The 60,948-nt window shown below is 57.2% G+C and overlaps 1 protein-coding gene and 1 long non-coding RNA gene across 4 annotated transcripts; both read right to left on the bottom strand.

Annotated features, from left to right (window-relative positions):
* Positions 1 to 19,557: 19,557 nt before the first annotated feature.
* Positions 19,558 to 31,631, bottom strand: LOC105720893 (uncharacterized). 3 transcript variants are annotated; one of them, XR_010338935.1, is made up of 4 exons: positions 30,686 to 31,631; positions 28,659 to 28,771; positions 28,260 to 28,454; positions 19,558 to 20,299 (listed from the first exon to the last, which is right to left on the bottom strand). It is a non-coding gene; the product is annotated as an uncharacterized LOC105720893 (long non-coding RNA). The 3 variants fall into 3 exon arrangements; XR_001108229.3 differs by lacking the exon at positions 30,686 to 31,631 and having other exon boundaries at positions 28,260 to 28,457; positions 28,659 to 29,512; XR_001108228.3 differs by lacking the exon at positions 30,686 to 31,631 and having other exon boundaries at positions 28,659 to 29,512.
* A 2,914-nt stretch (positions 31,632 to 34,545) lies between these two features.
* EPHB3 (EPH receptor B3) lies at positions 34,546 to 45,380 on the bottom strand. Its single transcript, XM_012457632.2, has 15 exons — positions 44,979 to 45,380; positions 43,206 to 43,878; positions 40,190 to 40,345; positions 39,080 to 39,430; positions 38,790 to 38,914; positions 38,441 to 38,600; positions 38,253 to 38,361; positions 37,797 to 37,849; positions 36,628 to 36,750; positions 36,293 to 36,540; positions 35,631 to 35,846; positions 35,370 to 35,519; positions 35,083 to 35,276; positions 34,840 to 34,995; positions 34,546 to 34,729 (listed from the first exon to the last, which is right to left on the bottom strand). Exons 1-15 carry the CDS (start codon positions 45,033 to 45,035, stop codon positions 34,621 to 34,623), a joined length of 2,880 nt encoding a protein of 959 aa, XP_012313055.1. The 5' UTR covers positions 45,036 to 45,380; the 3' UTR covers positions 34,546 to 34,620.
* Positions 45,381 to 60,948: the final 15,568 nt, after the last annotated feature.

Genomic DNA, 60,948 nt, shown 5'->3' with positions numbered 1-60,948 from the left:
TCAGGAATAAGGCTGCTGAAGGGGCTGGATATGGGGCTGAGGGCAGGAGGGAGAAAGAGGACTCAAGACGGCTCCTGGCTTCTGGCTTAGGTAACAGGCAGTCACTAAGACAGGGACCCCAAGAGGAAGTAGTTTGGGGGAAGAAAAAGTGAGCTCAGATGTGGCAACACTGAGTTTCTTTGGGTTTTTTTCGGGAGAGGGGAGTCTTGCTCTGTCACCCAGGCTGGAATGCAGTGGCATGATCTCAGCTCACTGCAACCTCCACCTGCTGGGTTCAAGCAATTCTCCTGCCTCAGCCTCCCGAGTAGCTGGGATTCCAGGCACCCGCTACCACACCCAGCTAATTTTTGTAGTTTTAATGGAGACGGGGTTTCACCGTGTTGGCCAGGCTGGTCTTGCCCTCCTGACCTCAGGTGATCCTCCTGCCTCCTGGGATTACAGGTGTGAGCCCCCCCACCCGGCCACATCGTTGAGTTTCTGAGGGAGATGTTCTTCAGGCCATTGACTATGTGGGTGCAGGTTTCAGGAGAGATGGGCCAGCGGGAGTTTGGCCCTGAAATCTATGGGACTAGAAGAGTCATCCAAAGGAAACACTGAACATGACAAGGTGGACGGACTCACGGAGGCAGCCGGGGACGGAGCCAAGAGGGCACTGACACCTGAGGGCTGGTCAGGAGAAAGATTCCAGTTCCAGGAAGTAGGAAGGAAAGGCAAAATATGGGAGGACTGCTGGGCTGGAGGAAGAAGGAGGTAAATAAGCAGGAGTGGTCAGCTGTGTTCAACGCACAAACGTCAAGCAGGTCGAGGCTCAGCAGGATGTCTGGGTGGATCTGAGCCCCGCACACACGACCAAAGGGCCTGCATTCGACTCACGCCTTGACCAGGGCACTCTCTATACATTCAAAACACTGGCTTGAAAGGAACGTGGAAGACACAGAAGAGGAATCTACAAAGGCCCTTCTGCGATTTTGTTGGGTCAGTAGGTGACCTTCATCGAGCTTCCAGGTTTAAATAAGTGATGGTTCAGTTGCATGGAGGAGGACCGCGCAGCTGCTTGGAATCATGGGCTAGATGTGTGTGTTCTTCTGCAGGATACCCATGCCACCCACCTGTTTTGAAAAAGGAAGTGATCCATCTGGGAGGATACGCACGGAACTGTCGACAAGGTTAACTCTGAGTGACAGGATGATGCATCATGTTTGAAGCGATTTTTTTTTTTTTTTTTTTTTTTTTTTGAGACGGAGTTTCGCTCTTGTTACCCAGGCTGGAGTGCAATGGCGCGATCTCGGCTCACCGCAACCTCTGCCTCCTGGGTTCAGGCAATTCTCCTGCCTCAGCCTCCTGAGTAGCTGGGATTACAGGCACGCGCCACCATGCCCGGCTAATTTTTTGTATTTTTAGTAGAGACGGGGTTTCACCATTTTGACCAGGATGGTCTCGATCTCTTGACCTCATGATCCACCCGCCTCAGCCTCCCAAAGTGCTGGGATTACAGGCTTGAGCCACCGCGCCTGGCCGACTGAAGCGATTTTAACATTTTTACTATTCTGTGCTTTCTAATTTTTCTAGATGTAAGAAATTGAATCTAGAATGTAGAGCTTGCTTAGCTGGATGCTGGAGGAAGAGGAGAGCCCCACCTCGGGGGAGCCCAGGGAAGACTCAGAGCCTTCCTATTGTCATAGCCATGGGGGAAAGGAAGGGACCAGGTCCGGAGCCTCCAGTCAGCACTGGCCAGGCTGGATGGAGAAAGCCTTCACTGAACGGGCAAGTTTGGAGATGGCAGCAGGTGGCTCTGGGAGCACTGGGCACCCCTGGGGAGGCACCGAGAGGGCCCTTCACAGAGCTATCTTGACATGATACGTCTAGACCAGTGGAGGGTTGGAAAGACAACAGGCTTTCGTGGGCTATGGAGACTCTGTTTGCCTGACCTGGCCAGTCCCAGACGGCCCTCCCTGCCTTTGCACGTCCTGTTCTGCCTGGGATGCTCCTCTATGTCCCCTTCCTGGCAAACACCTTCCGAAATGTAGACACTCTGTGGGAATGTGGCTTTGGAAGCAGCCTCCTGCGGTAGACCAGCAGAGCACATTGCTCCCACACCACCGTCGTCAGGCACCCCCGTCTACGCCATTGACCTCATTTCTGTGTGCCTTACCGGCTGGTGCACTGCATCAGGCCGTTATTGCCCTAACATTCAGGAAGGCTCATCTGCCCCGCGAGCCCATAGCGAGCAGGGCCCCGGACAAACACAGAGGTTCTGGAGGGAATGAGGGAGTCTGAAAACGAACAAATGGGTCTGTGAATGGAGGGAGCCCCTGTGGTAACCAAACACTCCTGGGAAGTGACCCCACCCACACTCTGGGCATCAGAGGCCAGATGCAGACACTGGTCCCCTCCCCATTCTGGCTGCCCGGTTTGTGGGGCCTGGGGAGCAGGTGCTGACCCGGTTTGCTACTCACAAACTAAAGACACTGGGGAGAGAGAGGGAGCGCCAAGAAAAGCCACCACCACCTGAAAGAAAGCAAGAAAGGCAGGAACTCAAACCAGATCCAGATTCTGGCCCTTCCTGAACGCGTTCTGCGCCGGGCTTTGAGATCCGAGATGAAATGCACAGAGACGAAGTTTAAGAACCACGGGCACTCTCTAAGGAGAACTGGACATTTCCCCACGTAAGCCAACACAAAGTAGGAGAAGGGAATGAAACTATCCTGATGCACAAAGCAGCTAAAAGGATCCCAGCAATTACGTGTTAGTTATGCAGAAAGCTTCCCGGAGAACTGAAGTGATAACGGACAGGCCAGAGAAAGTGGAAATCAGGCCAGGTTCCGAAGGAGGGGTACACACAGAGAAATAAAAAAGGGCTGTGGAGATAAAATCAGAAGAGTTGTTCAGAAAAGAAATGGGATATAACTTGCACAAGGCGGCAAAAGAATGAGAAAAACGTTTGCTAACTACAGAGGGCCAGAGAAAGGGGATGAGGAGTTGTTGGCACGTTTCTTTGCTGGAGAGAGAACGCTTATAAGCAATGACATGGAAAAAGCAGAGCCTTTTAATTTTTTCTTAGCCTAAAAAGGTCAGCTGTGATCTCAAAACTGAAAGCGGCACTGCGTGGAATCACAGGCGGGCAGGAAGCCAAGGGGATAAGGCAAGAATTCGTGTATTCCCATCCACAGCCCTGATGACTTACATGCTTAGGTACTTAAGAAATTGGCCCAAGCTGGAGTCCAATCACTAGCTCTCACTCTGAGGGGATTTATGGAGAACTGGTGAGGGGCCTGGAGACAAGAGACCCAGGCAGCCAGTCCCCGCCTCTTCCCAAACCTGGGGGAAAGGAGATGCCTCTGCAAGTGCTGGGTCCATCCACCAAGCTGCTATAATAGAAAACTACTGGGACACGTCGTCAAAAAATCAATCTGCAAACACTAGGTCATAAGGAATTAGGTAATAACCAGCACTGCTTTCCAAAGAACACATTCTGTCAGAGTAATCCAATTTCCTTCTAGGACAGAATGATGGGGCTGGTAAGTCAAGAACGGCAAGAGACACATAATCTTCCTTAACTTCCAGAGCAAGGCATTTCATTTCATCTTCCAGGAGAAGTCTCAAAAGAGACATTGGAGAAACGGGGGTCTGTAGTTGGCCTTTCTGGGGTTAGGCAAATGAAAAGAGGTTGAAGGGTTAGCCCAAATGGCAGTTCTTTATGTTACAGGTAGCGTGGATGGATTGGAATGGACAGAGGCTGGGCTGGGTGGGGTACTGTGCTGGCGGTGGCTGGACGTGTCAGGGGAGCTAAGACGGATGGTGGTGGTAGAAATGGTGGTGATCACAGTCATGAAGGTGGTGGAGGTGATCACGGCGCAGGTGGTGATCACGGCGGAGATGGCAGTTTTTGGGTGACGATGCCGGCAGTGGTGCTGGCGGGGGTAGCTGGTGATGGTGGTAAAGATGGAGGTCGCGGTTGTGATGACGGTGGAGCTGGAGGTGACGGCCGAGGTGGAGATGATGGTGATGGGATGCCGACGGTGGTGGGTATGCAGGGGTGAATGGTGGAGACGGGGAGGGCGGTGGAGATGAACGCAGGGATGGTAGACATGGGGACAGTGACAGTGGAAGAAATGGAAATGCGACAATGACGGCGGTCGGTGGTGGTCGTGGTAGCGGCAGACTGGCAACGGTGAATCGGGGCTCTGCGGCCCTCCTGCCTGCCATCTGTGCTGGCCGCTCACACCAGCCTGTTCTTTCCACGTCTTAGCTGAGAGAAGCGGGCACAAGACTTTGAGCCCAGCCTCATGCTGGTGGTCACTCTCCAGTTAGTCCTGGGGTCGTGAGCCCCCTCTCTGCCCCCACAGGATGACTAGATACGGGCCCTGAGAGGCCTGTGTGAGGGGAGAATTTTCTCTAGACCCAAAGGGTGGGCCCAACCTGAGTCCCCCATAGCCAAGAAGAGAAGGCCCCCGGGGCTCGGTGGAGGCAGGCTGCCTGCCTAGCCTGGAAGCTCCCGCCCTGCTAGCTGAAGGCTATCCGAGCCCTGCCCCAACGCCCAAGAACTAGGGGGCTGGGGAGGGTGAGCTAAAGACCTTTTGCCAACTTGGCTTCCATCAGGATGTGGCCATTTCCTTGAGTGAAAATCAAATGAAAACGCCCCTAGGTCTGCGGGCCTCAGTAGCCTTCGGGGCTGGAGAGACGGTGGGTTGCAGTCTGTGCTAGGCTTCATGGTGTGTGTGGTGGAAAAGGGGTTGCCAACATAGGCTAGACTCCCCGAAACATTCCTGAGGCTGGGAACTCAGCTCCAGATGGAAAAACATCTTGCCGATCTCCTTGTTCTCGGCAGGCCCCCCAGCTGGCTGTGTGATCTTGAGGCCCGTGAGCCAATTCAGCCTCCTGACATTCCCCTGTATCCTGAAGAATTGGCCGAGATGACCCCTCAGGTCCTTCGGCTGCAGGTCCAGTTCCCTACACGCACATCACACCCTGATTCTTCCTACCAGCCCATCGCAGCCAACCTGCTTCACCCACCCTCTCTGCCTGGAGGGCTAGACTCCTTGCCTGCTGTGGCCCTGGCTCAAGGCCCAGCTCAAAGCCAGTTCTGCTGCAGAGCCCCGCTGCACCCAGCAGGCAGAAGTGACCTCTTCCTCTGCTGGACCCCCATAGCCTTCATCTCCCCTCTGCCTTGAATTGTCAGGCAGGAGGCTGCCACGCTCAGCACCTTCACCAGCTTGGCCTTGTTCATCTCCTGTCCCTCGCAGCAGCCAGCCCTGCCCTGGCAGAGAGGATGCTGCAAAGTGGCAAAGAGTGAGTGAATTTTCACGTGGAGAAACTGAGGCACCAGTGGTCAAGTGGCCAAGGCTAGAACCCAGATCTCCGGATCCCCAGCACCTTGGCAGCCATGGCACTGAAAAGGCTCACACCCATCTAGTTCTTGCGAAGTGTCTCCCAAGCCCGTGTGACGAGCAAACCTCTTGAAAGGAAAAGCGATTCTCGCAGATCCCATCTGTGAATTCCCAAAGTTCACAGACCCATCCTGGAGCAGCGCCAACGTAAGGAGCTGAAGCTCTAGTCTATGAAAACGTTTAATTGCAAAGAGTTCTGTCTCTATAACTGCTAAAATATTTTAACATCACTGAAATTTACATCCAAAATTTAAAACTCTTCAGAGCACTCAGGAGCTCTGAAAGTAGATACCCTCGTTTGAGAAACACTGTCCTGGCTGAGAAACTAATTCACAGGAAGGTGTGAAAGACCGATACATCCTTTTCACCATGTTGCTAGGTCCAAGGGCAATTCGCACTTTCACATATACCCTTAGAAAGAGCAGGCTTCCAGTCTAGACAACATGGCAGGCAAGACCCTTCTACAAAAAATTTACAAATTGGCCAGGTATGGTAGCACATACCTGTAGCCCCAGCTACTCTAGAGTCTGAGGTGGGAGGATTGCTTAAGCCCAGGAGTTCAAGGCTGCAGTGAGCTATGATAGCACCAACTGCATTCCAGCCTGGGTGACGGGGAGACCCTGTCTCAAAAAATAAAAAATGATAAAAGGAAAAAGACAATGCTTAATTTAACAGGCAGCCCATATAAGGTGAAACAGCAGCCCTTCTTGGGTCAGCCAGTAAGTAGGGTGACTTGCAGCTCTTCAAAAGCAGCTCTGTCCAGGATACCAACCCACGCTTTACTTAAGCTGGAGGTGGCTATGGAGCGGGATGGGGGTGGAGAGCAGTTCTAGGTTCCAGTAACAAAAGGGATGGCTTCCCCAGGCTCCTCCCTCAAACAGCCACTCTGCCTCCCAATCAGCCCTGCTGATAGAGGGGAGATGGTCTCCCCACAGCACTGCACAGAGCCCACTGTTCCCCTTTGCCCCCGCCCCCGCCCCCCCCACACACACTGCGCAGATGCTTCCTCCAAGCTGCACGCACAGACACTCATCTCTACAGGAAAGAGCCATTTTTGGCGGGTTGACTATTCTGTGGTTGCGTGATTTCTCCTCTCACGTTGCAAAAGACGCTGTGGTGATATTGAAGGGGCAGGGGCTTTTGATTCATACGGATCTGAGTGCAAAGTCTGGCTCAACTTCTTTGTTTTTTTTTTTTTTTTTTGAGATGGAGTTTCACTGTTATTGCCCAGGCTGGAGTGCAATGATGCGATCTTGACTCACTACAACCTCTGTCTCCCAGGTTCAAGCAATTCTCCTGCCTCAGTCTCCCGAGGAGCTGGGATTACAGGTGTGTGCCACCACGCCCGGCTCATTTTGTAATTTTGGTAGAGATGGGGGTTCACTATGTTGGCCAGACTGGTCTCGAACTCCTGACCTCAAGCGATTCACCTGCCTCAGCCTCCCAAAGTGCTGGGATTACAGGCATGAGCCACCGCACCCGGCCTCAACTTCTTTTTATGTGGGTGATCTTATGTGGGTACTCAGCCTCTGTGAACCTCACTTTTCTCATCTATAAATTTAGGGTACCACCTTCTAGTTCAAGGCATGTTGTAAGCATTAGAGACAAAGAATTAAATGTTCCTGGTCCACTCTTAATTAATGGTCATTATCATTCTATTGGCTAAGGAAGGCTGTGAAAAGCCACATGCATGGTGGTTGGAAGTGTGGACTCTGAAGCCTCACGGCCTGGGTCTGAATCCCAGCTTGGCCACTTTCTAGCTGTGTGACCTTGGGAAAGCAACTTCAGCCTATGCCTCTGAGTCCTCATCTATGAAATGGGGTTACATAATTACAGTTATCTCACAGAACTGTTAAAAGGACAAAATCACTCAGCACCTGGAAACACGCAAAGCAGTGTCTAACACAGTAAGCACTCAAAAGTATCAGCCATGTTATTATCATCAACAGGCTGCGGTGAATGTGGCTATAGGGTGTGGGGTGCGGCCGCCACTGCACAGTCCCGCCCTTGCTAAGCTTAGTTCAGCATCCCATTCCCTCCCATCTGCCACCTCCTCACAGTACTGACCTTCCTGTTTTCATTTAGCACCCAGGGCCAGCCTCCCCCACTGTGGTGACCCTTGTCTTCCCTGGCTCTTTCAGAAAGCTGAACCCATTCCTCTGCCCTCCGTGAAAACTGCCATCTTGGCTGGGCACGGTGGCTCGCACCTATAATCCCAGCACTTTGGGAGGCAGAGGCAGGCGGATCACAAGGTCAAGAGATCAAGACTATCCTGGCCAACATGGTGAAACCCTGTCTCTACTAAAAATATAAAAATTAGCTGGGCATGGTGGCAAGCTCCTGTAGTCCTAGCTACTCAGAGGCTGAGTCAGGAGAATCATTTGAACCCAGGAGGCGGAGGTTGTAGTGAGCCAAGATCACACCACTGCACGCCAACCTGGCGACAGAGGACAGAGCAAGACTCAGTCCATCTTCTGTCCCTGCAGCCCATGTGTGGAATGGGCATCACTCAGTATCTGGCTGCCTGCCATGAGACCATGGGTAACCAGCCTTACCCCGAGCTACTGGGGTCATGTGATCCTCCCGGAGCACAAGCATGTGCACAGAGAAAGGAATTCTGGTGCCTCCCTTATCTAGGGAGTAAGTTCTTCCTCAGAGCTGCCCTAAATCTCTGCTATTCAGTCTCAGTGATTTCTCAGCTAATAGGTCTCTGGTAGGGCTGTAGAGACTCAGGGTAATACAAATGAAAACAAAAGTGGAAAACTTTTTCACTCAGTAAATTGCCCCCCACCCGAGAGGGGAAGAGAGAGAGAGAGTGAGAGAGAGAGAGAGGATACCCAGTGGCAAGGATGCGAGTGGGTGGGCACACTCACAGTTTAATGGAGGCAGTATAAACTGATACAGCGTCTCTGGAGAGAAGTCTAGTACTATCTACAAGAATTTAAAACAAGCATACCCTTGACCCATTGATGTCATCGTTAAGAATCTACCCCCTAAAGGACTCATTACAAAGATATTCTCGAAAGGACGTTCAGTGAGCATTACCTGTAATTGCAAGACTTTGAAGACAACATAAATGCTCGGTGGTAGAGGAATAAATAAGAAATGGAAGCCGGTCGTGGTGGTGTGTGCCTGTAATCCCAGCTACTCCCGAGGCTGAGGCAGGAGAATCGCTTGAACCTGAGAGGCAGAGGTTTTGGTGAGCGGAGATCGAATCATGGCACTCCAGCCTGTGCAACAAGAGCGAAACTCCGTCTCAAAAAAAAAAAAAAAAAAAAAAGAGAAAAGAAAAAGAAAAAAGAAATATTATGAGAAAAATAGCATGTTGCAGAATAAAAGACACGGTTTGATCTCATTTGGCGGGGGCACAGCCTGCCCTTTTCCCCTCTCCTCTCAGCTGGATTGGAGGCCTCTGGCTAGGTTCAAGCTGGCTCAGGACAGCCTGCACTCAGTTAAAAAAGCCCAGCCCCTTCCTTCCAGTCAAAAGGGTTGGTGCTCCCAGGATGGCCACCCCCAGGAAGGGAAGGCCTCTTCCAATGGACCACACTGGAAGCAGCCTCATTTTGGGAACAGACAGACCTGGGTTCAAACCATTCCTTCATCTCATTATCACCAGCTGAATGATCTTGGGCCAGGTTCTTTACTGCTCTGTGCCTCAGTCTCTCTGTCTGTAAAATGGAACTAACACAGACCACACTGGGTGGTGGGAACTCAAAGTTACCACGAATCAATCTCATTGAGATGGACAGTGAGTCAACCTCAGTAAACACTTTCCCTTTCCCACGCCCTCAGAGGTTTCTAGTACTTTGCTTTCAAATTCCTGTAACCACCCTCAGTGGCGGCCCTGCTCAGCAGCCCTTTCTGTCCAACCTACCCGACTCCTGCTTCGGTTTCCATTGTGGATTCTTCCAGATCCACTCTTTTTTTTTTTTTTTTTTTTTTTTTTAGACAAGAGTCTCTCTGTCGCCCAGGCTGGAGTGCAGTGGTGTGATCTCGGCTCACTGCAACCTCCACCTCCTAGGTTCAAGCGATTCTCCCACCTCAGCCTCCCAAGTAGCTGGCACTATAAGGGAGCACTGCCATATCTGGCTAATTTTTGTATTTTTAGTAGGAATGGGGTTTCTCCGTGTTGACCGGGCTGGTCTTGAACTCCTGACCTCAGGTGATCCGCCCACCTCCGCCTCCCATAGTGCTATTTTTTTTTTTTTTTTTTTTTTGAAACAGCGTTTCGCTTTTGTTACCCAGGCTGGAGTGCAATGGCGCGATCTCGGCTCACTGCAATCTCCGCCTCCTGGGTTCAGGCAATTCTCCTGCCTCAGCCTCCTGAGTAGCTGGGATTACAGGCACGCGCCACCATGCCCAGCTAATTTTTTGTATTTTTAGTAGAGACGGGGTTTCACCATGTTGACCAGGATGGTCTAGATCTCTTGACCTCGTGATCCACCCGCCTCGGCCTCCCAAAGTGCTGGGATTACAGGCGTGAGCCACCGCGCCCGGCCCCCCAAAGTGCTATTACAGGCGTGAGCCACTGCGCCCAGCCCAGATGTGCTCTTGCTTCTTTTAGTCTGTGAACAACACTGACGCCTCCTCCAATTCTGAGCTGAGTTGAGTAAGGCCAATGGAGAGTGTTCCCTCCCTTCAAAATATCCTGGCTTTCCCCCTGCCTTCCTCCTCTTCCACCACTTCCTCCTCCCGCTTCCAGCCTGTCTCCTACTTCTTCGGACCTGCCCCCCGCCTGGTTCCCACCCACTAGGCCATCTTCAGGACTTGACTCCATCAGTCATCGCCCTTTTCTGTCCTTGGCATCCTCAACCCATCCCTCCCCTCCACCCCAACCCTGTGATTAAGCTCAATTCGGTCCCACCATAGAATCCCCAGTCCTCTCCAGCACTCCCCACCCATCTCCCATCTTCCTTCACAGCGGAGCACCTCCTGACGCTCCCTCCAACGATCCGAGGGCCTCTGTTCGCCTCCCTCTGCTGCCCAGCCCGCCCCCAGGACTCTGTCCCGCGACCCACACCTGCCGCAAGCCGGTCCGTTCGCTCTCTGTCCTTCGAGAGCCACCTGAGTGAGGGCTGGCCTTCCTTCCATGTTTTTGCTGACAGAGTGGCTGAGCTTGGGAAGAAACTTGATCCCTGTTCTCACTTTTTCAGAAGAGGAAACTGAAGCTCCTCAGCGAACCTAAGTAACTTCCCCAAGGCCACACAGCGGGTGAGCGTGAGACCAGGGGTTGACTTTTATCATGGAATCTGGTGCTTCCGGAAGGTTCCCGCTCTCCGGAACTTCTTCCCTTCCACTCTACACTCTTTCTTGGCCCCCAGAAAAGCGCGGCCAGGTGCATATTAGCATAAAAACGTCCAATCCCTAATTAGTAGCTATTTCCTCTTGGGTGGGTCAGAGCCCTCTGCCTGGGTCCCCGCCTGTAGCCCCAGCGTCCCCACCCTCTCCACCCTCGGGCCCGGGAGTCTCTGAGCACCTTCCCCGAGAGGGGGCGGGAGGCACCGGCCCCCCCGCGGCCAGACCCGGGCCCACCCTAGCCCGGCCCAGCCGAGGACGCCCCCTCAGGCCCCGGTCCCCGCTGCCCCCGCGCACGCAGCGCGCGCTTCCCGAGCGTGGGAGGGTTTGATTGACCTTGGCAAGGGGCGGCGGCGCTCTCGAAGGCCTCGGCCCCTCGCGGTCGCCCCGGCGCCGGGGCTCCAGTTTCTTCTGCAGCCATCATCTCTGTTTCTCGCCCAGCCACGGCTCGGGGAGGGGTGCTGGGAGCGGACGGGTCCGACCCGCGGCAGCAGCGCTGGGCGGCGGGAGACGAGATCTGATGAGACCGTCCTGCTGCACACGAAGCCTCGGGGCTCTCCTTCCCGGGCCGGCAGCAAGCCCGGAGCACCGAGAGCCGGGGATGGGAGGCGACGCGGGGCGGGGGCGCAGCAGCAGCAGCGAGGCCTCCGCACCCTCCTCCGCTCCCCGCGCCCCCCTTCCGCCCGCACCGAGGGTCTGGCCGGCTCGGAGTGGGAGGCTGGAGCCCACCTACCTCCGCCTCCCAGAAAGAGCGGCCGCTGTATCCTCCGCGGCCCAGGTTCGACTACCCAACATTTCCGAGATGGGTGGCTTACCCGCTGGAAGAAACCCCCAGCCCCCAAAGCGCTAGAGGCGAGACCTTGGGCTCCCAGTCCGCTTTGCGGTCCTTGGACAGTTGCTTCCCGTTTCCCTAAGTGTGAAACAGGACCACGGGACCCTTTTCGTTTGGTTGTAGTGAGAATTCACGAAACATCCGCGCAGTAAGCCCAGGGTCACACCCAGCACCAACCCAAGGTTTCAGGAGCTCTAGGACCCCCAAGCCCCTCAACCCATTGTTTGCAAATGTTGCCTATGTTTGCGTTTTTCTGCGAAAAGCCTTCACCCTTAGATAAGAGGGGTCAGCGATGGGTACCAGAGCTTCAGGTGAATTTGGAGGAGGTCGAATTCACAGCTCTACCCTGGAAAAATCAGAGTCCGAGATTTTCTCCAGGAAAACAAAAAGTAACTGCCTTCATGAAAGTCCACAGTGTTTCAATATTGTTTAATAACCATTATTATGCCCATTTTATAGATGATGGAACTGAGGCTCAGCTGACTCCTGGAGGTGGCAGAACTGTTTCAACAGTGGCGTTAGCAGCTGAATCCAGCTCCTTGCATTCCAAACTCTGTGCTCTTTGCCGCTCTGCTGCTGCCCTCCGACTTGACTATTCTGTGCTATTTATAGTTTCTGAGCTTATCACTTTTTTTCTTAGTATTGGTGATTTTTTTTTTTTAAGGGACTCCAGCCTGTTTTAACTGCACTCAGGGAGGATAAAGAGGAAAGGGTTTGTCTGCATTTGTGCGGGGTTTCTAAATACCAGCCAGGATGCTGCGCGGTGGGGATGGGTGGAGTGGTGGGGAAGGAGTCTCTAGGGAGGGTGAGATTCGACCAGCTGGAGTGGAAAGGTGTCTAGGAGAGCCCCCGGGGATCCCCTCTGGCTCTAGTCATGGAGAGCCTGAAACACAGCTCTCCCACACTTCCCACGTGCAGGATCCGGAGTCAGTCCTCCTGTGCCCAGCCACAGGCCGGCCCAGCTCAGCGGGAAAGGATGCTTGGTCCGGAGGTGGCCCGGCAATAGGTCTGCTCCCCTTGGGGGGGATCTGCCTGGCAGCCAGGGGAGGACACACCTCTGGGAGGACAGACAAGCATTCAGAGACAAAGGTGGGGAGGAAGCACTAGAATGAGAGGGAGAGACAGGAACACAGACAGGGAACAAGGGAGCTATTCAGACAGTCAGAAAGAGAGGGGAGGCCGCTAGGGAGAGAGAAAAGACAGAAAGAGGGGTGAAAAGAGAGGCAGGCAGGCAAGGGGATGATGGGCAAGAGAGGGAGGAGAGCTGGAGGAGACAGAGGCGGGAGCGAGAAAGCTGGGCAGAAACGAGAGAAGAAACGGGAGAAAGGGGAGAGGGAGAGGTAAAACACAGGAGAGGAGAAAGGAGGAAGAATAGAAAAGGGAGGAAAGGGAGAGGAGAGAAGCCCCGGAGCTGGAAGGCCGAGGCAGCGCCAAGGGCTGGAGAGAGGGAGAGATGAGGGGCGACCGGGAGGACCGAGGGGCCGTGGGTGGGACCGTGTGCTAAGCCTCTTCTTTCTCCTTTTTGGGGTGGGCGGCGGATCTCCGCCGAGATAACCCAGTCAAAGCCCCCTGCCCCCAGTCCCAGCGAGGGGCCGCAGCTGTATAAATACCGAGGGTGGGGGAGCCGGGCTGCCGCCCAGGGGTCAGCGACACCGGAGAAGGCTTTGCTGTCATTAGCTAATTGAGCCCCAGATGTTAAGAAAAGGTTACGTCCTCCTCCGGAGAGTTTTTCTTTTTAAACACTTTACACAGATTCCCCGGCCAAAATGGCCGGGAGGAGCCCACCGCCCTCAGCCTCCCCTCCCGCCCCGCCCGCGGGTCCCAGCCCCGGGGCTCCCCGAAGCCGCCGGCCGCGGCTGCAGCCCGTGTAATCCAAGTGGCCTTCCCGGAGGCGCGGCCGCCAGGAGCGGCGGGGACCACCGGCGACGGAGCCAGCCCCCAGCCCGGGCCGCAGACTGGGAGGTCAGCCCGGAGGGAGGGCGTCGGGGAGCGGGGGGCCCCGGGGAGCGGGGCTCTCAGGTTCTTAATCCCCCCGAAGGTTGCAGATCAAAGGCTCCTGTACCGGGCTGAGGCCAGGCGGGTGGGGCGGGGGCTGGCTCGGGCCGCAGCCTTCCCCTTGCTCTGCGGGCTGGGGCTCCCGGGCCAAGGACCCCAGACCGCCAGCCCACGGGAGGTGGCTCCGGCTGCGGCGAGGACCGTGGGCCTCTCTGGCTCGGTCCGCCTGCAGGCAGGTGGCCAAGGTGGCCCCACGGGCCTGCGTGGAACTTCCCCCGGCCCGGGCGAGGGAAGGGTGTACGTGCCTGCCTCCCCCCACCCCAGAACAGAACGCTGCAGTGCCAGACGCTTGACAGATATTCTTTCATTTAATCCTCACTGCGATCTAATGGGTTTTTTAAAAATTGTTTTTATTATTAGCTCATAAACGAGGAAGCAGGTAGGTTAAAGCAGCTTTGCCCAAGGACATACACCGTAGAGAGACAGCGCTAGAGTTCCCCGGGGCTCAAGGCCCCGCCCTTCCCACCTGGCTACCCCTGCAGCTCCTCCGCTCTTCCCCCTTCTTTCCCACCCCCTTCCTCCTTCCTCCCAGGCCCCTCCAGCCCCACAGGAGCGGAGCCACCCACCTGTGGCCCTGGCGAGTGAGGCGGGGGCGGGGGGAGCAGCGCGGTGCCAAGGGCGCGGCCCGTGTGGCAACAGCTACGGGCTAAATGTGAGGGATGGGGCGGGCAAGCATATGCCTGGGTTGAATCTCCGCTCAAAGAATGTTCGCGTTCCTCCTCCCCAGAGGTGGGGCTCCCTGCTCAGAATAGAACGGAGCAAGTCAGAGCTGGAAGGGGCCTTCAAGACTGTGGGAGCCAACCCTGTTTTTGAGATGAGGAAGCTGAGACCAGGAGAGGTGAGGAGTCCTGCCCAAAGTCACACAGCCAGTTGGTGAGAGCAGCAACGAGAGGCCGGGGTATGAGAGCGCCAGGCACTGGGAGACTGCCTCACTGCAAGGTGGGCATCACCCTCTCCGTTCTAGAGATGAAGAAACCGAGGCCAGGAGAGGCTGAGTGGACCCAGGGTCTCCCAGCTAGAGCTGGTTTTGAACCCAGATCTTTGTGACTCCAAAACAACTTCCCTTTCCACCACCTCAAGAACGCTGGGCTAAGGAGTGGAGCTTGGTTGAGAGAGGGGCATGCGCAGAACAGCTCCAGAGACAGGAGCGGAAGGGGATGCAAGCCGAGAACCTCCCGTCCTGCAACTGCAGTCATCAGGCCCCTTCATGGCCTCCCTGAAATGGCCAAATACTGAGCTCCTTCAGGAATCCCCTCTTGAGAGGATCAGTGGGAGAGGAGAAGGGGCTGGCTGGTGGCTCTTCTGTGTTGCAGAAGTCTGGAGATGCGAGAGAGGTGTAATCCACAGGCTTCCTCTGATTCCTGACCTGCAGGAGGCCACAGTTTAGCTCCAGACAGGTGAAGAAGACTTACAGCTTCCTTACAGCTTAGCTGCTTCATCCCAGAACCACACCTGGCTTTCCAGGGGCCACCAAGAATGCAGTGTCCCTGTTCTCTGTCCCTATTTGGTATGCCCTCCCAGTCCAGCTCCATCCACAGACTCTGGAAGCTTCAACCTCATACTCCTCCTGCTTCCCAGCCTTCTCCCGTAGTCCTGTCTACCTCTTCTCAGCTTCCTGCTGATACCATTTCACTCATTCATCCATAAATGCATTCCACAGAGTTTATCAGGGATCTGTGCTGTGTGTCAGCGGTGTGCCGTGCACTGGGCATATAGCCGAAAGCTGACTGTCCTTTTGGAGCTTGCAGCCTGGGGGAGCGCAGAATTAACCAAGATAATATGTGTGTAAGTGAATAATAACAAACTGGTACTGGACACCGTGGCTCACACCTGTAATCCCAGCACTTTGGGAGGCCAAGGCGGGAAGATCACCTGAGGTCGGGAGTTCGAGACCAGCCTGGCCAACATGGAGAAACTCCGTCTCTACTAAAAATGCAAAATTAGCTGGGCATGGTGGTGAATGCCTGTAGTCCCAGCTGCTCGAGAGGCTGAGGCAGGAGAATTGCTTGAACCTGGGAGGCGGAGGTCATGACGAGCCAAGATTGTGCCATTGCACTCCAGCCTGGGCAACAAGAGTGAAACTCCATCCAAAAAAACTGGTAAGTACTGTGAAGGAAAGTACCCGGTGGGTTGAGAAGTTATATCAGTAAGGACACTGTGTGTACGGGATGATTATTGAGACTACAGAGGCTAAGCATTACTGTTACTAATAATTACCCAAACAGTGGGGCCAAGGCACCCCACGCGCAATCGTGCCCAAACAACATCTGTGATTCCATGGTGGGTCTCCAGCCTTCCCCCAACTGCCCAGTCTGTCCTGGAGGGCCCAGCTGTTATGGGCGAAAGTGGGGTGATCTCATGGTGGCCTCCATGCCAACAGTCCCCTCCAATAGCCAGGGCAGGGTTTGGGCTGGCCTGGTCCAGAAGTGACAAGGTGGCTGAGGGAGGGGATCTTTGCCCAGGTAGCAGAACAGGGCTCAGGCTTGTGACTAGGAGGACTGGGTGCGGGGCGGGGGGCGGGGGGTGCAGCTAGAATGGGCAAAGGTGTTGTGCGCCCACTTCATGTGTATTTGGCATTGTCACTCAAGGAGAAATTACTCCCTGCTCTGCTTCCAACCAGATCCTCCCATCCACCCTCGCATGGACACACAGGCCTAAATACTGAGGTTCTGGCCAGTATGGTGAGCAGACCTTAGCGTGGACATCAGACGGCCTTGGGCTTAAGTCCCAATTCAGCCAGTTCTCGACCGTGTATCCCTGAGCCTCTCTGTTCCACTGTGTTCTGTGAGATGACATTAGCTTGCCATTGCCATATGTGGCATAAGCATTTGATGAATCCTGGGTGAAAAGCACCAAATACCTGGCCCATGGCTGGCCATTAATAAATGACAGCTGTCACTCTGATTATATAACAGGGTAATTCATATAGCATGGTAATAAAAGAAACCTCGCTCGTGCCCTCTGGGCTCCCACCCAGTTCCCCTGGTCTCTCTGGGAGGCCACTTCCACAGCTGACCTCCTGTGAGAGGGAGTTTTACAGATCTGTGAAAATTGTCTGGGCGGCCCCAGAACCTCTTGCGATAAAGGCAGGAGAGTCAGGGCGACCTCCGTGTGTGCTGCTGGGGGTGTGGACAGTGCCTCCTGATTTGGAACCCAAGGCTTTCTGAGCACAAGGCTGGCATCCGTGCCACCAGACTGAGTAGGGCCCGATCCAACCCTGCAGTTTTCATAGGCTGGAGGGCTGGGCTAGAGAGGACTGGGCTAGCTGGGTCTTCTCAGCCAGCCGGGCAAAGTCACAGCCGCCACCACTGCTGCCGGCTCAGCCTCTGCAGGACACAGAGCACACCTGGAACCCATTAGGCTTGGCCAGGAGCTTGTTCCCTCTCAGCATAAATAGAGTGAGTGCAGTTGGTTTTGACTACTTTAAATTATGCAGATTTTAGGGCCTGAGAATTGGAAGCCCCCAGAGCTCTGATGGACAAACAGACCAACAGACAGAAGGCCAAGGCAGCAGGAAGAGTCCAGCCCGGCTAGTTCCTTGTCACCTGCTTAGCTGGGCCTGTGGTCATGATCACCGCAGCCACTCTTCATGGAGTTCGTGCTACGCGCATGATGCACGCTCATGGGCTTTTCTTTTTTTTTTTTGTTTTTTGAGATGGTGTTTCGCTCTGTTGCCCAGGCTGGAGTGCAATGGCGCCATCTCGGCTCACCGCAACCTCTGTCTCCTGGGTTCAAGCGATTCTCCTGCCTCAGCCTCCTGAGTAGCTGGGATTACAGGAATGTGTCACCACACCTGACTAACTTTGTATTTTTAGTACAGATGGGGGTTTCTCCATGTTGGTCAGGCTGGTCTCGAACTCCCAACCTCAGGTGATCCGCCCACCTCGGCCTCCCAAAGTGCTGGGATTACAGGCATGAGCCACTGCGCCCGGCCTTCCCAGCAACCATGCAAGGTAGAAATTAGAGTCACTGACTTCCAGATGAGGAGGGGCAATGACTTGCCCAAGGTCATTTGGCCTATAAGTGGCAGGTCCAGATTCCATACGAGACCTGCCTGATACCAAGGCCAGTGGAGGTCTTTCCGGGGACCACCAAGGCGGTGTGGGGGAAAGAGCTCTGGGTCACTGTCAGGAACACAAGCCACACGGAGCTGCTGTCGCTCAGACCCTGACCCCAGCCCAGAGGACAGGAATCTGTACGTCTGTGCTGGACTCCTTCTCAACCAAGTCACCAGTGCCTGACCTCAGCCGCCCCAGGCAGTCGTGCCCCCCAAGTCAGGATCAGGTTGACCTTGGCAGGAGGGAGAGCCTGTGGGCCCTGGGCTGCTGCCAAGACCTCTTGAAATGAAAGGGAACCTTGTCCCGTCCCACACAGGGCTCATTCTCTGAGCACTCTCAAGCCAGCCCAGCCCAGTGGACCAAGGCTGATCCCCCTGAGCCAGCTATTCATAGACTCACAGAAGAGCATCCGTCGCCAGGGGCAGGGCCCTTAGAAGTCCCCAAGCCCAGCCCCCAAAGTTTATACTTGTGGAAACTGAGGCCCAAGGAGGGGAGGGACTCCCTAAGGCCACATGACTAGTTAGTGGCAGTGCAGAGGCTCAAACTCCATCCCTGGCTTCCTAGGCCTGAGCCTTTTCCCCAGGATCCCGGGCCTCACCCCAAACGGGCAGCCCTGCCCCACCCCCTCCCTCATGGTGGCATCCGCAGCTGTGCTCCCTGACCCCTTCTTCACTCCCACAGAGGGACCAGCAATAAATGCTTGTAGTCTCCACTTTAAACTCTTCAATCATCCCAGCTACCCCACCAAGAGGGGGCTGCCTCGGAAGGCCATCCCCGGCAGTGGCCAAGCAGAGTCTGGGTGCCATCTGTCATGGGGGTTGGAGAGGGGCTGTCTGCCCCTGGGAGTAGAGTGGGGATGCCGCTGTCAGAGAAATGGTCTCTCTGGACCTTGCCAGCTGGCCTGACGGGGCTCCTCACAGCCCTGGGGCAATAGGTGAGATCCAGAGGCCCAAAGTGCACCACCGCATAATGTACGGGCTCTGTCCTTGAGGGACTGCTATGCAGTGCGCGAGAGAAGTTTGGAAAGGTTCTGTTTGGGAACTGTGCGCTGCCCACTCTCCTCCGGGGGTTCTCACGCCTCACAGTTGAAAGCCCACACCTTCAAACTATGGCAGTCTGGCCAGCGCGAGAGCCACCCAGCAAGGTCTCAGCCCTCAAAGGTCTCTGACTCCATTGTCTCTTGCATCCTGGGCCATGGATCCTTGGGGCTGCATCAGTGCATGGAAATCCAGGAGGCGGACAAGATTTCCTGGGAAATGAGACCCTAGCTAGAGGTTTCAAGGGGGATAGACCAGCCCCGCCTAATTCTCCCCAGGCTGTGCCCCAGGCTTGGTCCCATGCACTGACTTTGTTCAAACTCAAGATTAGGAACCTGGCTGGGCACAGCGGCTCATGCCTGTAATCCCAGCACTTTGGGAGTCCAAGGCAGGTGGATCACCTGAGGTCAGGAGTTCAAATCCAGCCTGGCCAATATGGTAAAACTCCTCTCTACTGAAAATACAAAAATTAGCCAGGCGTGGTGGCGGGTGCCTGTAGTCCCAGCTACGCAGGAGCCTGAGGCAGGAGAATTGCTTGAACCTGGGAGGCAGAGGTTGCAGTGAGCCGAGATCGTGCCACTGCATCCAGCCTGGGCCACAGCTCGAGACTCTGTCTCAAAACACAAAAGAGAAGAGACCTGGAGTGGCCCAACTCAACGCCTCCTCACTCCCTAATCACCCACATACCACCCTAGGGATTTCCCATGAAGAAAGAGCCTGAGGCCTAGAGAAGAAGGTGAGCCTTCAGGGGGATGGGAGGGGCAGGAGAGTCAGGGGGATGGGAGGGGCAGGAGAGTCAGGGGGATGGGAGGGGCAGGAGAGTCAGGGGGATGGGAGGGGCAGGAGAGTCAGGGGGATGGGAGGGGCAGGAGAGTCAGGGGGATGGGAGGGGCAGGAGAGACGGGGAAGCTCAGCGCAGGGAGGGGTTGGTCAAAGTCACACAATGTAGTTGTAAGAAAACATTATTACCCAGGAAATGAACTGCTGCCCTTCAGCATCCCCTCAGAGGAACAGAACACACCAGCAGAGTCAGCCCATTCTGCTGGCTGAAATTTCTCCGTGTACTTGAATGGGGTTCTGGCTGAAACCAGGCGCGTCCTGGGCTTAGCAGGGACAGGAGGGCAGAACAAAGGAGTGCCGGGTGGTTCAGTCACCAGCCACGGGAACCTGGATGGGGAAGGAGTGAGGGGCAGGAATGGGACATTGGGAGGGGAGGCTAGAGGGGGAGGGCGCAGGAAGGGGCCCACGATGGCCCTTTGTGGGAGCAAGGCCAGCAGCTGGTGAGACGCGGGGGTTGGAACAGCAGTGGCAGTGAATGTTCAAATGCTAGTTGTCCGCAGCGCTGTGCTGGCTGCATCCTTCTTCCATGGCACAGACCTTGGCGATGGCCACCCAGAGCACATCCCGGGGCTCACATGTCCCCTGGAGCAGTGGCCAAGTGGGGAACACTTGGTGCAGGAAGACACCAGCCATGGCAGGAAGGATGAGTGCGCGCAGGAGGGGCAGCATCTCCAGACTCTTGGAAATACTGAGGGAGCAGCTTGCAAGAGTTTCCTCTGCCACTGGTTTGGGAGCTGCATCCGCTGAATTAGCATCGGTAAAGGACAGAGGGGATCTCTGGATGCTGCAAACACCCTGGAGGCAGACACAAAACAAACAACGGCCTTCCACTGAGAATCTGCACTTTCCTCACTGGCATAGTAGCCCTGCCAGGGAGCCGATACTATGCCCATTTCATAGATGCTGAAACTGAGGATCTGAGAAGTTCTACGACCTGCGCATGGCCACAGTGACTAAATGGTGGAGCCTAGACGCTTCACTGCTGTCCCACCAGCTCCTGAACAATATTCTTTCCTCTGCCAAGCATTGAGAGGGGCTGTGGTGTCCGTCAGAGGAGGCCAAAGTGAGATGGGACCTCCGTAAACATCCACTTGGAGCCGGCGGGATGGAGACCCAGGCTGGAGAGGTGAAATAACTTGTCTGAAGTCGCATGGTTCCCCAGGAGTTGAACCAGGCCTCCATCCATGGCAATAAAAGTGTTCTGAATTGTAGACAAGTGGGCCCCTTCCCCATCGACGTGTCACAGCCTCAGAGGCTGGGCTCCCGGGGTTTTGAGCTTGTTTTCTCAGACCCCTCCCCCACCGCACACACACCTGTTGTTTTGGGGGGCTGGAGGCAGAACCCTCTGGGCAGCCTTTCCTCTCCTGAAGCCCATCCGATGGTCTCCGCCCCTCCCCACACTGGCCCCCAAGGGACCCTGAGTCTCTGGTTTTTGTCAGGCCTGAGACGCTGGTGGGATTGATTTATGAGAGGAGCCCCTACCCCCCTCACCCTTAGCCCTTGGTCCTCCTCCCCCTTCTCCTCCTCTTCCTCTTCCCACTCCTCCTCCTCCGCCTGACTGCCTGCTCAGTTTTCCACAGAGTCAGGATTTCCCTGGGGCTGGGGGCTCCCAGCCAAGAACAACAGAAGACCGGTTCCCCCACCTCTCCTGCCCCTCCCACCCCCTCCAACTCCCTCCCCCGCCCCAGCAGGCCCCCCTTCGTCGAGAGGAGGGGTTGATAGTGGAGGTCCAAGGCCAGCCTGATCCTCAAGGAAAGGCCAGAAGGGAGTCCCCTCCCAGCAGGCACCAGGGCTGGCCCCCCTTCGTAGCCTGAGAAGCGCCCTTCTTTCCGGGCTCCCCTGGGAAGCCCACGCTGGGGTGTGGAGAATCCTGAGAGCTCGCTGAGGTGGGGCAGGGGCTGCTGAGAGCAGTGAACCAGACGGAGACCCACGGTGGGGCAGGTCAGAGAAGATCCTGGGAATCCACATGGTGGGGAGCAGAGAGGATTCTGGAAGCCTCCAGTGGGGCTGGGAGGGGGAAGGTAGAGGCCTCTGAGACCCCACACTGGAGGTGGGTGGGAAGTAAGCTCCCCTCTGGATGCTCTGTGGGCACAGAGAAGAATGAGAAGGGGGGTCCCAACCAGTCTCTGGGTCCCTCTCCATGGGGTGAGACTTGAGTCGAAGGAAAGGCTATGGGGACAGAAGGTGGGACGCCTGTCATGGAAACAGGGGCAGAAGCCAGCACCGTGAGGGCAGTGTTTAAGGAATGGTATGCCAGACAGACCCCAGGACAGGGGTCAAGAGAGGGAAGGTCGGGCAGGAAGGGGGAGGTCACCGCCTGTGTCTGAGTTCTGCTTCTGTCTGGCCCTGAGGCTTGAATTTGGCCCTTCAGTCTAGAAGAGAAAGTGTGGGGGCTGGGTGGCCAAGGAACCCTGTTTCCTCCCTGAGAAAAGGCCCAGACACTCAGACCACTATAGGCAGGCAGACAGAGCTTCTCCCTGGAAAGCGCTCCCTGGGGCTCTGCCTGCCTGCAGCGGCCAGCTGGCTGGGAAGCTGGTCCTGGCTGAGGAGCCTACTGTCCTGCGCCTGGCCACTCCCTCTTAGTCAGGCCATCCCCAGCTGCCTCCACTGCCCTCCCTCAGCCCAGACCTCCATCCCTCTCAGCAGCGTGAACCTGGGTGACCCTCCAAGGTCGCCTTTCTCACTTAGCAGCTCCTTTGATGGGTCTCTGAAGGCCCGGCCCCGCAGTGGACCCCTCCTGCCCACCGTCCCCAGTGCGTGACCCAGGCCTGTCCTCAGTTCTGACTAGGGAGGAGAAGGATTCCCCTAGCAACCCTGCGAGAGGCCCCCAGACACCAGGCTAGTTAGGACAAGGAGTGAGAATGCATTTGTTAAGGCATACCCGGAAGCCTCAGAGATTCACCCCTGCCTCCCCAGCCCCCAGCTCCGGGGCAGTTCATCCCTGGAGCTGCTGGCATGGGACTTAGAAGGGAAACAGAAAAGTGACAATGAGTACTTGCTAAGCTGGGGAGCCACAGGCCCCCTCTGCTCCAGAAAAGAATCAGAGCAGGGACATGGCTGTGGCAGGGTCGCAGCTGGGCGCCAGACCCGGAAGGTGTCAGTGATGGGCTAGGTCCCTTCGCTCCAGGACAGGCCGGGGGTGGCTGGGCGCCTGGCAGCTCCCTCCTAGGTCACCCAGGCAGCCCACAGGGTGGCAGGAAGAACAGGGATCACTGCCCCCTTTTTCCCATCACAGCCCAAGCCACACATCAGAGTCTTGTCCAACCCTCCCTGGCTGAGCCAGGGCCCAACCTCCTACACTCCCCGGTACTCCGGCCCCAGGCCAAATCTGGCCAATTTGTTCTGAGACAGGGCTCTGGTTTCATAGCCCCATTTGAATGATTTCCAACCAGAATTCCTGCCTCCTCCTTTGCAAAGCCCTGCCCTCCCCTCCCCCCAGCCCCCTTCTGCCTGAGCTGCTGCCTCAGCCTAGGCTGGTGTGGAAGGAGAAGGGATGACCCCTGCCCACAGGCTTGAAATAACACCACTATCCCCCCATCCCTTCCTGGGCACTTCAGCCTCAGTGCAACTGACAGCCCCAGAAGAGAGGCCCCTGCCGGCTGGCCGCTGGCGCTGTCTGCCTTGGGCCTGAGAACATAGAGCTCCAGCTCTGCTGGCCGCCCCCCCCCCGGCTCCCCCCTCCCCCGATTCTAGCACCTCAGTCACCCCCCTGTGCCAGGAGCAGTGATCTACAACTGAGCCCAGCGTCCAGCCTCGACCACAGGAGAGTTTAGCTGCCACAGCAGAGCCGATCACTGTGCCACGAGCCGTCCCTGCCTGCCCCTTCACACATCCTCTATTCCTGCAGGAGCAGAAAAGGCTGTTTCACATCCCGTAGCAATGGCGTCAAGAGGACGCAGCCCCTGTGCACAGGCAGAGCTGTGAAAAAAATTCCAGGCAGCCCCCAGGGTGCGGTTCTGTGCTTCCTGACACTCCTTACCAATGGGCAGACCATGCGGCGCCCCCGTTCCCCCACTTCTTCCCAGAGCCTGGGTTCTGACCCACAGTTAGAGCCCCATGGGGTAGGAGGTGTCTTCCTCCAGGCCCTTCGCCCAGAAGGTAGACAGAACACATTTTTTCCTTTTGTTTATGAAGAGGAGTATGAGACCCAGAGACCTTTAGCGAATTGTCTAAGGTCACACATCAGGACTTGACCCACAGGCCCACGTGCCCGCCGCTCTACACGGCAGGCTCTGGGCCGGCACGGAGGGCTTTCCTCCCGGGCCTCCTCCCTGCTGGGGGCTGCTGAGCCGCCATCTGCAAACCTCTCCCCTGGGAGCTGATCCTGGAGACGGGTCCAACAATCTGCTCTGCATTCAGGTGTGTCATTTCCTGAGCCCTCAGGTGGGGGCTGGGGCTGGGTATGGCCCTGCTGGCACTGCTTCAGCATCTTCATTTTGCACAGAGAGCTGGGGTTCCTGGCACAGAGCTGCAGGCAGAGCCAGGAGTCCTGCCGCTGAGTCAAACCAACAGTGCCCCAGTCCTCGTGCCCGAGAGCCCCTCGCCGGCTCTTTCAGACCCCCGTGGGGTCCCTGCCCTCAAGGCCCTCTCTCTAAGGTGCCACTCTAGTCAGGAGTCAGACACCCGGGGTCCTATCTGGGTTTTAACCCTTACCAGACATGTGACCTCTGGTAAGTTACTTCCCTGAGCCTCAGTTTTCGTGTCTGCAAAATGCAGGTGGCTAAGCATGGTGGCTCATGTCTGTAATCCCAACCCTTTGGGAGGCCGATCGGGCTTGATCGCTTGAGCTCAGGAGTTCGAGACCAGCCTGGGCAACGTGGTAAAACCCTGCCTCTACTAAAAATACAGAAAAAAAAAAAAAAAAAAGAAAGGAAAATGGAGTAATAAAGTCATCCCTGCAGGATTGCTATGAGGAAGAAATTACATAAAAAGCCAGACGCAGTGGCTCATGCCTGTAATCCCAGCACTTTGGGAGGCCAAGGCAGGTGAATCACGAGGTCAAGAGATGGAGACCATCCTGGCCAACACGGTGAAAGCCTGTCTCTACTAAAAATACAAAAATTATCTGGGTGTGGTGGTGTGCACCTGTAGTCCCAGCTCCTTGGGAGGCTGAGTCAGGAGAATCGCTTGAACCTAGGAGGTGGAGATTGCAGTGAGCTGAGATTTTGCCACTGTACTCCAGCCTGATGACAGAGCAAGACTGCCTCAAAAAAAAAAAAAAAAGAAAAAGAAAAGAAAAAGAAATTACATAAAAAGTCTAGCGCAGTCTTTCTCCACTATCCTATGTTCAAGGTCAGCACAGGCCAGTTTAGGAGGAGAAAATGCCTCCATCAGAGTCAAAAGTCCAGGTGTTGAACATCGCTGATAATCTGCAAGACCTAAGCAAGCTTCCCAGCCTCTGTTCTTCCATCTGAAAACCTGTCAACGTGATGGAGAGAAAATGGAGGAAAGGCGGTGAAAGAAAGCAGTGGAAAGGAAAAAGGTACAAACCCCAGGTCCTGGCTCCGTTTAATCCACATGCTCCACAGCGAGGCCCAGCTGTGGGAGAAGTCCTGTTCCTGGGGATGGGCTGGGGGAGGAGACCTCTCCCCACTTCCTCCCAGGGCCATTCTGGGGTCTCCATGACTCATCCTCCACAACAAGCAGCTCTTTTTTTGTTTCATACAGAGCCGGGTGCCCTGCCTGCTGGCACCTGGCCCAGAGAGGGAGGGTCGGGTAGAGGGAGGGGCTCCAGTGCTAGCTCCTGCCCGCATCTAATGGTACTTTCTTCTGCTCTGGCCTTGGAAATCTCCAGGGACCTGAGCCTGCAGGAGCCAGAAACAGGAGGGAGCTTCTCAAGGAGAACCCTAAGAGGCTGTGCTAATACCAAGAGGCCAGAGGACCCTAGATCGCGATGCCATCATCCCCCCACACCAAACTCACACTTCTTCCTGAACAGACACAACGAGAAGCTTCCTTAGTTCATCTTCCCCCCACCAAAAATGAAATCTACATATTTTCTTACTTCTCGAAGGCAATTGTGCTTTCTTTGCATGATCTTGTTTCATTCCCTCAGTGACTATGCGAGGTGGATGTTGCTGGTTCATTTTACAAATAAGGAAAGTCAGAAAGGTTATGTGAAATTGCCCGAGGTCACGCAGCTCCTGGGTAGTAGAACTGAACTGAAGACCTGCAACTGGGCCTATGAGACTAAGAGTTGGGGACTGCCACCACTTACCAGATGCCTTTGGCGGTAGGTCTGTCTTTTAACTCAGCAAGGCCTCGTTGCTTCCTGCCTGCCTGAATACTACTTCCTAAACCACTTTTCTACCTGGGAATAGATACGGCTGTCCTGCAGCCCCACAAAACACTCCTCCTTCCCCTAACACTTTCTGTGACGCTATAAGTTTCCCATTCCAATCACAACCCTCCAAACCTGGGGCTGGGTCCTGGGGTTTCCAGATCAGGACTATTAAAGAGACTATAACGGGACAGAGGGAGATGCCGTCCACACAGCCATCCATCCATCCATTTACTCATCCACTCATTCATCGAACCATTCATTCGTCTAGCCATCCTGCTAGCTAGTCATGCAGTTATCCATTCATTCATCTTTTCATCCACACACCCATCGTCTACCCATTCATCCATCCTGCCATTCATTCATCTTTCCATCCACCCATTTATCTCCTCACCCATCCATTCATCCCTTCGTCTAATTATCTGTCTTCTCACTTACACTTGTGTATTGATTTATTTTTCATTTCTCCATCCATCCTTCTTTCTACTCATCCATTCTTCCATCTGTTCACGTATTTCTCTGCCCATCCGTCTGTCTGTCCATCCATGCATTCTCTCATCCACACACCTGCTTGTCTGTTCTTTTATGCATCCTACCATTCATTCACACCCCCATCCATTCACATGTCCGTTTCTTTTCACATCCATCCAGCCAACTATTCATCATTCATACATAGTCTGTCTATCTACTCCTCTATCCATCCTTCCATTTATCTTCTGATCCACCCATTTCTTCACCCATCCGTTTACCTACTTGTCCATATGCACAGCAACATATATGTATTTCACTCATCCATCCATCCAAGTACTATATCCTCACGTCCACTCATTCATTCATTCATCTATTAATTCATTTATGCCAAATGGAATAACCTAATAAGGTTCTTAACACAGTGCCTGACACAGCAAGCGTTCAGCAACGGTAATTGTAGTTGTTCTTATTCTAAGATTGCATTTGAGAAGCTGATGGTGTGGGAGTAGACAAACAGGAACACTTACAATGCGGAGAGGCGTGAACAGTGCCTGCAGGAGCAGCCAGGAGGCATTCCCTCATACCCACCTCAGCCTCTACTCTTCTCTCTGCAGCTCTCCCAGGCAATCCTTCCCACTATTCCTACTTCATCCCGAGCTTCCATGCTGCGCCTAGTGACTCCAGCTTAGATACTCAATGGCTTACGGGCCATCTCTCCTCGCAAGCCTCAAACTGAACTGGTTATTCTCCTTCATGCATACCACTCCTTCTCCTGTATTTTCTGGATCCACAAGTGGGGCCAAAGTATGCTCTGCTGCCAGTCTCCCAAATCACCCACACTCAGACGTCTATCACCTGTCCCCTCCCATGCCCCATCAGTCACCAAGCATGCTGCTACTTACCTTTCAAGATCATTCGCACCTGTCACCTTGGCGGCACCTCCTCCTCACCCTGTCTCCAACCAGGACCTTCTCACCCTTCACCTAGCCTGTGGCGTCCTTCTCTGCCTTCCTGCCACTATCTCTACATCCTCCAGCCCCTCCCACACCTGTCCCCCCACTTCCCTAAACATTGTCCTCATGATGGCACTGTCTTCAAAATCCATCCGCGACACCTGGAATATGCCAATATCACCCTGTCACATTTCTTTGTCCTGCACTGGACTGTGGGCTCCTTGAGGGAGCTCCCTTATCTTCATTGCCTGGCAAAGAAGTCTCAGTGAGTGTTTGTTGAGAGGCTGCGTTATTTTAGTACATTTGAAGGTGAGAAACTGCTGAGAATGGAAGAAGGTACAACTGGGGCTTGAGTAGTATAGAAAAGCCTGTGCCAGCTGCTGTGGGGGAACGTTCCTGGAAATCAGCTAAACAAGAAGAGAATTATTCAGAGAGACGGTGCTGGGGATGTTTGGGAGTGCGAGTAATCCAGGCTGGGCTGGGAGAGAGGCGCATCTCAGAAGGTCCACAGGTGGGGAAAAGAAGGGGTTTGGGGACCAGGTTTTGAAACTAGGCAGAGAGGAGGAATGGGTGAGCACCTGCAATATCTGACTTGCAGCCTTGGAGGAGATGGCTCAGTGACGACCAGGCTCAAAGCATAGCCCAGCGTGCTGTGAGGAGGCCAGCTAGGAACAGAGGAGGTCACGGCAGGTGAGAGGTCAGCATCTGGGTAGGGAAACCCAGAGGTTGGAGCCAAGAAGACTCTGGGTCAGCCTGGTACCAAGTCTCAAAAGCCCGAGTGTGGGCTGACTGGGCTCGGCAAGGCCGCGGGAGGTGAGGCTGGGAAGAAGGCGGTAACAGAGTAGAGGGAAGAGCTCCGTAACGGAGGGGGCTGGAAAGGCGGCGCGGGGGGTGTCTGGAGAACAAGGGCTGGGAGGTGTTGGGGTGGCTGTGGGAAGGAGTGGCAGGGTGTGTGGGAGGCAGTCGTGTCTGGCCAAAGCCACCTCCAGTACCCCTCACATTCCCGTGGACACACCCTTTCTGGTCCCTTCAGAAGTGCCACCTTTCTTACCTGTCCCAAGTTCAGTGCCCCAGAAGGGAGAGGGGTTCAGGGAGAGTTGATTCTTGGCTTCCTCCTTCTCTCTGCCAAGCCGGGACAAAGTAGGGAAGGAGGTCTCTTCAGCCCCCAGTAGTCAGGGTCAGGGCAGCCACCTCTGGGCTGATGTCACCGCAGGCCTCCAGCCAGATCCTGAGTCTGTTTTCATTCCTGCTTTATGAGATGGGGATAATGAATGAGAAACAGAGGGGGCAGGGAGGGACGCAGAGGAGAGAGCCCCTTGCCCGCCTGCCCCACCCCCAAGCTAGAACCTGGGCTGTGGTCCCAACAAGTGCCTTCAGTGCCTGGGCGCCCAGCTTCCCTCCTCCACTTTCCATCCCCTCTCTGAAAAAAAGAAATTGGAGGCAGCCTTACCATGTGTGCAACTGCGGGGCAGGAGGTACCACTCGGAAGTGGCCAGGAAGGGCCTGAGTGTGTCATTCAAGTGCAGCACTTCTGGGTTCCCTGGGGCCCCCTTCGGAGGTATCCTGATGGAGGGGGAAGAACACGGAACTGGGGACAGGCTTGGTGGGATCTGGATCTTGTCTTTGCCAGGGACTGTCTCCGTGGTCTTCAGCAAGTCATTTAACTTCCCTGAGCCCTTCCTTAAAAACAGACATAGCATGCCCCACGTATTCAGGAACGCTTGCAGACGGATGCGCCTTGCAGCAAGGAGGAGGTAGAGCAGAGGGCTGAGGAAGTAGCAACATAGAGCGTGCCCCAGGAACGCAGTGGAACCGAGAACGCTGGGGCCAGAAGCCCAAGACTGCCCCTCTGAGCTGTGAGAAGCGGGTGGCCCCCGGCCGGGGATGGCTTATGGAAAAGAAAAGGCTTGGGCAATATCATATGTTCATGACCCTGTCCCTTCCTCATCCTCTGAGTTGGAGTGAGGGCCGCCAGCCTGCCCTGCCCTCATGGGCCCCAGAGCCTTTGCGTATACCACTCCCTTCTCTCTTCTTGCTGACTGCAGCACAGCCGCCAAGACTGAATTCAAGAATTAGGCCTGGCGCAGTGGCTGATACCTGTAATCTCAGCACTTTGGGAGGCGGAGGCAGGCAGATCACTTGAGGTCGGGAGTTCGAGACCAGCCTGACCAACATGGAGAAACACTGTCTCTACTAAAAATACAAAAATTAGCCGGGCATGGTGGTGCATGCCTGCAATCCCAGCTACTCAGGAGGCGGAGGCAGGAGAATCGTTTGAACCCGGGAGGCAGAGGTTGCAGCGAGCCAAAAGTGCATCACTGCACTCCAGCCTGGGCGACACAGCTAGACTCCAACTCAAAGAGAGAGAAAAAAAAAAAAGGAATCACCTTCTTGGACATCCCTTTTTGACAGTATTCTCGCCTAGGTCCATTCCTTGCAGCACTCGGAAGTGCTTACCCAGGTATAGCACTTACCCTGTGGCACTTACCACACTGTATTAGTTGGTTTCTGTATCAGGGACCCTCTCAGCTGTGCACAGCTCCAGGGGGTGGGGCTGTAAGCTGGCGGATCTCCTTACACAGGACTGGTCTATAGAATGCCCCAGTGAAAGTATGTTGAATAAATGAATGGTCGGGGGAATGAATGAAGATAGGCTCAGGATCAGACACCAAAAGGTCAAAAGGACTTGGAGGGTAATGGGGGTCCCAGCTCCCTCTGCTGGACATCAAATCACTGGTTAGAGCCCCCAGGCCTGCCCAAGACTAGCTGAGGTCCCCAGAGCTGGGATTTAGTTCCACAACACTCAACTTGGCTTCTGTAACGTTTACCTCGACCTGTAATTAGACACAATTATCTGTATGTATATTGGAATCACATCCCAGTTCCCTACTAGACTTGAAGCCCTTTGAGGCATCGGTCTTCTCTGTTCTGGTTCATCACAGTATCCCCAGTGCCTGCCACACAGGAGTTCTCTAGTACATACTTGAAGAATGACTATTGCAAGGAAGCAGTTCCATCCCCACAAGCAGGCCCAGAATCAGTGTGCAGAGAAAAAGACAGAAGCCACGAACCACCCTAGTCCTCTCAGCCATGTGCCGCATTCCCATGGCCTTCAAACCACCCAGCCCCAGCAGTCCTGGTCAAGGAACAGATCCAGGGCCCCTGGCTAGGCCTGCAGCAAAAGGCCTAGGAGCCCCGCGGGTGGGACCTGTTTCTCTGCCCCTTTAGCCTCCTCACCCTCTTCCCTCCAGAGAGACCTGAATGGAGTTGGTAGATTTCTCCAAGTGTCTGGGTTTATTCCATCCCTGCGATCTGCTAAGCACTGTTCAGCATTTTCCTATCTGTTTCTATATTTTATTTAAACTTTATACAAATAAAAAATAGCTAACATTTTTGAGCACTTACTATAATCCTGGCACATACTTTACATATATTAACTGATTTAACAATCTCAGGATATAGAAATGATAACTATACCTTTTTTTTTTTGAGACGGAGTCTCGCTCTGTTGCCCAGGCTGGCAGTGGCGCGATCTTGACTCACTGCAACCTCCGCCTCCCAGGCTCAAGGGATTCTCCTGCCTCAGCCTCCTGAGTAGCTGGGACTACAGGTGTGTGCCACCACCCCAGGCTTATTTTTGTATTATTAGTAGAGACAGGGTTTCACCGTGTTAGCCAGGATGCTCTCTATCTTCTGACCTCGTGGTCCGCCCATCTTGGCCTCCCAAAGTGCTGGGATTACAGGTATGAGCCACCGCGCCCTGCCACAAACCTTTTTATCACTGAGGGCATTGAAGCAGAGAGGCATGAGAAACAAATGGTCTGGGCTTTGAACCCCGCTCTGCCTGTATCCTAAATAGGCAGCCCTTCCCATGGCACTACCCACATTTTCTGAGTTCCAATCCAGGGTCTGGCCACTCAGGCTTAGGTATAAGGGCTGCTGTCCAGGTCCCTCTCCCTGGAGCCACCTGGACGAGGGGATATGGTCAGGGGCTGAGCACAGACTGAAGCAGCTTTGCTCCCTAGCTGTTCCTACTGTCTGAGCTCAGGCACAGAGAGGGCAAGAAGGGGCTCCTTTGGGACCACAACTGCCCCCATGGGGCACGTGGAATGAGGGAATCAAGGGGGAGCAGCCCCCTCCGACGCCTCAACAACCCCCACCCCCACCGGCTTCCTTGTAGCCCTAACTCAGGAGATCTAATTTTCTGCCCCCAGGAAGTGTCTAAGTAACCCGGCCTACTAAAATCTCATTCCCTCTCACTCCTTATCTGTCCCCAGAAGAGCCAGACAGCTCCTGAAGCGCCCTCACTCTTCCCTCTCTTCCTCTGCTTCAATCAGAGCCCACCCTCCTCACAAGCGTGCTGGGGAGTCTGAGGACTCCTCCCAGCCCTTTCCAGGGAGACAGAGGTTAGCGAGGTTCAGCGGTTCGGGTAGGAAGTGCGCCGGGGGCGGGGGGCGCCTCCCAGGAGGGGGATGGCTTTTCTTCCTTCCCTCTCTGCAGTCCTTCCCCTACCTGTTCTCAGTCAGGGAGGCTCTTAGGGCGTGTGGGCCTTGAAGGTGGGGCCGGGAGGGTCCAGTGACTGAGGACGAATGAGCGTGAGTGAGGGAGTAAGGGCCACGGTGTGGTGTAGCGTGGGTCAGTGTAGTGTGGCCGTCAGCTGTGTCCGCGGGCAAGTGGCAGGAGAGGGCGCGCATGCAGGCGAGGGTACCTGGATACAGGAGGAGCCAGGTCTGCGTGGTGGCTGCACGGGCACAGCGAGAGAGTGCCTTACTCCCCGCGACCTCTGGGCTCAAGACGTCCCTCGAGATCCTCAGCCCGGGGCGCACAGTCCGAGAGTCCCCCTGATTGTCGGGCTCTCAGGGCCCCTCCCCGCTTGGCGCTAAACGACCACGATCTTTCCCTCCCTGCGGACCCAGTAGAGGGCGATGTCACAGCTCTGCGGGTGGAGCCCCCACCCCCCACCTCCGCGCTCTCCACCCAGACTCCCGCTATAAAGCTCGGGGCGAGGGGATGGGATGGCGACGGAAGCTGGGCAGGAGTCAGCGGCCGAGGAACCCTCCCCATGCCCTGGCCTCGGGAGTAGGAAGTGGACACTTGAGCCGCAGCTCGGCGCGCCCCCCTCCGCGTTATTTGCGCCTGCAGCCGGGAAATGCGCAGCGGCGGTGCCGGAGGGCCCTCGGCACCGCGTCCCCTCCCCCGGCCGCCCGCCACACCTCGCCCCGTTGACAGCTCCGGCGCCTGGTCCAAGGGCCACCTCGGGCCCCCACTCCCGCCCCCGCCGAGCCCCTCCCCGCCTACCCCAGGAGGAAGAGGCCTCCGCCGAGAGGCTGCGTCCGCTCCCGGCCCTCCCCTCCCCGCGCCCGCCCCGGGGGACGCAGAGAGCCGAGCCGTGCGGGGCGCCCCTCCCCAGGCCGGCTGCGGCAGCGCGGCCGGGCTCCGTGGGGGGAATACTAAGGAACAGGCGCCGCCGAGCAGCCCCGACGCGGGAGCGCGCGGGAGGGACCAGGGCGCCCTGGGGAGCCGCGCCGCCGCCCGCCGTGCCAGGGCCGCTCCCGGGCTCCTCTGACCGCCGCCGGGAGTGCGCCACGAAGCCGACCCCGCAGCCTCCCCGGGCCTCCACCCTAGCGCCTGAAATCGCGGTCGCACGCTTCCAGGCCGGCAGCCCTGCCGACCCCTCGGTGCAGCCCCTCGCTTAGATTTCCCCAAGGAAGCTCTGCGCTGCCTGGACGGGTCCAGGGAGAGGTGTGGGGCCGCGACACAACAGCCGCTCATCCACATGGCGCGGTGTCTGTCCATGCCTCTGTGCCTGCCCAGGGACCCTCTACTTCAGGGTGTGCGGGTCTCTCGGAAAGCACAAAGGTCCCTCCCGGCCCTGGAAACACGCCTGCATTCCTCTCCTCCCCCGGCCTGTTTCCGTGTCCGAGGGGCCTCTAGGCGGCCCCCACCACGCTTTCTCCTTTGACGTTTCCAGAAGCTGTTTTCCTAACCCTCTCCCCGGTTCTTGTTATTTATCCTCTGAACCTTTCAAGTGTGCAGGCAGTCTCTGGGTGGGAATCCCAGCCGCGGGCCTCACTTACTGGCTCAGCGACTTTGGGCAAGTTATTTAACCTCTCCTTTTCCTCTTCTGTAAAAAAAAGATAAAAATACTTCCTTGCCTGGCTGGGTTGTTGTGAGATTAAATAAGATCCATGTATAAATGGGGCATTTCACCCAGCGCCCGGGCAAGGGAAGCCTCCGTGAGGAGTAGCCGTACTTCGGGGCCTCTGCCTCGCAACACCAGTAGCTCTCCTTCCCTTTGTCCTTGGTCACGTGACCCTGGGAACTGATCAACCCCCTCTACCCTTAGCTCCCTTAAAGACAATGGCTGGGAACCGACTCAGTAAAACACCACCCAGCAAGAGCCTGCCCCTGTCCCAGGAAGGCCTCTGCCTTGGAAGGAAGGAGCTCCAGGTAGTTTGTTCTCCGTTGTCACCGTCCCACTTCCAAGAAGTCTGTTAGATGCTTAAAGCAGTGAGGTCCGGGGACAAAGGGGAAACTGAGCCTGGATGGGCCCAGATCTGGTTTTCCAATGCCTTCAGGGAGTTGTGAAGTGTTGGCAGCCTGGGACTGTGAACCTGGAAGCAGGGGATCATGCTTCGGGAGGAGAAATGAGAAGGGGCAGGAGAATCATCTTATTGCCTTTATTCTGCTGTTGGCCCAGCTGGCCCCACTGCAGGGCACAGGGCCAAGCTCTTACACGCTCACCCATGTTCTCTGTGCAGGCCAGTGCGTGCACACACACACATACACACACGCACTCACACATCCCATCTCTGGCTTCAAGAGTCAGTCTCTGGGGGGCAAAGGGCAACTCCTTGGCCTGTCCCTGCCTGCCCTTTTATGACAGCACCAAGGGCAGGGGTGGGGCAGGGCCCTCGGCCCCCAGAACAAATCCCTGTGCAAACTGGAGGTGCCGGCTGGCTTCAGGACGGGGATGTCACATTTCCCCATTCCTGGAGTCCCCTCCTCCAGTTCCTGAGGGAGGGACTGCTCTCCACCTACCTGGGGGGCCAGACCCCAGGGCTGGGCCCTGTGGAACCCCGGCTTACCCCTACCTGACCCTGCCAGGACTTCCAGCATTGAAGAACAGACAAGTGTGAGGTTGTGGGGATCCCCCGCTGGAGAGCAGGAAGGTCTGGGCCCTGAGGGGCTTGGGGAGGGGTCATCACCCCCTCTCCTAATCCATCTTCAATATGAAGAGGTTTGGGGCACTCTTCCTGGGGAGGGAGCACAGGCCTGGAGAAGTCCCAGCTTGGGCCCTTCCCAGCCTTCCATCTTCTGGGCCACAGCCTAAGGCCAGGCATCCAAAAGTCAGTCCAGCCGGCTGCTCGGCATCCCTGCGCGGTCCTCGGGGTCCCCCGTGGGAGCCGGTGTCAGACCTGCACGGGCAGCGTCTGGTTCATCTGCAGCCGCATGTCCTGGATACTGCTCAGGATCTTCTTCTGGTGGCCAGCCAGGGTGACCCCGATGCGGAGCAGGTCTCTGCAGATGAAGCAAAAGCAAGATCAGTCCCTCTCCTCCTGCCCTCAACTCGGGGCCCAGCCCAGGGCCCCCTGCCCTGCCCTGCTCCTCCAAATCTGAGGCATACTTACTCTGCGGTCATCTGGGCCACCAAGTCAAAGGATGCAAACCCTGCACTGACGAAGCTCTCCTTGTACCGCCCCATCTTGATGGCCTCCAGCCAATCACCAACTGTCGTGAAGGTCGTGTAATCTGGGACTGTGCGGTCCAGGAGGGGCTGTGACATGCTATGGGAAGAAGAGAAGGACCTGGTGAGTCTTGAGGGCAGGAGGTAGGGCTACTGGCTGGGTGGGAGCAGAGGCAGAGGTACTGACCCAGACTGAGCGCTGGCAATGACCTTGAGGCTGGCAGCATTGCGGATGAGCTTGTCCAGGGTATTGACAATCTGGGAGAATTTGGGCCTGAGGTTCCTGTCCCGCACCCAGCAGTCCAGCATGAGCTGGTGCAGTGCTGTGGGGCAGTCCATGGGTGGTGGCAGCCGATAGTCCTGCTCCACAGCATTGATGACCTGGGCCAAGGGCAGGCAAAGCCAGAGTGAGCCACCGCTGCCACCCCCAGCCAGCACCCACATGCCCAACCGCTCTGGCTTGGCCCCACTCACATCCTGGTTGCTCATGTCCCAGTAGGGTCGCTCTCCATAGCTCATGACCTCCCACATGACAATTCCGTAGCTCCAGACATCACTAGCAGAAGTGAACTTCCGATAGGCGATGGCCTCCGGGGCCGTCCAGCGGATGGGGATCTTTCCTCCCTGGTGAGAGGGGCACAGGCCCTTCACCCTGTGACTCCGAGCTGCCCCCCAGGCCGGAGCCCCTGCCTGACAGGCCCCGTCCCCAGTCTCCCTCCCAGCGACTTCCTGTACCAGGGAGCTGGTGTAGGTGGGATCGGAGGGGTCATCCTCCAGGAAGCGGGAGAGGCCGAAGTCTGAGACTTTGCAGACCAGGTTGCTGTTGACAAGGATGTTGCGGGCAGCCAGGTCGCGGTGCACATAGTTCATCTCGGACAGGTACTTCATGCCAGCAGCAATGCCCCGCAACATGCCCACCAGCTGGATGACTGTGAACTGCCCATCGTTGAGCTGCAGGCAACAAGCAGGCTCAGGTGTGCCCAATGCCCCATCCTAGCCCATGGCCTGCCCACCTGCCTCCCTCTCCAAGTACTTAGACTATGCAACCATGTCCAGAGTGCCCTGAGGGTAAGTGAGCTGCCCTACTGTGTGTCAAGTATCTCGTAGACAACATCCCAGTGAATCCTCATGAGAACCCACTAGCTCTTAGCACTCCCATTCTACAAGCAGGCAGCTGGGACTCAGAGAGGTTAAGTCACTTGCCTGAGGTCACTACAGGCAGCAAGGAATAGTCAAGATGTGAACTCCCATACTTCTGAAGGCCTGCTATTCCCTGCACGCTGCCACCTCAGTAAATGCTATGGACTTGAATAGGGGCTATCTGACTTGTGTGTGGTGGGGGGTTAGCCCAACCCAACTCTCTGCGGGAGGGAGAGGGCCTGGGCGCTGGCTCTTACCCGGAGGAAGGAGTCCAGGGCACAGTTCTCCATGAACTCAGTGAGGATCATGACTGGCCGGCTTTTGGTGACCACGCCCTCAAGCCGGATTATATTGGGGTGATCAAACTGGCCCATGATGGAGGCCTCGCTTAGGAAGTCCCGCCGCTGCCGCTCAGTGTAGCCCACCTTCAGCGTCTTGATGGCCACAAACACCTCCCGGCGGCCAGGCTGTTTCAGTCGACCCCGGCACACTTCCCCAAACTCCCCTGCAGGGCACAGGGCACAAGCTATGACACACCCCAGTACCCAGCCCGCCCCAGTGTCTCACCTCTGCTGTGCCCCAGGAGACTCACCAGCTCCGATCACCTCCTCAATCTTGACGCAGGAGACGTCGATCTCCTTGGCAAACTCCCGAACGGCCTCATTAGGGTCCTCGTAGGTAAAAGGGTCGATATAAACCTTCATTCCTGGAGCAACTGGAGGGAGAAGAGGTGGGCATGAGAAGATAACAGATCTTCAAGCCAGCCTCTCCCCGAGAAGGGTGCAGCTTCAGCAGCCTCCCCGCTGAGCCCGGCCCCAAATTCCGCGCCCCCTCTCCCCCCGTGTTGCTCCCCTAACCCTCCAGTCCCCGTGAGAACGCCTGGTGATCATAAAGGCTAGACACCTAGGATTCTACTCCTAGTTCTTCTCTCTCATCTCTCAGCACATCCAGACCTCTCAGATTCATCCCTCCCCTGGTTCTCACCGCCCTGACCTTGTCCAGGCCTTCAACACTCAGACTATTGCAATAGCCTCCCAGCTGGGCTCTCTGCCTCTGGACTTTTCCCACCGAGCTATCCTGCATTCCGCTGTCTTCCTAAGACAATCTGTTCATTGTGTTACTCCCCAGCTTGAGAGCCTTTCCAATTACCTATGGTGGAGTCAAGTCCAAACTCTTCTGCCTGCCTTTCACGACCCTCTGCGGGCTGGCGACGACTACCCAGCCTGGCTTCCTAGCAGCTGTCAAACCAGTCTTCTGGCTGCCCCCACAGTTGGGCTCCCTCCCCACCCCGCCCACTACCTTCCAGAGGCTCCTCTGGCCAGGAATGCTCTCCCTCACCTCCCAAAACCCTGCTCATCCCACCTGGCTCAGCTCCAGTCCACCTCCTCCAGGAAGCCTTCCTCTTCTCTAAACTCTCAGTGCCTTTTACAACAGGAGCACCCGGCTCAGCGCTTAATTGTTCTCTAATTGTTTCCTGTGTGGATGTGTATTGTCTTTCCCATAGGACTAACTGCCTCTGGGGGGAGGGGTCAGACCTCCGTCTTCTCTGGGGCCAGCTGGCCGGAGTGGAGTGAGTGGGGGCACATGGTACCCGGAGAGAGACAGGGGTCAGGAAATGGCACTTGACTGGAAGCAGGAGGGGGCATTCAGGGTTTATCTATAAGGAATGAAGTCCCAGGCAGGGAGAAGGGTGTCTGTGAGCCCTGCGAGGGCTGGGAGAGCTTAGGGAGGGTATGGGGGGCGGACGGGGGTCAAACTCACTGTACTGCTGCAGCTTCTCGGTGTACTCCGAGTCCGAGCCGTGCCGCTGCTTCCTGGAGGGGGCAGGGTAGAGGGCAGGCCTGAGACCAGCCCTATGGCTCCCTCGTTCAGGAGACCCTTGGCCTCACAGAAGGGGCAGAGAGGATACAGCGGATGGCCTGGGGCCAAGTGCCACACTTGGTGGTCACAGCAGCCTCTGGCACTCTGGGCAAGGGGCTCAGTGGACTCAGTCCCTAGGAAACCTGCCTGGAGATTCAGGGGATGGGGTGTGGACAAAGGGCAGGATGGGGACACAGGCAGGGACGGGAGAGGGCTTCCCCAGCAACGGCTGGCCCCGGGAGGGCGAAGGCCCTGGGTCTGAGGGAGGTGGTGGCGGCTCATCTCTGTGGCATGAGGGGCTCCAGGGTGTTAAGGGCAGTTCTGGTCAGCCCAGAGAACAACATGGCATTGGAGTACCTGAGGCAGACGATGGCGATGACCACGACGGCCACCACAAAGACAAGGCCAGCTGTCGCGGAGCCCACGATGAGGGGAAGCTGCTCCTGGAGCTGCTGGGCCCCGGAGCCTGGAGACAGAGAAGGGACTGCTGAGTGGAGGGACAGACAGTGAGGGCCATGATGGGGACAGGTGCGGGGGCTGCTAACCTCTCTCACTTGTGGTCTCAAACTCGGCGGGCCGGCTGTACTTTCCGTAGCCAGCGACCGTGCGGGCCCGGACCTGGACCACATAGCGGGCGTCGGGCCGCAGCCCGTCCAGCTGCACGGAGTTCATCTGGCTGGTCACTGTGGAGGCGATGCCCTCACTCTGCAATGCCAGGAGGGAGGGGGCATCCTCAGGTGGGTCCTGAGGCCAACCGGCCCCTGTTCACACCCAGGCCTGCCACATGCCCCCTCCGTACCCAAGGCCTTGCTCCCAAGGGCCCGACACCCTGTGGGGGTAATTTTCTCAGCCCAGCTCAGCCCAAGGCCCCCTCCTGCCCCTTGGGGCTCTGACCTTCTCAAAGTACTTCATCTCATAGTCCAGGATGACTCCGTTGGGCCGCTCCGGGGGCGCCCAGGACAGGGTCAGGCTGCTGCCTGAGCTGCTGTGCAGGCGTAGAGTGGGCACTTCGGATGGGGCTGGGAAGAGCAGGGGGCTCACCAGGGGCTCCCTGGACCCTGGCATCCTTCCCAAAGACCCACTTCCCATGGGACCCCCAGTGGCCCCTTGGCAGGCCCTGGGACACCTCAGCTCCATCCAGGGGAAAGTGAGCCAGGCCCTACCCTCCCGTGTCCCCTCCTCACCAGCCTGGTTGGTGGTGATATTCACAGCCGCAGAGCGGGGCGGCAGAGGGCTCTTCCCCGAGACGCCGTTGACCGCCTGCACCTCAAAGGTGTAGCGTGTGTGGGCCAGCAGATGGCTGACGTGGACCCGGCGCTCTGTCAGGCCCAGCTGCCGAGGCACGAACTCCACGTTGTCGTCACAGCGTGAGCAGGCTGAGGGCCCCCCAGCCCCAGGGCCTCCATGGCACTTCTTGCAGATGACATTGTACAGGAGGTCATCCCGGCCACCCAGGTCCCGGGGCTCACTCCACTCGAGGATCAGTGAGGTTTCGTTCACATTGGAGATCACGCCTCGGGGTGGCGATGGCACGGCTGTGGGGGACACGGAGGAGAAGGTAGTAAGCGCGGGGCTCTAGGACCACCCTTCTGCCCAGAGTTCCTGCACACTCCAACCTGCCTTGCCTCTGCTTTGGTAAGCAGAATAACTTTCCTACATTTCTTCACTAGGCAGACTCCTATTTATCCTTCAAGACCCAACTTGTGATGTCACTTCCTCTTGGAAGCCTTCCTTGATTGATCCTCACCCTACACTCTGCATGTACATAAAAGAATTCCTAGACAACCTTCTAGCCTAGCACTTAGAAGATTATGGTAATTATCTGTTTTTATACCTATTTTGCCCAGCAGGTTTTGAGCTCCTTTAGAACAATGACTATCTTATTCACTCCATACCCTCGACACCCGGCACAACGCCTGGCACACCAAAGGCCAGGGCAGGGACAAGTGGGGCACAAGGCCACGCTCGGGATGTGAGGCCCCCTCCGTGGATAGAGCGAGGCTGGGGAGAGGCATTTCTGTGCAGAGGGAGGGGCGATGCACTAGAGGGCCGCCAACTGCAGGGCAGTTCCTAATCATGGCCGGGAGCCGGGAGGTGCTTAGCAGGTGCTGGCAGACCTGGATTCTGGCTCAGCGGTGGTCACCTCCCAGCTGTGCCATCTTGAGCGCAATATCTAACTTCCCGAGCCTCAGCTGCTCCTCTGGAAAACGGGGCTATTCCTAATGACTGCCTAGGCTTCCCAGGAGGGCCCCCCGGAGGGCAGGCCGGCGGGGGGCGAGGGCGCGTCCACTCACTGGTACAGGCACTGTCCGCGGAGTCCGAGTCTGCGCGGTAGAAGTTATTGTGGCAGGTGCAGATGCTGGCGGCCGGCGAGGTGGTCCGGCTGTTGGGAGGGCAGGGGAGACAGGGCCCCTCTCCCTGCTTTGCCTTGTAGCTCCCAGGGGGACAGGCTGTGGGGGAGAAGAGGATGGATGGGCCTCACCTCCCTTCCCCGCAGACACCGGACCCCCACAGCTCCGTAAGAACCTGGCTTCTCCCCAGCCTAGGCCCTAGCCCCCCCATACTAGACTGTGGGGCAATGCTGGGATGGCTTCACTCCAGCTGCAGCTACAAAAGGCCCTGTTGCCCCATGGAAAGCCCACGTCAGCGGATTCCTCCCGCCCCTGCCCCCTCGCCCCAACCCCGGGGCCTCACGGACGAAGACGTCAGCCCGTCACCTGGACGGCCTGGGCTTGTTGAGGCAGGGAAGACAGAGAAAGGGGGAGGAAGAGGCGGGGATGGGAAGAGACCACCTGTGGGGCCAGCAGCACCCATACGGTTCCCCGTTCCGTGGGGATGCCCTGCCCCTCCCGGAGGCTCCAGGAAGACCATTCTGAGGACCCTAAAGGGCACCCTACAACAGCCAGGAGAGGGGGCCTTGACAGTGAAGCTCTCACCCCACCCACCAGAGCCAGCAGCAGCTCCTTTCTGCCCTTGGGCAGGGATGGGGGTGAGGGCGGGTGAGAGGAGAGAAAGCAGGCAGGAAGACTGGGGTCACCTGGAGTTCAGAGGCCTCGTGTCCACAGGGGGCTCTCCCCAGAGCGAGTCCAGGCCCAGGGCCTGAGCATCCCTAATCCCCAGGGGCCCTCCTGCCATCTGCCCTTGATCCCCAGACGCAGGCTCTGTGGATCTAGGTGGCCGGCTCTGTGGATCTAGGTGGCCGTATCATGCATTCTTCACACTGGAGCATTTGCAAGTCAAAGGGGGCACTAGTAATGGCTGAGTTCGGAAAACGGGTAGACACCAAGACCCTCGGTGGCCACCACCTCTCCAGATGACTGCCTCTGGCACGGGCACCACCGGGGAGAATGTCCAGTGCCGGGGCTTGCCCTTTTCTGGGGTTTCATCTCCCCTGACCAAGGTGATATTCCATCCTAGCTCTTTTGAGCCAGCGGGGGAGGGGGCAGAGGCCAGGCCAGCCTGGTTGCTATGGGAACCAGCATGCATTTCCTGCCAGGGACCTGCAGAGTGTTAGCCCCTCTTCAGGCTGTCAGGCTCATCACCCCACCCCCTTTCTCCACTTAACAAGAGGAAATCTCAGGACAGGTTCCCATCGAGAAGTGGAGAGGGCCCGGAATGGCACCGTTCACCTTCCCATGAGAACACTGGGCCTCGCAGCCAGCCTCATGCTGCCAAGCCCTCACGCCTAGGGTGCGGTAAGGGCCATCGCCTACCCCTCAGCGCTGCGGGCTGCGAGCCCCAGGGAAGAGAATCGGGCAGAGGAAGTGAAAGACAAGGCCCTCAGCACACCATCCTGCGTAAGGCACAGGAGGAGGCTTCGTGCCAGCTTCCACATTCCCAGCTACGAGGCCTGGGTTCAGAGCCTCTCCAAGACTCAGTTTCCTTATTGGCGAAACAGGGAGATGACAGGAATCTACCTCACGGGGAGTGGTGAGGCTCCGTGAGAGACCCCTAGGTGGACAGTTTTGACACCTGACAAGCCTAGTAAGGAAGTCTTGGCAAGCCATCAGAGGCAGGCGGATCACCTGAGGTCGGGAGTTCGAGACCAGCCTGACCAACGTGAAGAAACCCCATCTCTACTAAAAATACAAAATTAGCCGGGTGGTGGCACATGCCTGTAGTCCCAGCTACTATGAAGGCCGAGGTAGGAGAATCACTTGAACCCAGGAGGCGGAGGTTGCAGTGAGCCCAGATCGTGCCATTGCACTCCAGCCTGGGTAACAGAGCGAAACTCCATCTCAAAAATAATCATAATCATAATCATAATGGCAGAACACCCCGGCACCCATGGATCCCAGGGCTCTGGAGACTCAAGGCCAACACTGAGCTGGTGGCTGTGCTCCCATGTGGCAGACACTGTTCTAAGGGCAAAGCGCTGCTCACGTGAGCCTCACTACAACCCTATGAAGGAACCTCACTATCGTCCTCATCTTGCACGTGAGGAAACCGAGGTTCAAACAGTTAAGTAACTTGCCCAGGGCCGGGCGCGGTGGCTCATGCTTGTAATCCCAGCACTTTGGGAGACCAAGGCAGGTGGATTACTTTAGATCAGGAGTTTGAGACAGCCTGACCGACATGGTGAAACCCCGTCTCTACTAAAAATACAAAATTAGCCGGATGTGGTGGTGCACACCTATAATCCCAGCTACTCAGGAGGCTGAGGCAGGAGAATCACTTGAACCTGGGAAGTGGAGGTTGTGGTGAGCCGAGATCATGCCACCGCACTCCAGCCTGGGCAACAAGAGTGAACCTCCATCTCAAAAAAAAAATAGTAACTTGTCCAAGGTCACGTAAGTGGTAAGTGACAGTCAGGACTGGACTTCAGTACTGGGCCCTAACCACGGGGCGATTTATATACTGCCTCCCAAGGGGCAGAGGAGAGCCCAGGTTTTGTAAAAGGCCATGCACTAGGTGCCCACAGCCCCCGTGCCCTCAGCCCTGGGGCTGACCTACCACTTCCAGGGTGAAGCACAGACTCAAAGCAGGACTAAGCGGGCATCTCTGCTGGCCTCCTGAGCCTCTGACTGGGCCCTCCAGTTGCCTGCTTGCCGAAGATTCTCCATGCCTCTCTTCCTCTGTCTTTCCTTTCATTTTTTCTTTTCTTATCCTTGTGTCTCTCTGCATTTTCTCTCTCATCTCCCTCTTTGCACCCCATTCTCTGCATCTGATCCCCACTCTTCCATTTCCTGCCTCTACTGCAGAGCTGCTGCCAGACCTCCTGGTCAGAGAGCAAGCAGGGACTGGGGCACGGCAGGTAGCTATGGCCCAGGCCCTCCCCACAACCCTTTCCCCAGGCCGGTCCCCACTCACGGCGGCACTGGGACTCCTTGGCAGCTGGCTCATGGCCGGTGGCACAGGTGCAGGCACCCACGGGCACCATCCACTCCCCGTCGCCGTTGCAGTAGAGCTTGAGTGGCACCGACACCTCCACGGCGTTAGGGATGCAGGTGCCAGGAGCAATGACCAGCGAGGTGGGCTCCGCCCCAGTGAGGGTCTCGGGGAAGAGTGCGAAGCCTGCGGTGGTGGATGCACACTTCTTGTAGAAGGCGCGCACGGAGATGAGCGACATGCAGGCGCCCTGGTCTTGGAAGGCCAGGTAGAAGCCAGCCTTGGAAAGTGGCCCAAAGCTGCGCACCTTGGTGTTGACACGGCCGGCGTCGAGGCGCGAGAAGCTCTCATCAGGCGCGATGGTGTCCACTTTCACGTAGGGGTTCTCCATCCAGAAGGGGGAGGAGGCGGAGGCCACATCGCTGTCGGCCTCGTAGTAGAAGAGGTTGAAGGTCTCCTTGCAGGAGCCGGGGATGTTGGGGATGCTGTTGCAGTCGCGCACCGTGAACTTGAGCTCCACGTAGACCCGCTGCACGTCCCGCCGCCAGATGAACCCCGTGCGGAGCCAGTTGTTCTGGCTTGACTCACGCACATTACACACCTGGTACGTGCGGATGGGATTCATGCCCTCATCGTAGCCACTCACCTCTTCCCACTGTGCAGGAATCAATGAAAAAGACAGAGCGTGAAGCCGGCGTGCGCCCAGTGCTTCCCCCGTGCCCAGATCTGCTCTATTTACTTCACGGGGATGCTTCTACGGTGTAGTGGCTGAGCATACAGCCTACATGGGTTCAAATTCCAGCGCTCTGCTTGCTGTGTGATTATGGGTAAGTCAGTTAATCTCCATGTGCCTCAGTTTCCCCATCTGTAATGTGGGGAGAATAAAGCTGTGTAAGGAATAGACTTTAACTGAATAAAGCATTTAGGATGGGACTAGGAACATTAGCTATATTTGTGATCTTTATGCCTCAGTTTCATCACCTGTAAAATGGGGCCTAATGAAACTGAACGAGGCTGTGAGGAATTAAATCAGGCTGATAAACGTAACAGGCTTGTAACAGCGCAAGCACTTCTTGGACACTGGCTGTCACTGTTAGCATCGCATTTAATCTTCACAACAACTCCACGAGGAGCCGCATCTGTTGTCCTGATGTTTAGAGATGGGAAAGCCAAGGCTCACAGAGGGAGTTGTGCCCAAGGTCACAGTCAGTCCGGGTGACTGCAGGGCCTGTGATGCCATCCTACTCCAGGGTTCTAGGGCTTAGAGGAGCCATGAAGGCCATCTAGGGAGGTTAATTCGAATATCTGAGAGACGTCCAGACTGCAGGAATTTAACAGTCAAGGAGTGGTGGTCCAGAGGGGTAAACGGCCTTGCCTAAGGTCACACAGCAGGTTAGAGATCTGGAACGAAGGTTTACAAGCCAATGCTCTCTCCAGGGACCCAGGGCGGAGGGAGATGGTGGGGATGGACACGCAGAGGGCTGTCAGAAGGAGAGGGAGTGGGGGCTGGGAGGCACAGGCAGATGGAGGAGAGGAGTGAGAGGCAGAAACGCCCACAGAGAAGGACCTCGAGGTGCTTCAGAGGTTGACAAGTGAGGAGGATGGGGACGGCAAAGGAAGTGAGGGTGACGGGCAGAGGGCACAGAGCAGAGGCAGCTCTTCTCCAGGCCCTGGTGAGGTGAGGGGCATGGAGGCTGGAAGTGGGGGGCAGCCTAATGGCAACCAGCGCTCAGGAGAATGACGGGAAAGTCTCACCCCAGTTTCTGGATGAGATGTCCACGCCAACTCAGACGTCACCCATTTTGTGTCCATGAGGGTCTCTGGGGAGATAACGGAGAAAAAGGTCAGGGACTAATCTCAGGAGGAGGAGAAAGAAGAGATCGCAGCCAGGCGCGGTGGCTCACGCCTGTAATCCCAGCACTTTGGGAGGCTGAGGTGGGTGGATCACTTGAGGTTAGGAGTTCGAGACCAGCCTGACCAATATGTTGAAACCCCATCTCTACTAAAAATACAAAATTTAGCCGGGTGTGGTGGCACACGCCTGTAATCCCATCTACTCAGGAAGCTGAGGCAGGAGAATCACTTGAACCCAGGAGGCGGAGGTTGCAGTAAGCTGAGATTGCACTACTGCACTCCAACTTGGGCAACTAGAGTGAAACTCCATCTAAAAAAAAAAAAAAAAAAGAAAAAAGAGATCACCAAGGAAAAGAATTCCCACCAGGCTCCACTCTGCACAAGTCCCCAAAGCCCCCCCGTTTCCCCACTACCCAAGAGGAGACCCTGCAGCCATCCCAGAGATGTCACAGCCCCAAAGATGTCAGGTCGGGCAGTTAGGGGTGGGTGACCTGACCCCAGGCCTGGGTTAATGAGGCGGGAACAGAGGCCGGTCCACACACCTACAGGCTCTGCTAATCTCCACACAAAGGGGCCGGCAGGGCCTTTATCCTGGAACAAAGGGCTGTGTGCTTCAGACCCTGGCCCTGGCCTCCCCCGACTCCATTCTCAACAAAGGCCCAGGCCCACACTCGGCCCAGGGGAAGGGGAGGGCACTGACGGGCCAGAGCCAGCTCCCACCCAGCCACCTACAGGTGATGATGGGGCAGGGATGCGCTGTGAGGGTGGAGAGGGAACCACCAAAGCCCCAAACCAGCTCCTAGTTCAGTTCTTCCTGTAATCCTTGGAACAAGGTACTGATGATGTGTCCCTTTTACAGAAGAGAACACCAATGCCCGGACAAAGAAAGTACGCTCCTTAAAGTAAAGTGGCTAGGACTTGGGGTGAGGCGACAAGGGTGGCTCAGATTCAGGTCTGACTCTATAATTAATTCCTTGCACTCTGACTGCAATATGGCCCTCTGAAAAGGAGGGATGAAAGAAAGCCTAGAAAACTGCCTATCATTTAAGACCCAACAGAGCTGTTGCCTCCTCCAGGAAGGCTTCCTTGAACCTCCAAGCCAGGGTAAGATGCATCAGGGGCCAGGGGCTTTTTCAGAGTGCCTGTCCTATGTTCTGAGCTGGTTTCTTGTCTGTTTCACCTTGCTTGGTCACAGGAGGAACCCATTAATGTTTCTGACATACATTGCTCCCTTAGGAACCTGATTCCGGGCTCTGGCTGGATGACACTACTCTCTGAAAGACAGTGTGACCCCCACATTAGACCTGGAGCAGGAAAGGAAGGAAAGAGCTGCCAACTCCTTCCCCGTGACCCGGAGGGCGGTACGGCCACCATTGTGTCCCCTCGGCTGTGAAGCTGGAATGGGGCATGGTTGCCCCAGGACCTCTGAAGGCCTCTAACATCAACAGCGGGGCAGCTGGCGGTGCCCAGCTGGGGGAAGATCCAAACCCCACGGCCACTGGCTTTCGGTCTTCACTGGTTTCCTGGAGCCTAGGTCTGAGCGACCCGTGGGTGGACAAGGCAGCTGTGACCCCAGACCCCGGTGTCAGGCAAAGGGGCTGCAGGCAGCAGCCAATCACTGCAGGGTGGGAGGCTCCTCTGGCCGCAGCCCCTGGTCCCCTGAGGGCCCGGCTGCAGGGGGAGCGACCCCGGCCTCTGGCAGGCTGGCAGGCAGGCAGGCAGGCAGACAGACAGACAGACAGACAGACAGACAGACAGACGCAGACATTCGCCGGGGAGAAAGGCGGGCGGGGCAGGGACTCGGCCGGGCGGCGGTGGGCGGTGGGCGGTGGGCGGCCCCGAGCCGGAGGCCGGAGAGACGCGGAGGCCCGAACAGGCAGAGCAGAGGGAGGTTGCCAGGCGACCTCGTCCCCAGTCCGCGGCCCGAGGGTCCGTCCCGGGAGCGCGCCCTGTCCCCGCAGCCAGTCCTCCCGCGGGTCCGCCCGCCGCTGCCTCGCGCGGCCGCCCTCCTCCCTCTCCCTCACTTCCTTCTGCTCAGCCCGTGCCAAACCCATCTGGAACTGTTTAAACCCAAATATTCGGCCCCTCCCCCTCCAGCCAGATTCCTCCACAGTTTAAAACAAGCCCTGCGCTGGCTCCGGGAGGAGGGAGCGGAGGGAGGGGGCGGCGGGGAGGCGGCGGCGGGAGGGAGGGAGCGAGGGCGGGAGGGAGGGAGCGAGGGCGGGAGGGAGGGGATCGGCCCTTGGTCATCGCTCAGCCTTGGCCATCGCTCAATCTCGGCACATTTTTCCCATTAATGAGGAGGGGACTTGGGTTTCGAGTCATGTGTGCCTGAGGAAGGGCTCCGGTCACTCCGGCGGGGAGGGGGCCGCGCGCTCTCGGTTTCCCCGCTTCTCCGGGGGGAGAGGAGGAGCCTGCTGCCTTCAGCCTGCGCGGGCACAGGGGACAGAGCAGAGCCCTCCTCGGCCCTGAGGTGCCCGGTCCCAGCCTCCGGCAGGAGGTGAGGGGGGTGTGGGGGGGTCACAGAACTCATCTGTCCGTGGCATTGGGAGGAAGAGGCCCAGCCCACCTTCTCTGTGCTGTGTGTGCGGCGTGTGCATGTGTGTGCACGTGTGTGCGCGTGTGTGCACGTGTGTGCGCGCGCATACACCCGCTGGGACGGGGGTTTGAGGGGCAGTGGGCAAGGACAAAAGAGAGCGAGTGAGCAAGCTCCCAACTCCCCACCTGCCTGCGGCCCCCAGCCCCTGGCTGCCCCACCCCAGACGCTGGGCTCTGTCAGGCAGGAAACCACAACTGCCCTGCAAAGTCACCAGGGAGGTAGGCACCAGGCCCAGGGTCTTTCGGGGACTGGAGCTTTGATGCTCAAGAGGGAGGCAACACCTCTTTCAGGTTTCTGCAGGCCACGGAGAGTGGCCACGTGGCAGCAGCTGTGTGGCCCTCGCCCACGCACACACACACAGATGCACTCTGCAGCATCCAGTCCTGGGGGCTGGGCTCACTCCCCACCACCGGGCTAAAGAGCGACAAGTCAACACATATGGTGGACAAAAACACACCAAGCCACAGCCGCCCGCAAACACACACCCAGCTTCACACAGAGCCACGGTCTGTCTTTCTCAGACACACGGATGCATATGGTACAAACAGATTAGTCTTCCTTAGACATTCACATACAGTGAATCTTTCTTACACAGAGATCTGGCTTGCCTTAGGCAGACCCACGCTTACAGCCTGCCTGTGTGCCTATCTCCTGCAACATATGTGCACACAGAGGGCACGCACACCCGACCCTGCAGTGTGTTCTCCTTACACACCCAATTACACATGCTATCACCAGCTGCAAGTCACACAGGCTTCGGTGTAAAGTGCAAACACAGACACCAGTTTCCCCATATAGACTTGGTGACATGCGCTTACCCAGTCACACGAACTACAATCAGCTGCAAAGTCACAGATGCCCAATGACACTGGAACATGCCACAGCCTCTGCAGAGGAGCATCCTGACATGGCCTAAGTAGCAATACCTAGATTTGTGTAGCACCTCAGAGGTGCAGCCTCCATGGGCCTGCAACACACACCCACACACACACACACCCCCTGTGAGCATGGTTCTCTTTATGGATGTCTTCCAGTGGGGTAGAGGGCAGTACCCCATCCTGCCCCTAATACTCTGGTGCCTCTTGCTCAGGCAGGGCAGCCACACTGGCCACTCTTGCAAGGGAAGCAGAGGCGCTGGGGCAGCCTTTGCCAGAGGTGCAGGGAAAGAGCCACAGCCCTGCTTCCTGCTGTCCTGGCTTGGGCGGGAGCTGTCAGTCAGGTCACGAGGCTGGGGTGGGGCAGGGGCATGGGGATGATTCTGGGTGTGGCTGGGTGCGGCCTCCCCAGGTATAGCCCCTGCCCAAATAACACGCCACTTCCCTGCCAGCACAATGGCACCGTCTCAAGGGCCCCTGAGCCCTGGGTAGAGGGTAGCTCCCTGAAGAGCTCTGGCTTCAGAAGCTCTGGGCAAAGCTCTTCCGCTGGCATGTCAAGGGCCCTGAGCAGGACAGGAGGAGGGCATCATGGGCACCCTGGCCTGTGGGAGGGGCACCAGCTGAGAGCCCTCCACCTGCCCCAGTGAAGGGCCAGGCCTCATAGCACCCTGGGAGCAAGAGTGTCGTTGAGACCCAGGAAACAAACAGACAACAGAAAACAAAACAAAAACAGAAAAAACAGGTAAAGACGGAAGCAGCCAGCCTTCAGCCCGAACTCCAGACTGGGGACTTAGAGGTGGAGGGAAAGGGAACGCACCAGGGCCGGGCGGGTGGTGTGTGCAGCGGGCAGGAGGGCAGGGGGCCAGGGTCTGTGCGAGGAGGAAAGTGCCATGCCACCCTTGTTGGACATCCTCCTCTTTATAGAGTCCCTTCCTCAGCCACCAAGCTGAAGGATCTGGCTCCCCTCCCACAGGTCAGGATGTGTACACGTGTGTGCCAGCCCACACACACAGGGCAGTCAGCGTGGGGAGCAAGGGGTCTTGAGAGGAGCCTGCCACGGGCCTGGAGAAGATAATGTTGTGGGGTGCGTGGCTCACCCAGGGCCGCCGCCTCCTTTCCTGCCACAGCCCCTTGGCCCCATGTCTGGGATGGAGGGGAGGGGAACATCTCAGAACAGAGAACACATTTTGTTTTTCATTCTTACCCTCAGATCATGGGGGTTTATAATTAAATAAACCTGAGAGGGAGGAGAAGGGGGAAGAAGCCCAGGACGGGGAGCCCGAACGCCTCAGCGATCATCCGCGCCCCCACCCCACTGGTGGCCCTGCCAGGAGCCAGAAGGACGGGTGGACAGCGAGCCCTTCCCTGAGCCCTTCCGCCCTTCCCCAGATGCTGGCCACGCTGGGTCTGGCCAGGAGGCTGGGGACAGGAGGCAGTAGGAGCCCTGGCACCAGGGCTGGCCGTTGGGCAGGGGGCCTTGCCCACCCCATCAGGTGCCCAGCTGTACCCACTCTCCCTCTACCCCTCACCCCCACCAGCTGCCCAATCCCGACAAACCAGTTTGACTCAGCACAACAGGCAGGGCTACAATTTTCAAACTATGCAGGCCTGGTGATTCAGCCTCTTCATGCTGTTTAATTAGTGGAAGGCCGTGTGGCAGAGGCCTTGCCCACGGCAGCTTCGGTTGCAGTCAGAGCTCACACGGAGGCCGCGGCAGCGCGGCTCTGGGTAAAGACAGGGCAGTGCCGAGCAAACTGGTTCCTCCGAGTACCCCCCGCCTCGGCACCCGCTCTGAAGACCAGCGCCTGGGAGACGGGGGGGGGGGGGGGGGGGGGAGGGGAGGGGGGGCCTGGGGGCGCCAGAGGCAACTCAAACAAGTGAGCAAGCCCCCCAAATCCCAGCCCGCTGTCCCCTCTCAGTTCCCACATTCTCAGGGGTCACTCCTGTGGAGGAAGTGGGCTCCACGCTGCCTTGTTCCCTCAGGGACAGTTTCCACAGCAGTACTGCTCAGCTACCATGGCTTGGCTGGAGGGGGCTGTGCGGGCCCCACCTCCTGCGATCTGGTAACTGTTTCTCTTTTCTCAAAAGGATCTCTTCCCAGCAGGGATCTCACCATCCTATCCCAGGTACAGGGGCGCTGGGGTCCAGACACCATTCCTCATCCCATTCCTAGTCTGCTCCCCACTGGACCCCACGCCCAGGCCTGCTGATGGCCCGCCCTCAGGGGAGAATAATCTTGGCTTTGGGGAACTGGGGAACGCTACTCAAAAGGCGAGTGGGCGACAAGATGGCCCGTTTCCCTGTGGCTGTGGGTAAAGCCCAGGGCAGTTTGCACGGGGGAAGGGGCAGTCAATCAGAGGGCAAGGGAGGGCGTGTTTTCAACCATGAGGACAAGCTGGGACCCAGGCTCCGTCCACATGGAAACCTGACGGCAGCCTTGGATGCAGAGTCTCGGCGACCCCCAAGTGTGCAGGGAGGGAAGACGAACCAGGTGCTAGTGGGTACACGAGAGGCAAAGGCAGCAGCCACGGCTCAGGGACCCTGGGCCTAAGTAAATGTCATGCCCCAGACACAGAGTGCCACCGGCCCAAGGGCAGACCAAATCCTGATGAGGCCAGATGGAAGGCTGGACCCCCACCTGGCAAGCTAGAGGGGCTGAGGAGATCCTCAGTGCTATGGACCCCACAGATCCCTGCCCTGGTCACAGCCCAGGACCTGGAAGTCCACCCATCCACATGCCAAGCCCCGGAACAGGGGAGGGAGGGCAAAACAGGCAGAAAACAGCTGCCCACTGAGCCAGCTCTCCCCATTCCTTCCCCCCTTAGAGCTGCAGGGAGATGTGGGGGACGACAGCCCACCCCCAGCCCCTGCACCAACCTTCCCTTTCATTTTTCCTCCCTCTAACCTCCCTCCCGCAGAAGGGCACACACTCGGTTCACTCCTGAAGCTCCCCTAGGAGCAGACCCTAGGGTAATAACAATAATAACAGCTAATCCTTGAATAACAATGCTTATGTGCTAAGCACTTTGCACACATTAACAATTCAGTTCTCAGAACAACCCTGCGAGGCCGGTGCTATTCCCATCCCGTCTCCCAGTGAGGGGGGACCAGAGGGTGGCAGGTGCAAGGTCTGCGCTGGAGTCGGTACCTTGCATTTGTTCCCTCATTCTCCCACGCACGAACTGGAGGCCCGAGGGTCTGAGGGATTGCAAAAGTGAAGGAATTGGTGACACCACCCTGCTTCCCAGGGGCACCCCATGCTGGCCTGGCCTCCCAGCTAGGGAGCAGCCCTAGCTCCCACCTCACAGCAGAGGGGAGGTGGGCAGGTGGGGAACGAGGGGCTCTGCTGCCCCCTCTTCCTGGGGTGCCCAGCACATCAGGACTCTGCCCCTCTTCCTGGGGTGCCCAGCCCATCAGGACTCTGCCCTCTCTTTCTGGGGTGCCCAGCACGTCAGGACTCTGCCTCCTGGACAGCCCTCTAGCTGCTTGGTCGGGAGGCTTGGAAGCTTGGGTTCTCACTAGGACCTGCCTCAGAGGGTCCAGTGGGTGATGAGAGTTGAAAGAGAGAGAGGAACGGAAGGAGGGAGGGAGAAGTGAGCCTCCCCAGGTAGCCCCTGGGCTGACCCAAACCACACCCCCACTCCACTCCGCCCCAGCTCCCACCACACCCACGACAAGGGCCTTGCGGCCGGACACACACAGGTGACACACAGCCCCATCAATGCGTGAGTGTGTGTGTACCAATGTCGCCTCGCCTGGGCTACGACACAGAGGCCCAGACACAGACCTGGCAACTTGAACAGGCTCCCCAGCTCACACCCTCCAGGCAATCAACAACAAAGCCCCAGCCGGATTCTCACGCCCGAGATCCTATCACACACATGTGGGTGAGTGTGTGTGCGTGTGGGCGAGACCTCGGTGTGTTGGGCTGAATTTGCATGTGTCCACCCGTGGGACCGGACCTGTCGGCACAGTGGGCTCGGAGATGAGGGGTGGGGGATCACAGGAAGTCTTGCCCCTGGGAACAGTAGACCACAGCAGAGGGTGCCTTTCTCGCTCAACTGTGTTCTTTTTCCTTCCCGACCTTTAAGTTTACCGACTGTGAACAGAACAAGGCAAGTTCCCCTGAATTCGTGTTTTTGTTCCTAAACTAAGAAGGTGACTAGATCTGTGAAAGATGCCCCCACTAAGTACTGCCTTTATTCCGGTTGCCCTCGAGTTTCTGTGGCGTCCCTCACTCCACTTTATGGAAGGTTTTGACCCCCTCTCATTGAATGACTCCGAAATTTTTGGAAACGGGGCGTGAGCGTGTGTGGGCCTCCCAATTGTTTGTGGGGCCTCTGTCCGCGGCAGGCTTGTGTCAAGTGGCCTGCGTGTGAGCTCTCCTGCCAGGGCCAACAACGCGGGCTGTTCATCCAAGTACAATCGTTTGGAAGTTGGAGCTGCCCCCCACAGCAGTCTTGGCAGGTTTCACAGAACCCATTGAGAAGCCGGGCCTTTTCCCACCGGCTACTGAGGACGGCGCCCGGCTCTGGTGCTACCTGGGGCGAACCCCGCAACTTCAGGGGTTCAGTGGAGACTCGAGCACTCGGGCTGCCCTGCTAGAAGGCGAAGAGGGAGCCTCCGAAAAGGGTGCAGAGCGGCGTACACAGCACCTCGGGTGGTAGTTGGCGCCCGGTAAACCATAAACAATAACAGGTCCCCGCCTGTCCGCCCCCGCATTGGGCCCCTGACAAAGCAGGGTGCTCGCACTCACACTCTCACAGTTAACTCCAACGGGCTCCTGATCAGCGTCCCCCAACCCAGGGAGTCCCGCTTCGCCCCCACCCGCCACAGCCCCGCGGCCCTCGCCTGGCCTGGGGGGGTCGCCCACACGTCCTCGACTTCAGGGGGGTGCCAGGGGGCCCCGCTTCTCTGCCGTGAGTGTCAGGGACTCCCACGAAAGCTCACGGCATGGCCAGGACTTTCGAGGACGCTCCTCCCGAGTCGAGCTCCCCGCGATCCCCCGGCCCGCAGGCTGCCTGCCTCCGAGCCAGCTCCAGCCTCCAAGCTCCCAGCGCCCGCTCCGGGGGCGGCCTCCCCGCCCATCCCTGGGCCCCGGAGCGGGTGGCGGAGACTCCTCCGACGTGCGCTCAGCCCGGGTCGGACCCGCGCAGCTGGCCCGCAGCCCCGCGACCCCGGGCACCTCGTTCCGGGGCGCGCCCCCCGACGCCGCTCACCTTCCAGCGCCCGGCAGCCGGCGGGCAGCAGCAGCAGCAGCAGCAGCAGCGGAGGGAGCAGCGGCAGGAGCCCCGGCGGCGGCGGCGGCGGCGGCGGCGGGCGGGCTCTGGCCATGGCCGGGTGGCTCTGGGAACCGAGCCGGGCCGCGCCGGGCCGGGCCGCGCCGGCGGGCTGCAAGCGCCCGGGAGAGGGTGCGCTCGGCGGGCTCCGGGGCAGGCTCGCGTCGGGCCCCGGGAGATCCGGGCGAGGAGGGAGTGCAGTCCAGGCGGGCGGCTCCGGGGCCAGGCGGCGCGCCGAGCCCGGCGATCCGGGGATGCGGACAGGTCGGTCCCGCGGGAATCTGGACGGACCGGTCCAGGAGGATCTGGGGCGCCGGGCCGGGGCGGGAGGGTGCAGGCGGTCGTGGTTCGGGGTGCACAGTAACCTGGCGGTCCGCTGCGGGCCCGACCGGGATCCGGGGCTTCGGGGGCGCGCGCCGTCCGGGGTCCGAGCTGGGATCTCGCTGCGCCGCTCGCGTACTCACTTCTGCCGTCCCCGGCGCTGGAGCGGCCGCTCTGGGCGAGAGGGGCGGGACGGCCTGCCTGCCCATCAACGCGTAATCCCCGCCCCTAGCGGCTGCCCGCCCACTCACAGACCGCCAGGCCCGCTGGTTCGGCCTCGGGAGCACTCAGCTGCAGTTCAGTTGGCGGCGTCTCCGCCAGGCCCACCCTCGGGGGTCTCCGGGGCCCGGAGTGGGCGGGGGCTAAGGAAAAGATGAATTAGATTGGGCGGAGCGAAGCTGTCAATCAGCGGGAGAACTCCGCCCCCTGCCGCCCATTGGCGATTAATAACCGAACCTGTGTCTTAGGAGGTGCCAACGAGCTAAGACGGAGCGGGGGCGCCCCCAAGTGGCCCGTGCCGGCCCTGCGACGCCCTCCCGTGGCCGTAGCTTAGCTCTACCTGGGGGGACGCCCACCGCGACGCATCCCGTGACCTGGGCCTGCTGCCTTTCTTCATTCTTTCATTGGGCTGCGTGTTGAATCATTCATTCAGCAGATCTTTGTGAGCGCCCACGGGTGCTGCCGCAGTGGACAAGACAGAGGCTGGTGTGACCAGCTGAGCGGTGGAGGAAGGGGGACTAAGTCATCACTGTAGCGTGTAAGGAGCGTTACTGCAGAGGAGGAAGAGTTCCCCGAGGGACGGCACGGAGGGCGACGGCCAGTGTCTGGCCCTGAGGAACTGCCATTCAAGCTGAAATAGGAAGGATGAGTAGGGAGGGAAGGATGTGTGCTCGGGGGAGTGGGGACGAGCGAGTACTCTGTGTGCGAAGACCTGGGGCAAGAGAAACTCTGATTCACCGCAGGAATCCGAAAGCAGCTCAGAATAGCTTGAGTGTAAGAGGGACTCATGATAAGGCCTTCCTGAGAGCTGGGGTTTGAAGTAGGGGCATGACCTTGGCTGCTCTGGGGAGGACGCATGGACAGAGGCCGGGCTGGAGGCAGGGAGTCCCGCGAGGGGGCTGTGCGGTGGGCGGGCAGGGGAAGATGCTCGTGGCTGTGAGGCTGGAGAGAAGCCGGCGGGTGTGAGGCGTGTGTGAAAGGTGGCGTTCACAGGAGATTGTGATTGGTTGGTGGAGAGACGTGGGAGGTGAGGGCGCCGAGGAGAACACTAGGTTTCTGGTTTGGGCAAATGGACCTCTGCCCCAGTCATTCCACAAACATTCACAAAGTGCAAGCAACACTCTGAAACAATAGCTGGGACTTATGGAGTTATTTTATACAGCAGCATGTTACAGACAACACTGACATCCAGAAAGGCTTAGTGACTTTCTCAAGTCACACCCCTGAAAAGTGAAAGAGGTGGGATTTGAACCCGGCTTTATATCTTTTAAAAACATTTCATCAGAGACCTACAGAGGACCTCGTGCTTGTTAAAAGCTCAGAATCCTAAGCCATTCTCTCCTACCTCGAATCTTGGGAGTCAGGATCTCTGGGGTTTGGGGCCCAGGATTCTGCATTTTTAACTAGCAGGTTCTGATGCACCTGCATTCTGAGAATCATCATCATCATGTAGCTCTCCCATCCTAACTGGGGAAAGCTCCCTCCATGGTCCCTCAGAGCCTTCCCCAGCTACCCTGATTTCTGCAGGCGGGGAGTGAGGAGTTAGATTCTGAACGACCTCAGAAGCAAGACAGGCACACTTAGTCCTCTGACCATGAAGTGCCAGCAAGTTCCATGAGAGTGAATGAGGTCATAAATCCAGTGCTCAAGGACATTCTCTGAAGGAGGTCAGTCCTGCTGGTCAGAGACAGAGGCATGCGTGGGTACATGGGGCTGGGGGCTGGGATTGTCATGAGTCAGAGGCCTGGCTTCCAACCCCACGCCACCCCCAGCACTTCTGCCTCCCAGATCTGTTCTCAAGCCCTAGGGGCTTTCGGAAACATTACTCAGGGCTCCAGACCACAGAAGGGCTCTTGGAGATCATCTTGTCCAACTCCCATTGCAGAGCTGAGAAGCCTAAGTCTCAGAGATAGGCCACCTTGCCCTGCAGTCCTCCATGCCCTGGAGTGCTGGCTGGGGTTGGGCACGGTGACATTTCGGCAGGTGGCCTGGCAGCAACACGTCCCAGCTAAAGCCCCGCTTGTTGTAAGGCGGATCTGTGAGGCCGAACTTCTGTTTGCTCAGCATCTGTGCCAGGCAGGGCCTCACCCTGGACAAACACAGCCAGCCAGGCGGCAGGCACCGAGCTCCTTTGTTCTTGGGTTTGATAGCAGAGGCAGCAGGGCCAGCAGGTAACAGAGGGCCCGTCCTCACCGGATGTTGGCACTGTGGTTCCCACGGGAATCCTTCCTGATCAAGAAGCCGCCGGGCTGGAGAGGACTAGGATTCTGGCTGTAACAGCCCAGTGGACGAAGGTGACCGCCTGGCAAAAGAGGGACTTGGGAGGGGGCAGTTGGAAGGATGAGGACTGGAAGCCAGGCAAGATAAGGAGAGCTGGGGTGCCTCATTTCTTTGGGGACAGGTGGGCAGAAGGTCCTACCCCTCCTGTTTCCAGGCTGGGGCGGTCCCCAGGAGCCCAGGGAGCAGGCTCTGACCTTTGATTTTGGCATAAAAGGGAAACATCCAGACTGAGACTGAAGTGTCTGCTTCTGAGCCCATCATTCTGTGCCCATCTGAGTCGAGGAGGAAACTTGGTGCAGAAGTAAGAGCCTGGGCTTTGGCATCAGAGAGACCCAAGTCCAAATTCTGGCTCGGCCACTTACCAGCTCTGGGATTCTGCTAAGAAGCTGAACCCTTCTGAGTCTAAATCTCAGCATGAATGAAAGTGGAATGATAATCACGCCGTCCCTGCAGGGCGACTGTGATGCTCTGGCCAGGGAGCCAGGAGAACTGCAGGGGCCTGATAAATGGCCCTGTGATCATGAATGCCCAGTGCTCATATCCACTGGGAACACTGTCTGTTTGGGGACAACTAGAGGAACGTGTGTGAGTTGAATCGGTGCTCACCGATCTGGAGTTTCCAGATTTTCTTTTTAAAAAGATGATAAAGTATCTGCCCCTGGGTTCGTAGGTTAGGGATAGTAGCAAAAAAGACAAAACTGGGAGGAAGAGCACTTTGGGGCAGGAGGCGAGGAGGGGATTGGTTTGATGAGTGCTTTTGGGGCCTCTGTTGAGGATTAGGGGAGGCTGCAGGAGAGAGTTGATGGTGACATGGCCGGGGCTGTGGCACAGTGGACCCAGCAGTAGGGAGGGCAAAGATGTCATTTGCTGGGAAGGGAGGGGAAAGACCTGGGGAGGAGCAGGTTTCGCTGTATGTGAAATGGGTGATGGGGGCGGGGACTGAGATTGTCCTGCTGGACTGGCTAATTTGGGGAGGCCTGTCAGACATCCGAACGGTCACACTGAGAGACAGCTGGCTTTCTCACTGCTCCCACCCCCTCCACCGGCCCCTTGCTTGCTCTCTAAGCAGCCTTAACTCCGTCTCTCTGTCTCTTGGAGACTCTTTGCATAGGCTGTTCTCTCTGCCGGGATGCTCTTCCTCCAGCTCTTCACAAGGAGGCCTCCTTCTCAGTGACCAGGTCTCAGACTAAACGTTGACTCATGGCTGCCTGGATCTCCTCCCCTCTCTCCCACACCGCCACCGCCTGCCCCATTGCACTATTTCATTTTCCTTATACTTCTTTTTTTGTTTTTCCGAGATGGAGTTTCGCTCTGTCATCAGGCTAGAGTACCGTGGCGCGATCTTGGCTCACTACAACCTCTGCCTCCGGGTTCAAGCAGTTCTCCTGCCTCAGCCTCCCAAGTAGCTGGGATTACAGGTACGCACCACCACGCCCAGCTAATTCTTGTATTTTTAGTAGAGATGGGGTTTCGCCATGTTGGCCAGGATGGTCTTGATCTCTTGACCTCGTGATCCACCCTCCTCAGCTTCCCAAAGTGCTGGGATTACAGGCGTGAGCCACCGCGCCCGGCCTATTTTCCTTATACTTCTTAGCACTAGCTGAGATCATATCATTTAGTCATTTGCTCACACCTATATTGTCTCCCTTCTAAAATGGAAACTTCCTGAGGGCAGGAGTTGCTCTTATTTCCCACTGAATCTCCAGTATAAGGACCAGTGCCCTACATGAAGGAGCCTCTCAATAACAATTTAGTAAATAATTAGTAATTGCAGTAAATATGTGGTGGTCATGCTGCCATTTCCTCTTCCCAAGCGTGTGGCAGACATTGCTGGTAGATCAGGGACACTCTCATCCACATGATGCTCCCGGCAGCCCTTGCCAATCTGTCAGAGTTGGGCATGAAGTTAAATGGACCTGCCATCGCTGTAGTAGAGAAAGCGTCCATGCTCGCTCCCTGTGTGACCTTGTGTGAGTCTTTTAAAGCTCTTTGGTCCTTGATTTCCTCGTGTGATGACTCATATAAGATGTAGGAGTAGACCTGCCACCCCCTTTATGCCTGAGCCCCCCGTCTAGAGCCCGGATGCCACTGTGCGGACATGCCCCATCCCCCAGACGGGGGCTCAGAGCCCGTCTCTGAGTCACAGCCACTCCAGGGCCTTCCTTTCCTGCTTCCCTGTTTTCTCACCAGCCCCAGAAGACAAGGCTAGAAGAGACCTTTGATATCTGGTCCAAAAAACCCCTATTTTCAGATGAGGAAACTGAGCTCAGAAGAAAAGTCAGTGGAGCCAGAAACTCAGCACACGCCGCTTGTCCACACCCAACGCTTCAGCAGGAGCCACCCCTGTCCCCCAGCTCTCAACACCTCCTCTGAGTAATGGGGAGGCGGGGGCTGCAGCTCCTAATAGCCCCAGGAGGTGAGCAGCCTGGCTTCCCTCCAGGCCGCAGGCAGCTGGCCGGAGAAGGATGCCCTGTGGATTCCTGGCCTTTTTTCCCACTTCCGAGCTGCCCATTCAAAGGAGGTGAAAAAGGAGCAGGCTTCTTCCTCCACAGTGGCTTTCGGAAATTGCCTCGGGGCTTTTGGGCCAGGGTGAGGCTCTTGGCTGTTCCAGAGCCAATTACTGCCCTGCCGGCCGCCCCTCGCCTTCACCTTCTTCCGATCCGGTGTGTAACCATCGCCTCTGCGCTCTTGAAGCTCCTGTGCAGCCGGTACCCTCTCTGACAGGAGCTCAGTCCTGGCTTCCCGTTAGGAAGGGTGGAGGAGGAAATGGATGAGTATTGACTAAGCTTCTCTGTGATGTTAAACGAAGGTGCTTTAAACATCTCCCGGAGAGGGAGCCGCGTCAGTTGCTTTGAGCCTGCCTGTGCCGCGCTCTTGTTTGCAAACTGTCTTTTCTTGTGGAGAAGCCGCGCTTCCTTTTCTAGGAGCTATTTGGGGAAACGCTAACGTTTGCGGGAACAGAAAGCCAGCTCCCTGCTCAGGAGGACGGGGAGGACCCAGGGGGACTCAAAGGCGCTAATTAAGGGCCAATATCCATAGATTTTGGGAAAGTTGAAAAGTGGGAAAGACGCTCTCTTCCGTGTTTAATTAGGAAGGTGGGAAGATCAGGGTCTAGGGGAAATTTTGGAGAAGACAGATGTTAACTTGATATCTAATATTTCAGCCCACGTATTGAATGGTCATCGTGTGTCACGTGCAGGAGTGCAACTGTGAACCTCTAGACAAGGCCCCTGTCCTCAGGGAGATCACAGTCACGGGGAGAAAGGTGAGTGTCAAGCGTCTCCGGACAGTCACAGGGTGTCAGGGGAACCAGGCGCAGACGGGCCACCCAACCCATTGTGGCAAATACGACTCCGGGAGAGGGGTCAGGGAGGGCTTCCTCTGGAATAGACACTGCACAGAGACCCGGCTGAGGCCTGGAGAATGGGAGGACTTGGCCGGGAGAGGATGGTGGAGAAGGCCGGGCGGCAGGGGGCTCAGCCCTAGACACACACGGAATCCCCTGGGGAGGTTTGTAGGAAGAAGGATGCTGGAGATACTGGTTCGCAGCAGCACCTGGGCACGGGTGCGTTGTCAAAGCTCCCAGGGTGGTTCTGAGGTTGGGCGGCAGAGGAGGGGAAGTCCCAGGAACCACTGCATCATAAGATACGTGCTGGAGACAGGGGCAGTCCCCGTGGGGTCAGCAGCGGCCACAGCGTACAGGCATTATTAGCTGTGAGGCGTTTCCAGTTCAGCCTGAGGGGGACACCAACTCCTTGATGGGTTTTAAGGTTTCACTCAGGGGCCTAAGTCAGTCACAATGCTTCAGAAAACAAAACCTTTTAGGAAAATCTCAGCTACCTCTTTCTTCTCCCTCCCTCTCCCACTGCTGATGTAGAAGGATCTCGACAGAGAGGTTCACTCAGGGCCACCAGGGTCAGTGGGACCTTCGGGGTCCCCTGGCTCATCTCCTTGCCAAAGGAGGCCTCCTCGGGCCACCTCCTTTCCTCTCCAGAGCTAAGGCCTTTGCCAGGCCCTGCCCTGTGTCTCTGGGCAGCGTGGGTCCTTTGCACCTGCTGCTGGTGGGGAATGGCCATCTGAATGCCAGGACCCTCCTCCCCTTTTCTCCCCACTCTGCCCAGGTCCTAGGTCTGCCAGTTTCCCCCTGGGTTTCTTTTCTTTTTCTCTTTTTGAGACAGAGTTTCGCTCTTGTCGCCCAGGCTGGAGTGCAGTGGCATGAGCTCGGGTCACTGCAACCTCTGCGTCCCAGATTCAAGCGATTCTCCTGCCTCGGCCTCCCAAGTAGCTGGGACTACAGC

This window comes from Aotus nancymaae, unplaced genomic scaffold (assembly GCF_030222135.1).
Source record: "Aotus nancymaae isolate 86718 unplaced genomic scaffold, 86718_ANA_hifiasm-v0.15.2.pri h1tg000067l, whole genome shotgun sequence".
Lineage (NCBI taxonomy): Eukaryota > Metazoa > Chordata > Mammalia > Primates > Aotidae > Aotus > Aotus nancymaae.
Note: the sequence above shows the minus strand (reverse complement) of the source record. Positions and strands in the feature narration are given on the sequence as shown.

Coding starts and splice junctions, on each gene's coding strand:
- EPHB3 (XM_012457632.2), bottom strand. CDS start 45,035: ATGGACACAAAATGGGTGACGTCTGAGTTGGCGTGGACATCTCATCCA. Junction 39,431..40,189: donor CGCGGACAGTGCCTGTACCA/GTGAGTGGACGC, acceptor TGTCCCCCACAG/CCGTGCCATCGCCACCCCGA. Junction 36,751..37,796: donor CGAGAAGCTGCAGCAGTACA/GTGAGTTTGACC, acceptor TTCTCCCTCCAG/TTGCTCCAGGAATGAAGGTT.